Consider the following 52044-nt stretch of genomic DNA (forward strand, 5'->3'; position numbering starts at 1 on the left):
AATTGATATTATCCTTAGTATTTTCTTTATTCTTAAGTCTTCTCCTCTATTTGTCTTGAGCAATATTAGACATTTTTTTTTCTAAATGTTATTATGACAGAACTTGTTGAACTGAAGAATGTAATGGCACAAATATAAGAGCAATTAACGAAATTAATGCTTGTGATGCATTAACTCAATTTACCACCACAAGGAGCAACAAGATTGGCAGAAAGTGAAGATATACAAATGATTGGAGTTGCTTCAATATCTGTACCAAATCATATCCTTTCTCCTATGGTAGAATGCCCTTCTAATGTTAAAGAACCTAGAATTATCCTATCCGAGAAGTTTGATGGCACTAGATCAAAATTTAGAGGATTTATCAATCAAGTAAAACTTATGATTGAACTTCAACCCTAAAGCTATCCAACTCCAAGATCGCAAGTTAGATTTATTGGTATGCTTCTCTCATGTTCAGTATTATCATAGTTTTCATCTTTTTTTGAATGATGAGATCCAATATTGGATAATTTGGAGGATTTTTTGGCAAAGTTTTAATCCATGTATAAAAAACATGATGCAATTTAAGATGCAACCAACAAGATCTGTATTTTGCGACAAAGCAATCGATCAGTAATGTTGTACGCTTCATAATTTTGACAACTTATAATTGATAGCAAGTAGGATGATGCTGCACTTGTTAGCCAATTTTTCTATGGATTACAATATGAGGTAAAAAAATTAATGCTCAACTTACTTAATCCTCAAACATTAAGTCAAACAATTCACTTTGTTGTAAAGTGAGACAATCGTCTTTTTTAATTTTGATCTGAGAATCGTACAAGTGGACCTCAAAGTTACTATAATTCAATGGCAATACCAATATCTCTTCAACACATATATTTGGAAGTAGAGGATATGTAAATTGATGTGATATGTTTCAAACTTCTTACTAAGTAGAAAATGACTCGATGTCGTCAGGAAGGATTGTGCTTATATTGTAGAGAACCTAAGCACACTGCTCAATATTATCCAAAGAAGCAACGCAACCATAAAATGAAGAGTATGGCGATCAAAGAAGATAGCATGTTGAAAAACAAATTTGTCGAGCTACAATAAGGACCGTACAGCTGGAACCTTGTACAACACCTAGTGAAGGGCCTATTCTCTCCTCAGAACCCTCTCCATGTTTTCCGATAAATATTATTCTATGATCTAAACATCAAAAAGCCTCTGCCTTGCTAAATTCAGGAGCCTCAACATTTTTCTTAGATGAAGAATTTACTAAAAGACATAGCATATTTTTAGTGATGAAAACTAAACCTCTTCATGTAGAAGTCATAGATGGTCGTCCATTGTCTTCAGGAGATGTTATTCATGAAATCCTTCCTATAAAAGTAACAACTAATGGGCATAGTAGCTTTGTAATATTTAATATCATTAGATCTCTCTCTAATTCAGTCATTTTAGGTTTATCATGGCTAGAAAAATATAACTCTAAAATAGATTTGACTTCTTATAGTCTTGACTTTTTTGAAATTATAACTAAGAGCATAGTTAATCAAGTAGAAAGTCATAAGTCTAGTACAATTAAACCTGTGTTTATAGGTGCAAGAGCTTTTTTTACATGCTGCAAAAGAAGAATCACCTTATCTCATTTATGCCACATCTGTTTCTACTAGTGGAAAGACTTCAAGTGGCATTCCAAGCCAATATCAAGATTTCTAAGATGTATTTGAGAAGAAAAATGTGGATACTCTTTCAGAACATCATTCCTATAACTGCTCAATTGATCTTCAAGAAGGAAAAAATTGCCATTTGGACCAATCTACAATTTATCACAAAATGAATTGGCTGGACTCAAGGAGTATATTGAAGAGAATCTGGCCAAGGACTTCATACACCATTCCAAATCTCTAGCAGGAGCTCCAATTTTATTTGTGAAGAAAAAAGATGGATCATTGCAGATGTATGTCAATTATCGAGGACTCAACAAAATCACTATCAAGAACAAATACTTGCTACCTTTCATATCTAAACTCCTTGATCAGTTGAATCAAGCTAAAATCTATACAAAAATAGATCTACAAGGAACATATAATCTAGTACACATCAAAGAAGGAAATGAATAGAAGACTCATTTTGAACAAGGTATAGACATTTCGAATACAACGTCATGCCTTTTGGACTTAGAAATATACTAGCAGCATTCTAACATCTAATGAATGATGTCTTTTGGGAGTTTTTAGATAATTTTGTTGTTTGTTATCTAGACGACATCTTAATCTATTCTAAGAACTTAGAAGAACATCAACGTCATGTTTGTTATATGTTACAAAAGCTAAGAGATGTGAGACTCTATGCCAAGATAGAAAAGTGTGTATTTCACACTATTTAAGTTGACTTCTTAAGATACATCATTTCAAATGATAGATTTATGATAGATCTTAAGAAAATTCAAGCTATTATGGATTAGAAGATCCAAAAAATGGTGAAATATGTCTAATATTTTTTGGGATTTGCCAACTACTATTAGATCTTCATCAAAGACTTTTCTCAAGTTGCAACTTCACTTACATGTTTGACTTATAAAGACAAACTTCAATGGAATCAAGAAGTGAAAGTAGCATTTGAAGCTTTGAAGACAACCTTTATTTTTGTACCAATCTTATATTGCATCTAATTTTTTTAAGCTATTGTTTATGGAAATAGACCCATTAGACTTTGCTTTGGGTGTCATATTGTCATAAATGAGAATAAATGATAAAATTCATCTAATAGCTTTTCATTCCAAAAAAAATTTAGCGGCCGAGATCAACTACAAGATCCATGATAAAGAACTTCTTGTAATTATGGATTCGTTTCAAGAATGGTGCCATTATCTAAAAGGTACTTTTAGCCTAGTCATCATATATACGGATTACAAGCACCTTGAATATTTTATGTTAGGACGTATTTTGAATCATCACTAAGCCCATTGGAATATGTCTTTGTCAAGAATTGAATTCAAGATCACTTATCGACCAGGTAAACAACAAGGTTTGTCAATTGCACTCTCTAGATGATCTTACCTTGCATCAAAGGAAGGAGATGCTACTTTCAATCAACAATAGACAATTCTCTTCAAGCCAGAGCATCTTCATCTTCAAGCACTGAATTCAACACTAATTGTTGATTCAACTTTCATTAAGCAAGTTCAATCAAGTATGTCTTTTGATCTTTTTATTCGTGATACTAAGAAAAATCCTTCAAAGTCTCATCATCGACCTTATAGACTTCTTCAACCATTATTCATTCCAGAACAACCATGGTCTTCTATTTCTATGGATTTCATCACAAATTTTTTAATTTCAAGTTGTTATGATTCTATATTCGTGATAATAGATCATTTTACTAAAATGGCATATTTTGTACCATGTACAAAATCCATCATAGGTGAAAAAATAGTTAAGTTCTTTCTTAAGAATATCTATCACTATCATGGATTATCCAAGGATATTATAACAGATAGGAAAACTCAATTTATATTAAGATTTTAGCAGATTTTTTTCAAGATTCTAAAAGTGGATATAAAACTATCTTCGGCATTCCATCCTCAAACTGATAGATAAACAGAGCGTGTTAATCAAGTTTTGGAGCAGTATTTAAGATGTACCATCAACTACCAACAAGATGATTGGACAACTCTTTTGCTATTAGCACAGTTTACTTACAACAACACGGTAAATTCTTCTATAAAACAAACACCTTTCTTTGCCAATTATGGTTATCTTCTATGACTTGATACTTTTGGCTTTTCAAAATTTGATAATCATGTAGCAAAAGATTTGGCAATTCATTTGTCAAAGCTACATATAACGATCAAAGCGTAGTTAAAAGAAGCTCAAGAATAACAAAAGGTTAATGCGGATGTCTATCGAAACGAACAACCACTATTCCACATGGATGACAAAGTATGGTTATTTTGTCACAATATCAAGACCACTCATCCTTGTGACAATTTGGACTATCGAAAGCTTGGACCATTTTATTTTTGCACAAATCAATTTAGCTGCATATCATTTATACCTACCGGAGTCAATAAAAATCCATCCAGTATTCCACATGTCTCTTCTTGAACCATATAAGATAGTGGACATACCAAGAAGAAAATAAGTTCCATCTCATCCTATAGAAGTAGACAATAATGAAGAGTTCAAAGTGAAAGAAGTCTTAGATTCAAGGTGATGTCAAAATAAATTAGTATATCTTGTCCATTGAAGCAGATATGATATTACTGAACGCACATAGGAGCCAATAAAGAAACTTACAAATACAGCAAAGGCGGTGGAGGCTTTTCATCAATGATACCTATCAAAATCAAGATGAAAATCGTCTTTATAAAAGAAACAAGTTCTAGCTAAGATAACATTCTACTTTCAATCCTTGTTTGTAGCTTCTTTGTAGTTGTGATGCTGAGAAGATGGAGAACCAACAACTAGCAGAGTCAACTCAAGAGCCTTCATTTGCTTACCTACCAAATGAGACATTACGATTGTCACAACCTTCAAGATGATATAATTGAGATGAAGATCTTCAAGAATGGCATGTTCTTCCTCAAATAGATGGCGAGATACAACGTGTTTGATATCACGACCTTGGAAGAGACTCCCAATGTTTGGTGATTTTACTAGAAGTAGGAACAATTTTTGACAGTGTTCTGAATGTTTTATTTGAAGGAAGTTATGAAGGCCTCAACAACGATCAGATAACTGGATGGTCTTCCTGCCCTGGTATGGAACACTATTGATAGTTGAGAGATCCTATCAATCATCTTCAAAGAGAACAAAGATCAGAGTATGTGGCGAATACAATTAGTTGCATCATAAATTTCGTCAATATATAATGACCACTCTTTGTAGAACTCATCCCTAAAAAAGAAGATAATATCATGGACATATGCATGTAAGCTAGTAATTACATATATAAATAGATAGAAGTAAGTAAAAATAAATTAATTCTATAATATTTGGTATGGAAGCTTTTTAGAAGCTTCATAGATACTGCTTTGACTTTATAGGTGTCTTTAATTGATTTTTTGGATTAGAAACATCGTCAACAAGTTGGCCATGTACTACAGATGTTGTTAGCTTGAAGACCGAGCTAATTATGTGGCCTACACATAGAAAAATTTATCTTGTAAGTCAAGGCATGTGTCCTACAAAGTCAACACACATTAGAGGTCCTACATAACATCGCCATGTAGCTCCTAATTAGATAGTATATATAGAGAGAAGAGTGAAGCCTTCTTCACTCTTGTCAATTCTTTTCTTGCTTCTAGTCTAGTTTCAAGGGTCTCTAGTTTTCTTATCTTTTGGCAATAATCATTCCAGTTTATTTCTTAATATATATATTGAATTTTTTCTATTTTATCATCTTTCTTTGAGAAAAGTCTCACTTTTTTATTTGTTTTTATCAAGTTCTTGTCCTTCACAATATAACACTTGTTAAAAAATCTCCAAAATACGTGACTTCTCTCTAATCAATTCCAAACTAAACATTGTTGTGTTATAATATGACTATATGGTGAAAGATAATAATGTGGATCTTATTATAGAAGATCCAAGTTAAAAAGATAAAATAAAAAAATATGATTAAAAGATAAGAAGGTAATAAAAATTTTAGAAGTAATGTTGTTTTTTTAGAAAAGTAGCTTTTACTTATTATAGGCCCATAAATAAGACAAATTAAAGTAGATTAGAAAAATAAAAGATGTAGGCATATTTAAGAAGAAGTTAAGGGTTGGTTTTAATAGAATTTATCTCAAAAGGAACAAAAATTGATACCTTGAGAAGATTGGTTACAAACCAAGATTGAAATCAGATCCCAAGGCACAAAACTAAGCCTCAACAACAATTCTGAGGTTTTTTTGTTGATTGGAGAGTGGAATTTGAGAAGAGACTTGATAGGATTTCTATAGGCACTAATTTTGAGGATTTTGGATAAATAATGACTTTGTAAGAGCTTGGCAAAGTTGATGGTGTTTTCAGTTACTTTGATTTTTGAAAAATAAAATAGGATTGACGTTTTGAGCAATTTCAAGAGTTTGGTAATAGATCTATAGATAATATTTTTTAGATTTGTGGATGTAGTTGTGTTTAATGTGTGTTGTGAATTTAAGTTTGATCAAATGGTTAGATTGAAAAGTATAAAGGTTTTTGTAGGTTATGGTCTTGGAATTTAGGGTTTTAAAAAATAGTGAGATTTTCTTAGATATTTGTCAATCCACTAATCAAATTGAGGCAAATGATTTTTACAAAGATAGTCAGCTTGATTTATAACAAGTGTGTAGAATTTGAAAGCAAAGTAACAATTCAATCAGGAATAATTTGCTCTAGGAGATTGGCATCAAGGTTAAAGAAGGAGGCCGGCTAATAACCGAGCACATTTTTGAGGTTATTATCTATTTGATAATTCCAATCCTTTTTTTTAAAAAAAATCACTTGTTTTCAACTTAATTATTAAGAGGTATATAAAATTTGAAATAAAATCGATAGTTCATTCATTAGTTATTTAAGTTTAAATCTACTATAGGAATTACTCGAAATTGATTAGGATTCGATTTAGGGTTTGGTTTAGGATTAAGATTAGGATTTTGGATTGATTTAAGGTTTGATTAGGGTTAGAATTTGTTTAAGGTTTGATTAAAATTTAACTAGAATTTAGTTAGGACTTTTTTAGGATTTGATTAGGATTTGATTAGGTTTTAGATTTTGCTTAGGATTAGAGTTTGATTAGGAATAAGATTTGGTTAGGATTAGGATTTGATTTGGTTAAGAGTTTGATTTAGATTTCTTTAAGTTTCTTTAGGATTTTCTTGTGTTTTTTTTATAATTTATTTTAAAAATAAATAATAATAATAATAATAATAATAATTAGACTTAATTGATGCTTGATTATGATTTTTAAGCTTCTTTAGCAATTTATATACGATTTTACTAGAGTAATTAAGACTTATTGTTGAAAATTCCTTTTACCTTCCACAGCCAAGTGCCCAGCACATTCTCAAGTAAGATTTTACGTAATATGACAACGTTTTAGAAAATATTTTGGAATTGGAAAAGGAAAGGATTTTGAGGCTCTAATGATCCCAAAAATCTATGAAAAGGTCAAGAGATTATTTCTTCTTGCATCTTCATCTTAGATTCTATCTTCTAACTCCTAGCTCCTATTCCTTGCATTCAAGTGGTTTACTAAAACTTCAAAGAAAAAAATAATTAAAAAAAGTTTACGAACATATTTGTTTCAAAACTATTAATGTTCTCTTTCTTTCTTCTTATATTCTTTTTCTTCAAATCACAATCTATGTTAATAAAATAAATTTAAAATTTAATGAATTTTATATAAAAAATACTCACCTTAGATTATAATTTGAACTTATTGGTCTTTCTTTTCTTTTCTTTTCTTTTCTTTTTCTTTCTTTCTTTTTTTTTTTTTTTTTTTTTTTTCCAAATTCCTTCTATCTAGTTTTTTATCTATTTTTTCTTTTTGAATTTCTTCTTCTTCTTTTATTGATGAAGAATTCTCTTGAGATTCTTATTAAGATCTTTTTATACTACTTCCCATGAATAAAAGGGATACAAGGAATAGAAGGAGTGATTAAATCTCTCTACTACTAGTAAAAAACCCTTCAATTGAAAATTCACAACAATGAAAAGAAATGATATGAAAGATAGAAGAAGTGATTAAATCCTCCTATCACTAAAGAAAGGTCTTCAACTAGAAAATTATAAGGAGGGGAGTGATGAAACCTTGAAGATGAGCTCCACTCCTTATGCTTTGGAAGTGACAACTAACCTAAAGAGAACCACCAACTAATGCTAACACTAATATTAAACTATTCAAATATTACTTAAGATTAGAAATAATAATATTTCAAAAAATAATAATAAATAAATAAATAGTATATTAAATTTAATTCAATACATAAAATTTATCATGCATGTAAAATATAAAATAATATTAGTAAATAAAATTAATAATAAAAACTTTAAAAAAATAAAAATAAAAGATAAAATAAAAATAAAAGTAAAAGTAAAAGTAAAAAAATTAAAATTAAATTAAAATTATTGTTTTATTTTCATTTTTATTAACTATTAAAATAATTATTTTAATTTAATAGTATTATTTTATTTCTACTATATTTTTTTAATTTTTTTTATAATTTAATATAGTTAATAAAATAAATATTTAAATACAAAATTTAAAAGTAAAATATAAAATCAAAAATATAAATGATTGAAGAGATAGAAATTAATAATCTCAATTATATTTTGCTTAAGACAGCAACCTCTCTCCACTCAAAAAATTGTCAAAAATTCAATTCAAATTTAATAGTATTAAATTTTATACTACTAAAAACTTAACTTTAAGGTGCTTTTATTCAAAAACTTCTAATATTTAATTATCACCAAGCACTAAGAAATGCCTTTACAAACATAGAGTACATAAAATTACCAAGGCAGTGAACCTCTTTTAAATCTAAAATTCACTGAAAATTCAAATCAACTCTAATTTAAATAATTGATAGCTTTTTTGAAAGCTAAAATCAAGATAAAAAATCTTAAAAAGTCTCAACTTAAAAGATGCAATATAATAAAAACTGATTGATAAAAATCTGAGAGCAAATCAACATCCAACTCAACAATGAAATTTTTGACTATCTTATAAATTGAGAAATAGAAATACTTTGCTTATACCAATAAGGAAGAGATTTAGAAAACTCACCAATGATTGAGAGCTACTTGAATTTTTCACTCAAAAAAACCAAGCAAGATCAATCACAACAAGAAAACTTGACATTTATACACACTATTAGAAGTACTATTTTTTGGCAAATGCACCAAAATGTGAAGGTAAATTTTATCCTTCAACTCAAATTACAAGATGGCCTCAATTAAAAGTTGCTTGTAATTGATGGTGTAAAGTGGAAGTACCAAGAATAAGAAAATAAGAAGCACAACACAAAACAAGTGAAACAACTACAATAAAGCAATTGTATATTATAAAATTAGTTATAATCTATTTACTAGATTTTTATTTAGTAAAAAATAAAAATAAAAAATATTTTTTTAGATAAATAATCTTTTTATATTTTTAATGAAATAAAAAACATATAAATCTAAGTTACTATGAATAAGTTATGATAGATTAAAGATAAAAGATAAATAATAATAAAAAATTAAAAGAATAATTTGTATCTCAAGGATAAATTGCTTAAGAGATCAAGAATTTGAGCCTCACTAAGGCTCATGAGTAGTGTATATGGTCCCTAAGAGAGGCCACAAGGCCTTAGTCTTATCCTCCTAACTACCTTCAAGGTGCTACAATCCATATGGGACTTGTACACCTCCCTTCTTACAAAGACTACACTAGTTGCTAATCCTCCTATTTTCTACTAATAAAACTTATTTTTTATATTTTTTACTTCATTATGGTGTTTAAAAACATCCAATTATCCTTGGAACCTTGTGTGGCCTCCAAATCTTGCTCCATTTTTTCATAATAGCTACCAAGGTGGTAAAACTCATTTTTATCAAAGTCTAAAAAAATTACTCTAAAAATTCCTAAAAAATTCTAAATAAATTTTAAATAAATTCTAAAAAATCTTATGATGTTTTTATAATATTAATATCAATTTGAAGCTCTTTTTTACTTCCTAATTGGTTTTTTATAATAATAAAATTAATTTAAATCAACTATAAAACTTATTTCTTATATAACTAATTAAAAAGACATGGGATTCTTTTTCAAGCTTCTTCTAACTATTAACTAATATTTATAAAAAATTTATAAGTAATACATATAGATATAAGGCCAATTTAAATATTAATCCTAATAAATAATCCTTAATATTTAATAATAAATAAAAATACCAAACTAACTAAGATAATTGCCTCCAAGACTTATTAAGACTCCATTTCTACAACTAATATTTCAATTTTCTATTTGTCTAAAGATTTCTACAATATTCACCATATATTAAGATTTTTAAGAACTCTAAATGCATCTTTTTTTCCTAAAACAACTAGTGAATTAATTTGATGACTCACAAAGTGACTTTAATACAAAACATAAATCTCTTACTTGTATTATTCAATTGAATACACTATAAAGTAATTCTTTACTTTCCAAGTGGGAATCCATTCTACTAGATTAATCTTTTATAGATTGTTTGATATTTAATTAAACATTGTCAACTTACATAATATGCAGTTTTATTTTTATTAATGTTAAGTTTAGTAGCCCTACTAATGATATCTTTATCTTGGTGTAACTTTCATAGAAGATTAAGCATTGTTGCAATATATCTTTAGATAACAACTAAGTAAAAGAATTTTTTCTACTTTATCTTACTTGCTCTTAGACTTGATACAACTTTAATTTTCATTAAAGCTACTACTTCACTTGAATCTAGAGTAAGGTAGATTCACTCTTTATTTGTGGCTTTAAATGCTTATTCTTATTATGATGGATAAACTTAGCTCTAATTGCAAAATTTGGTCATCTCTTATTGTTAGGACATCAATTTTAATAGCATGAGATTGGAAAATGTTTGAGTTGATTCTATACTTGAAGTCGTTTATATAGCATATCAATCTCTACTTTGATTAGCATTCTTTAGTGACATTGATTTTATTTCGTTACTATTTATCTTCTTACAATATTCAATATGTTCAAAATAACCACATATTACTTATTTCTTGTTCCTATTCTATTATATTATAGGTGTTTTTTTGGTACACTTTACTATCTAATATCTGTAAATAAGTAAAATTAATTTTACTAGTGCCACTATCTTTTTAAAATAAAATATACTAATTTTTAAATTTAATTGTTATTACAGATTTACAATATTTTATTTTGTAATGGATATTTGGACAAAACCTATTACATATTGGCAGACTATGATAATCAATAAAAAATTGTTTTTTCTATATTTATTTGGGCACAAGCTTGATTACCAAGGTCTTAAGTTTCTACTTTTATTGAAGTTTAGAACTAAAAATATCTAGATTTAATAAATTAATTTTCTTTTTTCTTTTTTCTTTTTTTTTTGTACAGCTTCCAAAACTTTCATAATGTCAATTGCAACTTATAGAGCAATCTTCAAGTTCTTTTCACATAACTAAGTATGTTTTGAGAAGAAGTTTTGATTGTCATGATATCATCTCTTATGCCAAGATTCTATATTCCTTTTGGATCAAAATTAAGATCTTGTTCTTAAAATGTGAACATCTCTATTGGAATGCAAAATAATTAGTCTACATGTTTATCAATTAATAAGGCAAAAATCATTTAAATTATACATTTGCTAACAAATAGGGCAAAAATTTTGATTACATATTGGATTATGCAATCCATTTTTTCTTTACCTATTTCCTTGTTTACTTCAATTACTTAAAATAAAATAAGTATCAAATATGAAGTATATTTGTATAAATATCTAAAAAGTAGTAACTTACCAAAGTTGATATAATTGCACCAACAAACCAATATTACTACTACACAATCATAATAATTGTTAACAAACATCCTAACATATTTATACCTCAAGTACACATTAACAAATTATTTCATTTGTATTTATGTGGCAATCAGTCTCAAATAAAATATTTTATTACTTTAAACAATCTAATGTTTAAGTTTAATAAAAATAGCCTTTCACCAAATATTGTTCATTGACCATATACCCAATCATGAATATGTTCCATTCAAGCAAAAAGTTTCATACAGAATGTACTACCATAACCTACTTAAATTAAGGGAAATACTGATTTTTCTATTTTCCATGCCGCTACTTGAGATAGTTACTAAAGTTTGATCTAAACAGTTTTCCGAAATAGTAAATAAATTTTCTAATGTATGATTTCCACCAAACCAGTACTTCAATATTAGCTCCTCAGGTAGCATGTTGTAGGAAAGTTGAGGATAGCACGGCTGCACCTTTTCAAGCAAGGTGTACTTTTGAATGTTGAAGAAAGGCCGATAAGTAAAATGAGCCACAAGTGTGTCACGATGACCACAGATCTGGGCACGTGGGGCTTTTATCAGCTCTGAACTAGGCACGATTACTGCCTAGAACTACGGAAATCCTCAACCCATCAAAAAAAAATGAAGCACCAAATCCACATCACACTTAAAGCGATCACAAAAGCTGGATACCATGGTAAGCATAATTTGTCAAGTCAAAAATACTCGACAATAATGCAGCCGATAGCAAGTCCGTGTTGAAAACTGAGGGTCGGAGAAAGATACAAATGCACACTAAGCACAGAACATGTTCACTCTCCAAGCACCCACGTCCAGGGATTACAGACCTAATAACCTTTCTCTTATTCTTAGGCTTGGAAACGCAAAACTTAAGTACTCTTGAAGATCAAGGAGAACCTGGATCTCAGCAGCAGGATGAAGATGACGAAGCAACCCGTTTGCAATGCTTTAGCCACTTCTTTGCAGTGACATCCGTTCATCGTCATTGTGCTCCCTAACATGCTGTGGCGACAATCCAGTATCGAATTTACAGATCTTTCACGGATGTCCTCTCATCTGCCAGGTTGAAAATTTGACTTCGCAGATAAAACATAAAAATCCCATCAGCCCACTCAATCATAGTGCTGACGTGCTGGCCCATTACAGCTGCAGAAGATGGTCCAGAATGCCCAGCGGCATTTAAATTAGCGGAGGTAAGCATGCTTAACAAGATACTGGCCAGCAGACGACCAAATTTATCCTGCACAAGTTCACAAATTCTTGGTTTAATGCTAAGATCGCCTTCACGTCAAGAAATAAGAGGTATTGACCATCTCTTACATATCCGAGATATCAGCATTAAGAGAACATACAAAGTGCAGACTAAAGAACACAAGACCAAGAGCACTGCAACATGAAAATAAACTCCATATAAGTTTCCTGCAAGAGAGCAGCAAAGGAATAGGTTCCAGTGGCCAAATTTTGAATATTAACAGGACAACTACGTAATAAACCTTGTACACACGCTCAGTCAGGGTTGAGGCAAGAGAATAATATTCAATAACGTACCAAGCCAGCTGAGAAAAGGGTTATCCTCGTGGTTTTGACTGATACTGCGAGGCACTGGTTTGCCAATCAAAGTCCTTGTTTTTATCAACATCCTTGCTGCCTGAATGTTAGTCGACCTATTGTTTTCTGTTACTAAAAAGTACTCTCGGCAACCAGCATTGTTTTACATGTACAAACCTGTACACTACCAGCTCAGAGAAGCTAGCGGCCTGCAATGTGCAGACAAAAAATAATCCTAAGAAAAGCACTCCCCTACGCTGTAATTAGCCTCTTGGCTATCTTGTTCCTTTCATTCATAAGATACAGCAGAGAACTTTCAAAAAAAAAAAAAAAAAAAAAAAAGAGAGAGAGAGAGAGAGACGCAAAGAAATTGCACAACACCTCATTTAAGGTGATAAGCAAACAGCCAAATATTCATTCAGCGTATTTGATATGCTTATCAAGTGAAAAGCACACGCTCTACACTTAAGGACCGAAATCCTATTGTGCTTAACACAGCCAGCAGAAAAAAGCTCCATTGGAATCAGATGGCTTCGTGGTTTTCTCCTCCATGAAAGCAAGGCAACTGTGGAAACGTCAATAAAGAAATTGCTCAATGAAGATTAAAACCTCATTCGGCATCAACATTGAACATTGCTTCGGCATGCCGTTGAGCTATGCCTGCACCTCCCATATAGTACTCATCTTCAGATCCCAAGCTTTCTTGCGATTGCAAATGGGAATCACGGTCCCAAGGTGCTTGAGTATTTATTCCCTCCCACCCCATTGGATGACCAGAATCTATACCAGGTAGTAAGGTAATGAACGGCAAATCCCCATCGTCTCTTGAGAGCCCGTTGTTCAACACCCGCGGACTGGTCAATGAACTACTCTTGTTATATACCAGCTCTGTTCGCCCAGCTGAGTAAATTGCAGAATTGTCGATAGACACCCCCAAGCCATCGGGAGAGAGCAAGTCCACCAGCCCAATCCCCGACGGCTCTTCAGCACCACTCGGAGAACCAGTCTCGTAAGCATTTGCACAGTGTTCAGAATTTTCAACATTGTCCTTCTTAGGCTTTTTCCAGCGCTTCGTAGAAGAAGTTCCATCGTCCTCGAAGTCTTCCTCCTCTCGTTCTGTATGAAGATAAACCCACAGCTTACGATCGCCATCAAATCGTACACAAGGGTCACGCTCATAATGCAGCCGGTCAAGTGCCCCACTTACAACCTGATTAACCTGTCAACACAATTCCAAAACGCGCATATTGTAGCACTACGAATAACATGAAGAAAAGTTGAGCTGAAATCCATTAAAATAGAAAATATTGAAAAATCGTACACAATTATAAGCGAAATAAAGTTAAGCGTGCACTTATGCCACTCTGCTATTTTGACCATATGAGTTATAAACAGAGAAACGCACAAACCAACATCAAGCCACAAGATCCAAAAACATAAAGCAACTTGGGCCAACATAGAACTTCATGGAAACACCAGTTAACCATTGTCGCCAAATCAACCTTGGCGGAATCCATATTGGACAAACCTGAGCATCAGACACATCCTCCATGATGAACTGCGAGTCTCGAATTAGAGCACAAACGTCTGCACGAGTGCCAATACTTCCAGGTAAACGAGCAGCCGCATCTCTCACTAAACACAAAATCGTCACGTGGGGAGGTCTGTCCGGCTTCAGCATGAAGTGATCCCTTGCCTTAGAGGTAGGTTTACCACCTCCTCTTCTCAGCGGAGCAACAACGGATTTCCCTCCATCTGCTGTCGTATAAGCAAAAGCTCGATCAGGTAAAGAATAGCGAAGAAGTTCCTGTCGACGAAAATAAGTTCGCATGTCCTCCGAACTAGGCGCAATCGTCATCAGACTCTTCTGGGCTCTTAAGTCTCGAAATCGCTCCTTCTCGTCAACAGGAACAGGCATGAGTGGAGGAGGTGGAAGTGGAAGTTGATCGATCTGCTGTAGTGTTTCCTGGCCGTGCTTTAGCCAACTTGCAAACATGTCCTCCAATTTCAGCAACGATTTCTGTGAAATACCCCACGCTTCTGCAGTTACCTGCACCTCTAACGCATCCTGTTCCATAGTAATAACAAACCGTTTAGAAAGTCTGAACACAGATAGAAAGACACTTCCACATACACCCGACCAGTTTTTGATACTGAGAGCTTAGAAAAGGAATACTCCTCGCAGTTGTAGATTTGGTAATGTAATCATAAAGAAACAGCTTAATCGAACTTGCTCCCTCACAGGACATAATTTCCCACAATCAAACTGACCACCATCTGATGCAAGTGCGTGTAATATCGCAACCATAAACGAATTCGATGAAAGTGGCAAGCAATTGATAATTAAATAAGCCTAGAATTACAAGATGTAGTAATGAACTAAAACTATATGACCGTATAAAACCTACATATATGAAGGAAATCAGAATCTGTTTTCACAGCTGACCTTCATACATGGCCGCGACTACGAAGGTAATGAGAGGAACTACGAACATACCTGAGAAGAAGTTGAAGCTACAGGAACGGGAGGTGGACCAATCCATGACCATGTTCTCATTTCTTTGTTGAAAGAAATCAAAGGCTTCCATCCTTTCGTACCAGCTGGTGCCACTTTGCTTCCCATTATTTTAAGAGCTCCCCGCACAAGATCCTGATGTTCCAATAAAAATGTTACACAAATTTCACGTAAAACAAAGGATATGAAAGCTCCGGAGACTTAATCTTGCACACAGATACATATTTGACGAGCACATGATACAAAGTAGTTATCCGCAGGCAATTAAAAGGCAGGTAAAATATTAGTATGTATGTGCATATTAGCATCATCGCTCTTCCCATGAAACATCAACTAGATAAGCCACTGAAAACAACATTCTCTAATCATAACATGTCACGAGCGTCGTAGCTGTTAACCCACCTGTAAAGGTTCCATTGTCTCCAAAATTCGATGATCGCCAGGGTTCTCACGCACTCTTCTCACGAGCTCGTTAAATGGAACCCCACGAAATAAGTGAAGTGTTAGCTCCCCGTCTCCCTCCTTACTTTCAGCCCTCTCTAAACCTGAAGCTCCGGTTATTTGAACAATATGACCTAAAAGACTTCCCTCAGTAAATGGAAGATCGAAATCTAATCTTTCACGGGCATAGGGTGTCCTCTCAAGTTGGCCGTGATATTCAGGCTCTCCATCTACAGAGTTGGTGATCAACGCCGTTCGTACAGCTGACAAAAGGTGCATAACCGAGAAGGGAAATGTGGAAGCAAGTGTTGGGGGGGCTATTGGTGCGGGTTTCTTTGATGTTTTGGTTGCACTTAAAGGAGTCTTCTCAGGAGGCGAACCTAGAAAACGAGGAAAATAATGTTAGGTGTCATATTCACATCAGCGACTCAGTAAGTTGCACCAGACAAGCGTTTGTACACACATAGATATCAATGCTCGTAACTGAGCCACAAATTAAAGTTTCGGGCTCAGGAGCCATTTAGTAAATCGATCAACATAAAAGCCGGAACATAAGTTTGTATTACTATGTTTCGAGTACTGCGCCACATAGCATATACCTCGCAACCAGGGTCACCTAGGCTCCCATATTGTGATTATGTGTAGCAAGTTACAGAATATAAGTTTAATTTACCAGCATGAGGGGACGACCCCCCAGGTGAAGTCATCAACACCTCCGCCTTAGGCTTCTTCTTGGTTCTCTTTTTCGGCTTTATTCCTACCTCTTCCTTGGACTGATCAACTTGATCTTCATCGACATGGAGATCGAAATGCTTCTCGTCGATTTCATCGCTCGGCCGAAAGTCGTCTTCTACAGCCCGGTTCTCCTCTACAACAATCACTTCTGGCTCTTTCGTAATCTCATCTATCTTCTTCTTCCGATGAACCTTCATCTTTGGTTCTCTCCGTCTCTTTGCTTTCTCTACAAGTAGTTTCGTGTCCTCAAAAGGAGATAGTTCGTCCACATGTGTTTCGGGCATTTCTGAAGGCACATGTTGCTTTTCCACCTCCTGGATCTGGTTTTTCTTCTTTTTCCTCCTCACGACCTTTTCGCCCTCTGTTGTCCCACTTCCAATATCTGCCATTTTGCGTTTCTTTCCACCTGGAATCTTCTGCTTCGTTTTCTTCTCAACAAAAGTTTCATGAAGCGGGATATAGAGTTCCAGAGGAGAGGTAATTACCTCTTGTTCAAAAGGTAAAAAAGGCTCCTCCTCGTACTCATCCTCTACCAATTCATTCACTTCTTCCCTCTTTATCTCTGTAACTGGGGCTTTCCCTTTTACAGCAAGAGAGGCAGTTTTTTTCAATATGCTCCTGCCCTTCGGCATCAGTTTCAACACCCCCTTTGGTCTAGGCTTAGGGATCCGCACAGGTTCCTCCTGCTGCTCCGCTCTTTCTATCTTCTCAATATCCACCACTCTTTTTGAGGGACCCTCTGAACGATCCTTCGTTAATGATTTAATTTTAAGAACTCCCTTTGACCCAGCTGCTGGCTCCACAAAACCCGACCTTTTCTTTGAGGGTGCTAGAGCACCAACCTCACTCCTGCCCTTCATCAGAAATTTCCCTTTTTTGGGTTGCTCAACGGCCTTCATCTTCAGACCCACCTCTGGTATTATTCTCTGAGGACCAGCCTCGATGCTGGCCTTTACCCTTCTAATAGTCCCAGGTTTACGAACCACGCGTTTAGGTTTGGACAAAGGAAGCGGTTGAGTCTGAAACCTGTCCCAAACTCCTAACCTCTCATCAATATCCGCATCAGGACAATTCTCCCATTGCTTTTGCATTTCGACGAAGAGACAGACCATATGATTGTGATAGTGCCGCAACAAATGATAATGCTCCTTCCGTTGCAAGTATTTTAGACCTTCTCGGTATCGTGATACACGCGGATGACATGAGCCTCCTTTTAACCTTTCGAAAAGATCATTCATTGGACTAGTGAAGTGAAAGATCTCTCCTCTCAGCAAGTCTCGAACGGTATCTTTGAAAACCTCTTCATCTTCGATAGGAGGGAGATGCAATGCAAGAGACTCCCTCTCTTCTTCTGCCAAATCAAAGACGATCCTCAACATGTTATGATATGAAAGTTCCGAACCGATCACATTAAATGAGATAATCAGCACATTTTTTTTAAAAAAAACCAAATTTCACGATCAGTTAAGCCTATGATACAAGCAAGTCAATGACCGAAAAGAAAAATCGTAACTGCAACGGCGAAACACTCAACATCGAGTTGCGCGTAACTTCCATTGTAATCAAACTCACACTCTGGTCACAATCAGCCAAACACATCCAGAAATCGATTCTAAAACACTCCTCAATCTTGAAAACCACTCAAAACCGCTCAGAATTCCTTGTAACAATGGCAGTCAGCGATCACATTCGAACTGAACCCAAAAAAAAAAAAAAAAAAAACAATGAGCGCGCTTCAGTTTCCGACCTGTTAAGCAATAATTCCATGTATTCAGCGAAAGAATGCCCTTCAAGCTTGGAAGATCGAATAGCTGTGAAGGCACGGTGCACATATCATCGCCAATTTGGCAAACCTCGCTGCCCCTCTCCGTAACTTCATCTTCCGAACCTTCAGACTCACCACCGCCGCCTCCTCCTCCTCCTCCTCCTCCTCCCCCTCCTCCTCCTCCTCCCCCTCCTCCTCCCCCTCCTCCTCCCCCTCCTCCTCCCCCTCCTCGGGAATGCCTATGGCGTGGCCGCGCAGGCGGATTATCATCGGTGGAGGAACCGGACATGGTGTTGCCACGACTGGGAAGAGATGCGCTCCCGATCATGGCCATCTCTCTATCTATCGCCTCCTCTGCAATCCTTCGCCTCCTCTTCCTCCTCCACCACCACCACCACCCCCGCCGCCACAACGTTCTCGCAATCTCGCAGAGCTTTCTTCTGCAATCCCCTCATGCCCTACACATCCTCCAGGCTCCTCCCCACCATCGCCAACACCTTCACCAACCATGCCAATCACATGGCTCCCCGATCCCAAACTTCCCCTCCCTACGACAACAACACCACCACCACCACCAACACTGAATTGCTCCAACGCACCATTGGCTCCTCCTCCCTTGTCACCCCATCGCACCGAGCCCAGTCACGCGACCACGGCGCTTCGAGGAGCCCGCGCAAGATAGGGTTTGAATCTCCATAGCCATACCCACGGTGATGGCGAGGTTCTCTACCACGGCTAAGGGTGCCCCTTCCTATTCTAACCCTAACAAACACACACAAACAAACAAACAAACAAACCTCCACAAGTGCTTCTTCTTCTTCACTCCATTGCCCTTCTTCACAGCTTGCTCTCACTCTCTCTCTCTTTCTTCACAATAGTTGTTAGTTGTTGTGTTTTTTGGATGGATGCTGTGCCTTCGCATGGGTTTGTTGCTGCTGCTGCTGTTGTTATTGTGGTTGCTGTTGTGGGGCCTATTGATCCATGGAGCTCTTGAAAATCTCCTTGTTGTTTCTATTCTGCAAACCCATGTCCCCAGTCTTGACTGATTCTAAGTTATACCCTTGTGTCCAGTTCCTGCAGTCCCTTAAATCCAGCACCCATCTTTTGTGCCTCATTCTTCCCTGAATGGATTATACTAATTTAGAATTGTATATGAATATGTTTTGTGTTTGTTTGTAAATCAACTACCACTTAATTTGCATTCTGCATCAATTAACTTGTTTCCGTAATGAATAGTTGAGTACCAGTTTACTATATTGTTTAAATGGGTACTTTTTTTTTGTGTTTAATTAATTACTAAAAATATTTGAAGTCAATAATATTTAGTGTTTCTTGTTTACTACTCAGTTCCAATCATTACAAATGATTACAAATATGTGATTAAAAACAATCCAAGTCATCCTCTTCTCCTTTAAAGTGCGTATTATGTCCACCAATTGTTATGAATTACCTACAATTATTCACCCATATCATTTCATGTATAACATGGTCACAAGATTTTATCTGTTTTAAAGTGGTAAACTCGTTTTAAAAATTAACTCGTTTTAAAATTAACGCACTAATTTGAAACTTTTAAAATCATTCATGATTTCCTTACAAATTATGTTTTGTTACGTAGACTTTGGTTGACCATTTGTCAATTTCACATTAATATTTTTGGCACTATTGTATAATGATACTACTATTTTAATACTATTCTTATTTCATTCTTAATTTATTGGTTGATTAAAGCTTGCCATTGATTCCACCAGATAACTTACACACAACTGCATCAAATCGACTTCTTTTCACAATACAATTTTTTCTTTTTGTCCTTTTTTAAGTGATGGAAGAAAACATACTGTATTGGAACGTGCAATTACAAAATAACATTTGATTTCAAGTTCAAATCACAACAAATATGAAAAGGCAATGCAATCGAAAACAGTATGTAGAATTGCATTTGAAAAAATTAGAAAATTTATGTGGCTTCTATCACAAACCTTCTCCCACTTACAAACAAACAAACAAAATCACCAATTGAATTATGGATGGTTTGCAATGCTACAACTTGAAGGTCGTAATTAACATTGAATCAGTTAACATGAATGCAACCAAATAAAACCAAAATTCATATTTTAAGGTAAGATAAAATCTCTAGGATATTGATCTTTCAGTAATCTTTATTGTTTATAGACGAGAAGATATTTATAAGAAGGTATATTAATTTTGATATTCGAATACAATACTTTCCCTTGGTATTTTTTCAGAAATAAAATTTCAAAAACTCAAAAATCAATATGACATTCTCTAAAACAATGAAGTTGCATAATACACGGCAGTCAAGAAATAACCGTGGAATAAAATTGATAGAATCAGTTAAAAATGCAACCACGATAAGGAATACTTTTTAGTTAACAAGTAGCAAAGCTACTAATTCCAAGCACATCAAAAAGAGAAAAAAGGATGTTAATTTAGTCATCTAAAGGTGTGAGCTTTATTAGCCTAAACTATGCACGTGTGCAACAGCTATTATTGCCGCGACAACTCCAATCATTTAAGAATGGTTTGTGCGATTGTGACGCAAAAGACATCCATTTTCATGTTTGATCCATCCATCAATCAATGGGTCAACTGTCTCAATGACAGATTCATGCAGCACGTCTTTGGTTTGTATCGAAACAGAAGAAGAAGTAGACGAAGAAGACGTAGGAGGAGATATAGAAGAAGTTCACTCTTTCATTCACTCAACAGTTACTTGAAAGACCAGTAATATTCAGAATATGCTAATTGTATCCTCTTTTGGAGTTGAAACATATATTTAGACATGAGGTCATTGACCGTACTTTACTAATTGAGGAAATTTGAAGCCGTTGCCATTGCACATTGATTGATGAGTGAGGAATGAAAAGTCGAGCATCATCGTTTTGGCTCCTCTTGAAGTTTCATGAAATAGCAATACCATCAACTTCTGGATCATGTAAAAATTCACCCAATGTGGATGTCACGAAGTCAAATACAATCGTAAGTTACAAAAAGTATGTAAGAATTCATAGTGATTTGTCGCTTGAAGAAAATGTTATCCATCAAAGGCTTCAGTATTGAAACTCAATTTCTTCTACAACCCTTTTCACACACTAAGGGTCAACTTTCATAACAATCATTCATTCACTTACTTACATGGTTGGTTAAGTCGCAGTTTCTCTCTGTGAGACAACGCCTTCTGGTTTAACCATTCTGGCTGACAATCATTCAGGTGTTCTCCCTCTACGGATAGCAGCAAAATGGAGCTTAAGAAAATTCATGATTTTATTTCCCTGATTGCTGTAACCATCTGTTGTAATTTATTGTAATGTCAGGTAAGACGAACCCAGTTTCGTACACGGTAACACAAAAGAGGACCCCCCTTCTGCAGGTATCTGGCAATTTTGGATTCCAAGAAACCACTCTAACAGCCCTTAAGGTATGAAATTCTCAACGCGAATCTCCTAAGGCGGGTACCTGACGAGTTCCCAAGATGTGGATTGGGGTATTGTTTGGGGTATTGGGGATTACCAGCCGTAACAGCACCACATTCAAAGATCATCGCTCCTGCTTACGTGCTCTAACCTCGGGCTCATCATAGCAGAGCTCAAAATACGGAGAACTAAAAACGAATAACAAGGGCAATTCTACACAAACAATTCCACTTCAGGTCTTTAAAAGTCTTTATTTGGAAAAAGTTCAATCCTTATTCATTCTTGTAGCATAGCAAGTATCATATCCATCAGTGACCCTCAATACAACCATCGCCATTTCTAAAAAAAGAGAAGAAACAGTGCCGACGCAGCACAATTCCCAACCCTCGCCTCTGATGCTGCCAAAAAATAATAAAATCAGCTCACATACGCACAAAAAGTATGGACAATGTAATCCAGAGTTCATTTAGAAGGTAATACTCATCATCAATATCGGTTTATTGATGGTGTATCAGATTAGAAGCATCAGAATTCCCCTGGTTTGCAAGTCTTCAACTACCACCACAAATGCCGATGAAGTAGCAGGCTTGTGCTGAGCATTATCTAAAATGTATTCGCTGTTCCATGGATCATACAGACGTATAAATCTTAAAATCCTCTGCACGCAGGAAATGTCAAGATATGTCAAGAATAATTTCTGTGAGCCAACCAGTCACCACAAAAGCCTACAGAAAAATTAGATAAACGTAACAAACGCTGCTAGTGCACCCTCACAGTGGTTCTGGCAGCGTAAAAATAGTTGGGTAAATATGAGATAATATACCTGGACCGCCTGTTAGTAATCCACTTCAGTTTCGATCTGAATTCCTTCTTAGCGATTCGTTTGTCACGCTCTTTCCTTGCTAGCACCTTGAGCTCAGATGGTTTCCTGTAATACTCTCGTTCTCGTAACAATTTGATACCATTATCATCCTTCAGCCTCCTCTTCATTTTCCGAATGGCCCGCTCCAAGTCATCGTTGGTAACCTCTACCATCACAGTCCGCGTTTGTTGTACTCCACAACCCAACATGTTACTACATTGAGGAACTAAGTCAACTTTGTGTCCCCAAAGACTTTGGGGAACACCTAACCTGAGTGTGGAGTTGGAAACCGTTCTTGCTTTTGGCCACAATGTCCCTTTGCATCCATGTCGCTGCGCGCTGTTCACTACGCTGGATGTGTACTGAGTCATGAAGTTTCTGATGACACCGTGGAGATGTGAGCTCTTTTGACCTGCGATAATAAAGAGTTGAGAAATAAGGCATAGATGAAAGACGAACAGCAAAGGTGGTGCATTCTTCGAGAGAATACATGGACATTCGACATGATCACTCACGAGCAAAAAGAACCTACCCTCAAAATCTTGCGCACTCATGAGCGTGGGCCTCGTGTTAAGCCAGGAGGCAGCTTTGCTTGCCAACCTGCATCTTTGCGGAAGGTTCCGCTGCATCAACCATTTCAATCACCAATCAGTACGAGCTGGGGCATGACAATTTGAATGATGTCGCTACTTTCAAAGACGCTCTAAGCTACGTGTAATGATCGAACACATTTTACTCTAACCAACGCCTCAAATGCTTCCAAAATCCCCAAGTCCTAGAAAGAAACATAATTCTTCGCTCGCGCACAACTCAGATCCATGCAGAAATTCTCAATAAATTAACACGAAAAAAAAAAAAAAAAAAAAAAAAAAAAAAAAAAAAAAAACTAGTTGTAAACCCTCAAATTCTCCAGGTTTTCCAAACGAAATAATATGACTCCAATTTGTTTCGAACAAATAAACGCTCGTCTTTGTATGATTTGCACGCTCATTATGTGACTAACAGAACCTGTCAGCCCATAGTCCAGAAGACCTAACCTAGAAATAAACCAGCGCACGCCGAAACGCACAGGGACACAGAATGAAACACATGTACACACAATCCACAAAAACTTGAAACACAAGCTCGTCTTACAAGAACAACCGCCATTGAGCACCCGATGCGTCGACGAGCAAGTTCAAATTCTCCCAGAAGGACTACTGCAGCAGATGCTCCACGTCGCTAACACATTACGCTACAACCCACAAAATCGTTTCGGGTTTTCGATCGGTGTGCTGCATTCCGAGAAATCGACCCCGCGATGAGAAGTTTAGGGTTTCTCAAAACCCCCAATGGCTGAACAAGGCACTCTGAGTAGCACTGTTTGGGGTCCCAATACCGCGGTACTTGTGACCGTGATCGACCTATAACCGCCATTCAGGAATACATTGAATTCATCGAGGTCACAACTATTGCTTTGCATGAAAATGTACCCCCTTTAATGCATTACTTGCTACAAAAACCTTTTGGGAGTTAAATGTGATAGTTTAATTTTCAAAGTTTATAGTTTAATTATATCCTTCATTCGTTTTTGTTAAATATCTTCAGTTTTAATATGTTTTTATATACATGATTTTGTGATTTTCAACTGCCATTTCATTTGGATGGCCAGTACATCTTATACACTAAAACAAAACAAAACAAAACAAAAAAACGTAAGAAAAATAAATCCTGTTTAATTTATCAAAATATTATGTGTATTGTGTTGCTTGTAGGATGTATATAAGGGTATATTTATTTATTTAATTATTGGCAATTTTAAAACCATCCTCAGTAATGGCAACACTTTAACTGTGAAGTTATATTATATGTAAGTAAATTTTCAAGGAATGTATTCAGTTATTTATTTGAATTCTGATTCTTTTAATATTCTTAAGATGGATATGAGGTAATTTTAGGCTTGACAAAAATACTGGTCATTACATAAGAGATTGAATAAAAATAATAGTTTGGAATACAATGTCAAATGATTGATAGCAATACACAAATTGTATAAATAAATACATGTGTATATACACATACAAACCACATTTTCTATTTTGTGTACATTATTATGACGTGATAGTCATTGATTTAAAAACCACTATAAAGTCATAAATCTAAAAACTTTATCATAGATTTCTTCAACTAATAGTGCTTTAAAAAAAATTAATATATTAATTATAATTTTTTTTCTAATATTCAAATATTAACATAAAATAAACATTTTACATGGCATATAGATGTAACAAGGGTGTATGCATACATATACATACAACAAGAAGTTTATGAAAAATAAAATCAAATAAATTGGACCACAAATTTATATATTTAGAAAGTCTTTGATATATAATTTATTATATATTTGTTAACCTCAATTTTTAATATATATATATATATATATATATATATATATATATATATATGTATGTATTTATGAATTTATATTTTTAAACTTAAGCATTGAAAATAATATTATTAAGATGTTATGTATGTATATATATATATATGAAAGTGGAAACTCATGTTGATGGGCACAAGTTAATAATTTTTTTTGATTTCAACCAATGAAAAGTTTTTTTTTGCTCTTAGTCTTATATCAAAGTTTCATTATTATATAAATAACTCAAAATATATATATATATATGTATAATTATCAAGGAGATGCATGCTAATAATTTAAAAGCAATGACAATTGTTACTATATTTTCTTATTCATTACTTGTAAGAATATGGTAGTATTTCAATTGCATCGACCACACTGTAGTTGTTGTTGTGATTTTGTGACATTTTCAAAAACAATTTTGTTTTGATCAATGCTTTAGTGGACAAACCCCTTATCTTTATTGCTTGCAATTGAAGGCATTCATTTGCATTAGCAGCTTAAGGAATTGATGGAGTCTTTTATGGATGCTACTTATTGCATTTTAGCAACAATTTTACTTGTACATTTTAAAGAAAAAATGGGTATCTAGTCTTTAGATCCCTACCTAGTAAGTTGTAGTGAGGGCACAAGTATCAAACCTTATTACGAAAAAAACATCCTTCCCATGCTAGATTAATTGTAAGTAGCATAGACAAAGACCAAGTTGTTGGGGTAGTGATTAAAATACAATTGCCTTTGACCACATGACAAAAATACAATAACAACATTAAAAATAGTATTAAGGTAGATGCAATACAATGCTTGGTGGATATAATAATAATTTAAGTGTAAATATCAATTTTTTATTTCTATGTAAAGATTTAAAGAATAAACTACCAAATATACAATATCAACTTGTTACCATATTGTAAAACAATATATTTATTTATTTATTATTCATAAAATTTTAACTTCAATTATATATTTATATAAAAGCTAAATGCATTAAAAAATATATATTAATTTAAATTACTATTTAGATCATACTCAAAGGCATATTTAATAATGTTTTAATAATAATTGCAAGTGGCAATTGACATTTGAGAACTTTTGGAAGTGAAAATTGATAATAATATTTATAATATTTTTAAATATTTTTTTAGTTTATATTTGAAGAAATAAAATAAATATATAATTTTTATTTATTAAATTAGTTATTTTGTAAATAATAGTTAAATTTTGATTGTAGTAGTCTAACAATTTGATAAAGATTTCAATTTGATAACAACTTAAAAATCAAATTGCAAATTTTACAATTACAAACTTAAGAAATATAAGCAAAAGAGATGTCGGAAAAAACTTAAGTCCAATACTTGGCTGATCCACAAGATTGTAGAGCTCAATGAATTTGAAAACCATCTCAAATAAGATTTAATTAGATTGAAGATTGGCAACACAAAGGCTATAAAGTAATAGAATGAATATAATAGAAGGTTAATATAGACAATCATTTTAATATGCTATTCAAACCAGTTTAAATAACATGTTACATCTTTAAAAAAAATGATCAATTATTTTTATAATACACTTAACTTAATTGAATAAATTATTGATTAATCTTATTCTAGTTTATAAAAATAAATAAATAAATAATCATGATTATTTAAACCAATAAATTTTATGTTAAGATGCATATTGAACAAAGTTACGATTAATATAAATACATTACTATATTTTGTTGAACCTTATAATTGTACAATGCCATTAAGGAAATAGGAACCAAGAAAGTTCTTGAATTTAATAAGATTGGTGTGGAGTTTTTAAAACTTTCTTATATATCATAAAGGAATTTTTTACAAAATTAATCAGTCATTCAATCATAATTAAGGTTTTTCCTTAAAAAAAACGTAATAGAAACATTATTCTAGTTTAAAATAACAAATTTATAGTTCTTTTTGGAAACTTGAGTTCTTTAACTTTAATAAACATATTGTAAAAATATTTGCAAAAAACTTATATCCTAAGCTTTGATTCCTTGTCGTGGAAGTTATTAATCCTTACTAATGTGTATTTTTACCACATAATTTTTTTTAGTGATATTTTAGTGACACTAGAAACTATAAGCTAAAATATATATATATATATATATATATATATATAATCTTTATTGGTATAAAATTTAGACTTTTCTAAGACTTGTAATAAATTCTTACATATCTTATTTTTATTGTAAGTAAATTATAATTTTAGACAAGATTTATTCATTTATTTGAAATCTCTTTTTGTAAAAATTAAATCAAATTTTTGTATGGATGATAATGTAATCAATTCATATTTCTTTTATCATATCAAAATTTTATCAAATTCAACTTAACGATCTCTAAAAATACCTTAATTTAAGCCTTAAAAAAACTTTCAAAATACAAAGAATACATTTTTATAGCAAGATCTTTAATTCACTTTGCTTGAGTTTCACATAACTTCTCAATGCAGTACAAATCTATACAAAAATGACACACCATGTATTAAAGGGATTAACAATGTGAATACTTCAAAGTTTTTAAATAAAACGCCAGCAAAATTAAACAAAAAATCATTATTTGTTACAAATTTAAAAGTTTAGAATTACTTGGTTCTTTTCAGGAACATTTACTTTTTAAACACTATGGATTTGGAAACTGTCCTTACTTTCTGCAAGAAATGAAACATGAAAAGACAAGACATTTCATTTGGACAAGCCAACAGAAATATGATAACACAAAAGAAAATTACATGCATAATTACGAAGTACATAGATAGAAGTCATGACCTTCTTGAATAATGGAACAAATCTTCAATTACAATCAAATCTAATAGAAACCGAAGAAAGAGTGAAAATTGGGAGATCCCTCACAGCAGTCCGATTGCACATACAACATATTACCTTCTTTAATTGTGATTGCACACACCTTTTCGACCTTGAATCGATGATGGGTAGGTTCACATGCTTTGAGACTCGCAGTTCGTCTAATGGGGTGATGATCAAGTAATGTGTTCCCCGAAGCTGCCATGCATAATCCCAATTGACGAGCTGCAGTGATAAGGTGCGAAGTCAAAGCAGTGGTCATGCAATTTGATATTGATATGAGTGGGAATCAACATTACCGACGAGGTGTTATAGACCCGTCTGCGATGCAAAAGATACCAATTTCTTACCTTAACGTCACAGCAATGCATTGCATTGCTTTCACGCTTGCTCGCGCAGAACAACTAATTTCTACAAGACTGTAGTGAGGCTTTGCACGACAATTGCACTGGAGATTGTACATTCCGTGAGGTAAACTGAGATTATCAAGCATGATAAAAAAAATTCTGCACATGAAACCAACTCGTCACCACAGAAAAAATCGCGTGTCTCCAATCAAAGAGATAACATTTATTTGATGAGTTCAACTTGAACAGATGGTGGTCCTGTCAGCAGACCGCTCAAACCTGTTCTTCACAATAGAATAATATCCTCGACTGTATATTACATTTCACTGGGCCGAAGAAAAACTTGCGGCATCGCGTCTGAGATGATTCTAGCTACTGTTCTGAATAAGAATGATCAGATAATTTCAATTTCGATTCGAACCTTCGGGTATAGAGTCCACCGTGAATTTGGCGGAGATTTAATGTACACAAGGTCATGAAGCTCTGCTTCAGAGTTGCAGAACCTCCAGAGATCTTCAGCGGCTTAGAGAGAATCCACAAAATCATGCTCCGTGGTCATGTGTCGTGGACGAAGAGGAACTTTAGGGTTGAGCTTCGGGAGAACGCCAAAAAACCTGGCTTTCAATGCCATGACTGTAGTATCAACAATCTTAGCGTCGTCCGCAAGAAAGTCACGGTAGATGTAGAGACAGTGCTCCCGTCTAAATTCAATCTCTCCCTTGCTGAGACTTCGGAGCGTCCTCACAATTCTCTGCATCTGAGAGGAGGGGAATACCAACAAACACCTCCTCCAATCAAGGAGAGATTCAAAAGGAAGTACGAAGTTATCAGAAATAACAACTGGGATTGAACCGGCAGACAAAACTTCCAGCAGCCGAGACGAGCTCGATCCTCTACCAGCTTGAACAAGACCGAATGTGGAATCCATCAGCTCTCTAGTGGTGTACTGTTCGTACACGGACTGGTCCTGTACACACTCGGCTCGAAGTTCAGGGCGGCTCAGCAAAGCTTCAGAATTCGGGTCCTGCAATTGAACCAGAGCATGCGGATAGTAAGCACAAACTCATAAACTGGAACGGAAGACTTACAGAAGAAATAAAATTTTGGAGAAACTTGAGGCAGAAGAGTGCAAGTACCTGCTTGCAAGTTATGGCGATAATAACGTCCTCTCCATTGTGCATCGACCTCAAAACCGGGTTGATACGAGATCCTGAACTTCCCAGAAACTGCATCCCCGTGAATGTCAAGAAATACTTCCTTTCAAATGCCTTGAGTCCTTGCACATCTGAGTAAGACCTCTTCTGGGGAAGGGCAACGCTAATGTCGAAACCTGCACGGTAGGACGCGTGATGCGCTATGGATGTCATTGTAGACGCCATTTCAATCGTTTCGACGGGAGTTGCTTTTCTCTGAACCCAGAAATCTGAGATGGATACAATAACATGGTTAAGGCCGTGGTTCCAGTACGGCAGAGTAGGCAAGGAGGGAATTTTTTCGGCTCTCCTGTCAACGGTGACGAAATACAAGCAAGCTTTTTCTGGATCTGCGGTGTAGTAAGGACTTCTTTCCAACGCATCCTTGAAGTACCACGTCTGAGAATCCAGTGTATCATATAGGTAGATTAGGAGCTCCTCCGCGTTGTCGCAACGTGAGTAGTCGAAACACGAATCCATTGAGCAGCTGGAAAATTTATTCGAGATTCTATCCCCAACAGAAGAATAAACAGGATCCAGAGAATCCACATCCCGCGTAATTGTCTTTAGGGGTTTTGGGTGAAGAAACACTGGGGATTTGGTGGCGTTAGTGGCTTGAACTTCAGACGACTTCGCATAATTTCCCACGCTCACGAAGCTGACTATCATTAGTCCGAGAATAATGAAGTTGAAGAGCCCATACAAGAATTGTAAATAGGGAGAGATCTTTGGTGTTGGAGCCTCCTTAAGCGTCGACATCCTTCACCAGCTAAGATAGCTTGTCAGCAGAGAAAATGATCGATCCTAGAAAGGTTTCGCGCAACTATCTTAATCACTCTTTCAGAGACTGTGAAATTACTCTTAAAAGGAGAAGTGGGCACTAAATGCTCGCACCACTACAACTCGATGTCCAATTTCAATGGAGGAAAACCTGAAGTCCACGCCAGACCTTCTGTGACAAAAATCACAAGGACTACTCGGAAGCAAAACTTGAACTGTTGTGATCGCGAAAGAAATCACTATGTTACAATTTTCTAAGTGCAGCGTTGGGCAAGTAAGACCAAAATTGCCTAGCAATCACCAACAAATCGGAGATGGCAAAGTAGGACTTCCACTCTTGAGTCTACAACTCACGAAAACACCACCCCCAGCTCGGCCGGATCAGAGGCTCAGCAAAGTATCCTTCCCTATCGCCCAACGGGTAGAGAGAGAGACACAACACATAAACTATCACAGCTCAGAATCCTAAAATTCTAGTGGGCAACTGAGCCCATGAGTCGAAGTCTCCGCGTGAAAAGAAACGCAAAGCTCACTTGGGAGGTGCATTCGGGCACAAACTGACATAAGAAGTGAAGTGCGGAGGGGGGGGGGGGGAGAGGGGACGAGGAAATTAGCAGGGTAGGCGAAGAAAGCGGATATATCTGAATTAAAAAGGCAGGGTAGAGGGGGAGGCAAGACTGGCGCGCACGGAGGTTGAAGGGATAAGCTCAAATATACCCCCACGAACGAGTTGCCGGGATCGACAAAGCGCAGAGCAAGGGGCGGAGGGCGCCAAGTCCCCCGAGCAAGCGAGGAAGCCCACCTCCGTCGACGACCACGACGACGCTTTGCTCACGATTCCTCCCTCTCGTCGTCGTCCCCATCACCCCCATACTGCCATTTCCCAGCAGCGCTACCCTTCCCGACGTCCCGGTACACACACATATGTCTCTCGGACGCACAAAGCCCACGATTCCAGTTTGAATTCCACCGGATTAGAAGAAGAAGAAGAAGAAGAAGAAGGAAAAAAATAGAAAACAATAGAAAATAAAATGGTGCCTCGGGAGTCACGCCAGTGGGTAAGCCTCGTCGCCACTGTGACCAGAAACAGTGCTTCTACTTCCTTTGAATATAAGCGCGTCAAAATTATGTGTATATATAGATTTTATAGGGCATTTTAAATTTGGAAACACAAACAAATGCTTGAGCCTGACGTGACGCGCGTAACCAGCAACAGCAGCAGCACCCTCTTCTTTTTTCTAGAATAGGTAATAATCTGAGCCCGAGACCGGTTTTTCGCCCAAGTCCACCTGGCGCAGATGGGATACTATTCTGACATTTTTGAATGTGGCCCTGCATCGTCGGACGTGGCTTCCAAGGAGTGTAACGAGACCCTTCATTTATCTCAGGTAGAAGGTTTAGGGTTTAGGGTGTTGATGGCGCACATTCATTACTCTACCCACATTTTTATTTATGGAGCAGATATAAAACGACTGGTGGATGTTTAAAAGAAGGTACTGGAAGCCCCGCTTGGGTATAAAATAGATAAAAAAGGAAGAAAGATAAAAGAGTGAGTTAATGCAGTATATTTAGTGACCTGTGGAAATGTCAAGAAAATACATATGCTGCGTTTGGTGTGGGATATGAAGTTTGTCGGATATCGAGCAAATACCTGCACTATCCTGTTGGACAATGACTCAAGCTAGGCAGTCCTATTCACATTCAACAGTAGAGTGATTTCATGTTCATGAGTGGATTCGCCCAACAGCGGAAAAATATTCATGTATATATATATATATATATGTGTGTCATTTCGGCAGCAGGCTTTGAAGGATCTGGAGCTATGATGAACGAGAATATCACCAAAGAAGAATGAAATCCATTCCTTCCACCCGAATTGTAGCTCTATCCTGTTCTAAACCCCTGTTACTCGTCAATAACTACAATATATAACTTCGTATGTGTGGGTGTGAATTCGTGATTGTAATGGCATAGCAACAACGCCAAAGGGAGAGAAAAAGCAAAGCTGAGCCTTGGTCCCGCTTGGCATGGAGATGAAAAGGAGATCCAGGCAAGGGAGGGCAATGAGGAAGAGATGATGACAGGGATCCCTTGACAGGAACCATCATGCAAACCTTGAAGGAAGGAAGGGAAGGAAGAGATATAAAAGCATGACTTCAAAGGGAAGGACTGAAGGAAGGAAGAGGATAAAGCAGAAGAGAAGCAGGTGACGAGGACACACACAGCACCGTTGGGTGGTGGCGGGAATGAGGCTGTGCGGAGCATCTTCCCCCCCCATATCCAAATCCACGTCACCATGCTACCAGTCACCACACCAGCAAGCCTCACCCCCGCCACGTGGAATCTCGGAAGGTCGACATGACCCGCCACATGGACCAAAGAGAATGGTCAGACTCCATTTTCGCGCCACCGCAGCAGCTTGTCTGTGGGGCAGGAGGGGGGATCTTCGTTGTGGAGGTTTTTGGTGCCTGATGTTGTGAATTGCTGCTGCTGCACTGGAACACATTTCGGCACGTGCAGTGATCGCGGGGCCACCATCGCCGGCGCCACACTTCATCCGGATCAAACGGGCGCAAGTCAGGTGATCCGAGTTGGTGCCCCGTCATGGAATTTCAGTGCCATGATCCGAAGCCAGTGTGACGATGCCGCCATGTGTTCCGATGCGGTCGCCGTTTGTGTGCGTTGTACTGTTTCGTCGTTCCATCTCTGGATGCAATATCCCAACAACTGTCTTGAGGATCAACCCAAAGGGTCGCTCCTGGAACTCTCCGGCGGGTAAAGTGAAAGCCGAGGGTCAAAAGAAGAGAAAGATGCTGGGCCATTTGCATGCCCTTCTCTACCGCGATGCTTTCAAAAGCCTGATATCAGTTGCAAGTCGCCTTCTGGAGCTCCATAGAAACATCACCTTTAGATGCTTCTGCTGCTGCTGCTGCTGCTCATGTATCGGTGTACCGTGACTTGCAGCACAAATTTAAAAAGAACGACTCCTATATTTTACAATTATTTTACTTTTTTTTCTTTTTTTTCTTTTTTTTGGGTTTTAGTTGCGTAGCCAAACTGTATGTAGTGTGTTTTGCACATTGTATTCTTTGACCCAGTTGGTGTGGTTAGCATTCAAGCACTTTGAACTTGGACCTCACGGATTTGTGGTGAATTTAGATGCTTCAACGACCAGAGCAGTACACTGCGTCGTCTTCTTGTGATGCGTAACTTGTTTTAGGGCTTTTGTGTTTATCTCTGACTCTGATCCTGGATGTGGACGTCACTGGATAACTTGGTTCAAATCTTTGCAACATCGTGAATAGTGTTGTGCTTTCAAAGCTTGTTGGCCAACTCTGCAGTGCCTCACTGGGACACCTCTCCATGCATACATCACACAATCTATAATCTGTGTGTGAAAACTACATTAGGGTTTCATGCAGCCAGAAATCGGCTTTATATGGTGCATCCCATGTGTGACGCTTCCTTGAGGGTTCTCTTTCCAGACAATATTAGGGTTTCTCTCTCATCAACTTTATATAGCTTTTTGTGTTTGGTTCTCCTTGCGAGCCTGGACATTGGGTTTATGTAATGCCTTTTTATGCAAATTTCTTTACTGGCCTTGTAACTCAGGCATTCTATCATAAACAGAAACCACATAAATTAGCAGTGACCCTTGGTGGCTTAGTGTCAAATACAGGACTGCGTTGTTGCACATCCTACAAAACTGGATGTTTATTATGAGACCTTATTTGCTCTTTCTCTTTTAATTAGTAAGGACAAACCCATCGTAAAAAGTTTTTGTAATCAATTTTGAGATCCATTGCACGCAAATTCACATGATGTGACGATTGGTAAATTTGAACGCACAAGACTTGTTTGATACCTTCTACTGTGTAGCTTTCATCAACAAGCATTTGCAATATGAAGGAGAAGAGTGATTATGTACAATAGTCTTTGATTCCTCAAAAATCATAAAAATGCCTGCTTGAGCATAACTCCTTTTTAGCTGTTATAAATCATAAAATAGTATGGAAAAATAGTTTATGGATGCACATGCATTTCATTGAGAGATGTATAATGTTCCTTTTTATTCTTTACTTTTCTAGAATATAAGACAATATGATAAATCCATGGCTTCAAGAAGGTTCAAGAAGAAATTATAATGTTTAACAGATGGGTTTTGAATTTTTGTAACTTGGTGGCATCATCTAATTATTAGTTTTGGTTGGGTTTTAATTTGGATTTTAAGAATCCAATGGAATGATCAAATAAAACTGATGTTTGATGTAAATTAACAAGTTACATGAAGGGTATAAGAAGTTTTCCAAATCCAACATTGTTTTGACTATAAGCATTGTTAGATCTCGCCTACAAATATGATTTTATGTTTCTACTTGTCAAAATTTTATTCTTATATGTAAATACTACAAATCCCCTATTTGAATTACACTAATGAGTTTGAAGAGAGTAATGGAGTGGATTGGAAACTTGTGATTCATGGTTCTGACACTCCTTTAAAACGATTTAAATTGAAATATTGGTGACATTGGATTTTAGACAGATACAAGAATATACAAACATACAGACAGACAGACAGAATATTGAAAGTAAATGAAATTGAATTTGAAGAGCCAAAACTTTATTAAAAGGCTATAAGAAGTCAAGTAAAATCAAAATTTCTCTAAATAATAAAAGAAAGAAAAAATGTATTTAGAATAGTGTACTATTAAGATGCATATCTTAAGTAAACACAGTCAATAGAAAAATGAACGCATATCTACAATTCAAGTAAATAAAAAGTTGTTCATAATTGATTACAGGAATACTAAAAAATGATAAATAAAACATCATACATATTAATATGTTTCTAAGCATATTATGTGTTTTAAATTTTAACAATAGCCATTTCAATTTCTTCATAAAAATACATACATACATACATACATGTATTTTTCATCACTATTTAATATATGTCTCACTTGTTTATTTACAATCTTCAAGTTCTCAACCTTGTCAGTGGCATAAGAAGTGTCCACACAATAGAAAAGGGATATCTTCCTAATAGTACTTTAACAAAAAAATATATGCATATATATATATATATATATGCGCTACAAGAATTATGAAGAGATAATCATTCAAAAATAATTGTAATAATAGATTTTTTTAGTGTTTATAATCTGTGAAGATGAAATAATAATTAGATTTTTATCATATAGAATTAATAAAATTTGAAAATTGATTCTGCTGCTAAGGATTATATCTAATTTTGTATACATTCCAAAATGATTCTCAAAGGTAAATTTGTCCTTTAATTTTTAAATGTAATATAGGTAATTGACTTTGAATTTTATCTTTATTTGTTTAAAAATGTGTTTTTATATATTACCGTTAAATTTCAATCTTATAAAATAATATATATTTTTTATTTAATAAATTTCTTTTGAAATAATAATTTATTTCATTTATATACATAATTTAATTTTAAGATATGTTTTATGTATTCTAAAAATTTGGTTGGTATTTTAGTATATTGATAATCATTCATAAGGTTATCAAAAATAAAAACAGACCATGTCAATACCAATTTGAAATAAAAATTGATATTTAATTATTATAATTAACCTTTAATTAATTTTCAAAAGTCTTTTCTATGTATTTTTAAACATTATAAAAGATGTCAAAGTTGTTAAGTTTTTTTAATAATACAAACCTGTCTTATTTGATTAAATTTAGATATTCTTAAAGATGATACTTACTACCAAAAGAACAATAATAAATTTAAATTTTTACCAAGCTTGGTCTAATTTCATTATTTATAGAAAATTTAAGATAATTTTTTCATTTGTCAAAATATATTTAATAAAATCACTCATAAAAGAACTATTAAATTGCAACAAATATAGTCCTATTATCACAATAAGACTTGCAAAAACAAATTAAAGAATAATTTTTTTATAACTTATACATGCTAAAAATATAAAAATTGTTAAATATGATTTTTAGTAAGTGAATTAATATATTCTTTAAAAATATAAACGAAAAATATCTTAAAAAAGTTATTGCAAACTTATCAACACATAAAATAATTAATATTAATAGAGATTTATTCAAATCTTACATTTTTTTAGTCTATGTCTAATATAATTTTTTTAAGATGCAAATTTTAGTACAAAAATACCAAGTTAAACCCTGGATATAATAAATATAAAATGTGTAATTAGCTGAATGTTTTAAATAGTTGAGACAAAAGTTGTAGAAAATTTTATTTATAACATAAATAAATAAATAAATAAAATTTTAAAAAATAAAAATCAATGTTTTACATATTTTATAAATATATTATAGTGTTCTTCTTTGTTTTACTTTTTTTTTTCTTTTTGAAATCAAAGATTTTAAGTTCAACTTAAAGTCTAGACATTATCCTGTTGTTCAAGGTTTTTTTTGTCGTTTTTTTTTTTAAAAAAATGATTAAAACAAGATAATTTAGTCATCTATGAACATTTATGTTTGTGGCTATGAAAGTAAAATAATTCACTCATCTAATTGAACATATGATTTAAGATGTTTAAGATTGTTTTAGATTGTTTAAGTTTTTGAATTGAACATAAAATTATGTATATATAAATAAATAAATATATATATATATATATATATATATAATAATCCTTCTTCGGTTGAATGTAATAATGTAGAGTTTTTAATTTTATAAGATATTGCAAAACGATAAATGTTCTTTGCTAAAAATAAATATTTGATTTTGTGCAAGAGTTTTTGATTTCGGAATTATTGTTACATTACAATAAAAATTTAATAATAATTTTAGTTGGACTGTGTTATCTAAAATAAATAAATAAAAGTTTAAAATAATTTCATTCTCATGTCATTGTGCACTTCAGTTTCACTTTCGCAACCGATGAAGGTCATAATATAAGAATGAGCGAAACTGGGTGACAAGCATCGGGTGCAGAAGTTGCTTTTGTTTTTTTTTTCTAACACTGCAGCCATGGTGTGATCCAGGATTTGGGGGTTCACTAGCATGGAGCATCACACACCACGAAGTGGATTGTCGGGCACAAAGCCGAAAATTTAATGAATGAGTGAAAGTCTTATCCTCTGACAAACTAATAAATTCCTTGCAAGTCCGCCACTTTGGTTGCCAATTGAGAAGAGTTGCTCGTAAACTTTATTGTGGAGCTGCGGTTTTGCAGGAATGAACCTGAAGGTTTTGACTTACAGTTTGCTGACCCTCTGCAGTCTGCAAACGCAAGCGGGCCGAAGTGCCAGAGCGTTGCAGACGGCACTTCACGGAGGGTTTGACGAGCTTGTCTGCGGTGAGAATCTGAGTGTGTAAGCGAAGATCGACAAAAAATAATAGGAATATCACAGAGATTGCAGTTCAATCAGAGTCATGGAATTTCTTCAACAAGCAGCGATAGTCATGGTGGGCTGTACGATTGCCATTTAAAGAGAGCCATTCACCCCTTGCGGCAAAATGGGGTCAAAGAACACGGAATCATCCACTGTTTGCTGCAGTGAACACTTGTCACCGACTGGTTTAGCAGATAAGACACCCGGAAGGTCATGCCTCTGGCAAGGTGACCAAAGCTGATGTGTGCACACACAAATCAATCGAAATGAGTTCTTGTGTGTTTTAGATAAATGCAGCCGAATTGACAGGCTTGTGGAGGGTGATCTATGAAGCCTCTCATGTGCATTGACATTGTATCTCTCAGCTTCCCTTTCAACTGCAACAGTAGCAGTAGTTATTGTGTCCTGAGGGTTACCTGCACACGATCTCCACCATCAACCATTTGAGAAAGAAACCAGAGGATGATTCTCTTATTAACGTCGGTTCCGATCAAAACTCAGTGATGCAGGCTCACACCAAATTACTTTTACTAAACCTCCTCAGTGGAGCGGTTCCTGCTGAGAGATCACAATTGGGTATTTTACCTGGGCAAGCCAAGCTGTTTCTGATCTAATGAGGGGATAATCCGAGACTCCAACAAAAAGGCATTTCACGAAGCTCTAGAAGTGTGTCGATGTAGAGTTGGTGACAATTCTAACAGCCATTGCCCTCAGGGAATCTGACCAGCGGATCCACTTGTTCAGGGCAACAGGAGAAACACAAGAACTCATACGGAATTCAAAGAGAGGATGTCCACAAGGCCTTTGATTATCAGTTCAAAAATTGCAGGAACTGATGAATGTTGACTCTTATCTCGGTGTAGGTTGTCAGACAAGATATCAGTTGTACTGACTCTCTTAATTAAAGTGAGGTTTAATCCAGATCTTAGTATCCATGCAATGTACCTGGAAGAACATATAATCTTCGATGGAGCCGGACCGAAGTAGGCATTTAATGTTTGGAGGTTTAAAAACAAAGATGTCTGCAATGTAACCCCTTATCCTTTTTACAAACAGCGCACACTCCCGTTGCAAATACTCATGTGTGAAAAATCCTGGGCAATGTCTGCGTTATGTGTGGATTCAAGATTTGTGATCTACAACCTGCCTTGGCCCACAAATTTAATGGGATAATATGACAACCAGTTAAGCCCTAAACTCCATGAGATTCTGCAAGATAACGTTCCAAATTATCACCATGATCCTGATACAGAGCCAAACGTCTCTTTCACTTGAAACCCTGAATCGAAAAAGAGCAAGAAAAAAAAGACATGTACGTAACTCTTTTGTGAACAATCAGACTGTTTCAATGGAGAAATAAAGATGTCACCTCAATAAATCTTTCGGAATGACAAGCAGAGCCAGCATCTGAACATCAGTGAAGGATTTATCAGATTTAACACTGGAATTTTGAAAATCCAGATTATCATCTTCGATGATACTACACGTGCTGGGAGAACACAATTGCTCGTTGCAATTTTGGCCTGCTGTAAAAATTGATCAAGATGTCGATCCAGAGTGAAACTTTCTAAGTTGTCCGCACAATAGTTGTGGGCCATTTCGAAATTGAGCCGCCATCATATGTGGAACGAGGCACTGACCCGATTCAAGCTAGTAAATTGTCTGCAGCTTGCGCATGACGAACACTCGAGGCGCACGAGACCAACCATCGTCTCCATTCACCAACACTAACCCAAGTTCACAGAGCAGCTTCACTGCAAAGTTGGCCTCATGACCAGTTCCGTTCTCAATTCTCGTTGCACTTATCACTTCGTGAATTATTGCATGCTGTTGGGAACTTAACGACTCGTATCAACAAAGGTGCTGCTCTGTCGAAGTGGAGCAAGTGAACCAATTACTCTTCACTGTGCAAGTTGGTGTATTCCTCGTATAGATGCTCAACAGCTGTGACGATCGCGTGCATGATGTTTGTCGAAGTTCTCATACGATGAGACACAACCCTCTTCAAGGAAGACAATAGCAAGCAATTTCTCGACTGGCTGTGCGCACTGTATTGAGTGCATGAAGCTAGAACAGAACTCAGAAAGTTTATAATTCGTTTGGGTTGTCCATTCAGGCGAATATGTTAAGCAATACAGAAGGCCCATTGAAGCGCATTGTCAGTAACATCAATCACTACAACACCCGATGCTAAATTTGGTAGAGAAGTATGAGAAATTCACGTCTTCCTTATGAATGCCTGAACATGTTGACCCTTATCGTAATGTTCTGATACCTGGTGGCCTTGCTTATCGTTTCTGCTGGTTAATAATACAATTTTCTCATTTGACTTTCTGACATGTGACGGCGAATAGCTAATCCACCATTGTACAGGTGAGATTAATGCCCATGTTCTTGCTTTGATTACCGTTTCTAGTTTAGCGGGTGGTGACTTAATTTCATTTCAAAACTCATGCTGCATTACTGAAACGAAATCTGACCAACTTGTGCAGTAACTGGAACTTAATCCGGTCACTCGTGTTGCGAGAGATACAGCGTGAGAGAGAGCGTGAGAGAGAGAGAGGGGCTCCCATTTTCCACGTATTTGGCAACTCTTGGTGTCCACAGAAAAGGAGAAGCAGTTGGACCGGCTTATAAATCACGAAAAGAGTAACATTAAGACAAAAGTCAGTTCGATGATGGAAAAGGTGAACTGTCATCTTCATCAAACCTTGAACTACAAAAACGCAGACGCTTCGGCTGTAACGATTTGAATGTACTCTTCCGAAAAATAAACTCTGTATACTAAATAAACTCCAGGGAAAATTTTGAAACTATCGCTGATCGATCTCCACCTGGCCGAACTACAGCATTTTGGCTGCTGGAATAGACGAAAAGGCAGAGATCCAAGCCGACTAGCACACTGCTACTTGTAAAAAAGTAGCAGCACCCAACGTAGAGTCTCATTACGTGCAGATTCCGGAGACCGCAAACCTTTGCGACAAAGTTAGGTCCAAATGACCACAAAGATATCCGCAATAAGTACGTCCTTGATTTTCATTGAATGCGAAACACACCCCCCTACACACACACACACACACAATCTGTTTTGTTCGTGGACACAAAGACGAGGTATACCCAATCCATTGATAGAACAAAAACAAAGTATAAGAGTGATATTTTAACTTGTAATATCTAAGAAGGCAAGGGTATTCAATGGAGTAATTGCTAATACTTTAATTGTTAACATTTTATGTACTACTTGGCAGCAACATCATGGTACTCTAAAGTTCTGTTTAAATACCTTATGTATTTTAGCATCAATTAGTTGTTTTGTCATCTAAGATTTGTTTCATCTTTTGAATAGAGCAGTTTTGTGTTTGTGATGTTTTTATTATAAAAAAAACCCTTATGGTTTTTAAACTTATTTGATTAATCTCCTTCAAATCATATTGTAATATAGAGATCACTTTATATCTCCTTTTTGAAGACATGTTAGTTTTTTTTTTGTTTTGTTTTTTTTTTTAAATTCAAATAGTCTATAAACAATATCCTCTTACTAATGAAGAGATCTTCCAAAGACACTTATATTGGAATCTAAGTAGAACTTAAACAAAAGAATCAAATTTAGTTTTATATTGTGATCTTCTTGATCTTTTTTTAGCCTTTTTTTATATCTAACAAATATAAAAACTTTTGAATCAACATCATGAACACAATGTATATTTTGAGATGGAATTTTAGACGTATCTTAAAAGTTTTGTAAAGAATCTAATGAAAAAATTAGACTATCATATTTTGACTAAATTCTTGATTTATTTAAAGCTTAAATAGATCTTCATTCAATCTTTGCATTAATAAGAGCAAAAAAATCTTTGATACAATAATTTGCATCTAAATAAAATCAAGATTTTTAAAATAAATTCAAATAATTTATAAACATAGATTGTATTCTTATTAGTCAATGTATTCTTTATCTTGAATATAGCATTGAGTATCAAAACCCATGATTTGATATTCTTATCAAGTCAAGTTTTATAAGTGGTTTTGAGAGTCAGAGTACTTGTTGCAAGGATTTACTTGGCTATGGTGTTTTAGCCATTTTAATAAAGTTTTAGGATTCATCTTATTTTTATACTTGCACTCTTAAATTCCTCTTTTGTGGTAAGAAAGATAACTTAACTTAATTTGGTGTAGATTTCTAATCTTTCTTTGAAAGTGTGTTGGATGTGTATTTGTATTTGGTTTAAATTACATACTTTATGATTAATTTGTAGCACTCAATGTGTTGTGAGTAATGATCTTTATTTACACAACAACAATTTGAGTTGGAATCTAAATTAAATCCTAATGAATACTTTCATTTAAATTTCAAATAGCAAGTAGATCAAAATGTAGGTTCCAAGATAGAAACTTGCTAAAATCAATATTAAATCTGAATATAAATTGAATTACTATGTCACAAGTTACCTCTATTGAGAAATTTTAAAAAACAAAAATAGCTTTATTGAAATTTTTTGCCAAAAAATATTGTTCGTCTTGTTATTGGTTTAAGGTCTTCTTTCCAAGTTTTGAATCCATCATTTGATTTGCCTCCAAAATATATGTAATTATAGTATCACAATATAACTTGTCCAATATTTTTTTTATAAGCTCCTAATTCAAAAAAAAATTATATGGTTTTGTGCACAAGAACAAACCAGCAAAACTTTTGTAAAATTCCAAAGATTGAGACTCACTTAGAGAATGCTTAATTAGATATAGAAGATTCTTTTAACAATATAGATTATTCAATGCAATCACCTATTGTCCCTTCTTTGAATCTACAAACACATTCAAGGTGGTGGCTAATGTGGCAATAACTTCTCTTATATGACTACTTCTTTAATTGTTAATAATATCTTTGATATACTTAATATAGGTTGTCATTACAGACAAGAACTTCAAAATCTTCAATAAAAAATTAAATAAAAAACCAAGTTGCTTTTTAATTCTAGTAAGAGGTTTTTATTTCCTATGCGTGCTTTTAAAACAAAATTTTGTTGTGTAGTGCATCTATAATTGCACTTGCAATGGATTACAAACTTAGAAACCAAAATTTTAGATATAATGTTTTGTTGGATAATCTTCAATCTGATGGCATTGCCAATTACTATTTCTACTTTTTGTAAAATATTTTTTTAGAAATATTATTGATTTTTTTTATTTAAGTATTTATTTTTTTCATTATTTTTATTTATTTGATTTCATCTATTGTATAAAAATATTAACATATCTAATACTTTTTATTATAGTCATAATCATGAAGTCTAATTTAATAAAAACAAGTATGTCGTATATAGTGACTTAAAGTGATCATATAGATTTGATGTTTTTTTTATATTAATATTAAAATAAAATAAAACTTCTTGTTTATGTAGTATTAAATTTAAAGATTTAGTTCGAATTTCTATGTTTTTTTTTTAGTGAAGTATTGAGTTGTTTACAAAGTCCTTAAATTATAAATTTTATAATATAATCTATGGATTTTATAACAAGGAAAGTAGTAAGGATCATCAAGCTTTGAAAGACATAAAATTATTTTATTACTTGTATTTAAGTTGTAATAAAATTTTTAATAATAGATAAAATTATAGAAATTTATCTAGAATTAAAGAAAAAAAAATTTTGAGTTGATAAAAAAGTAATTGATATAGCAACCAACCATATAAATGAGACAATACTAGAAGATAAAAAAGACTCTAAGTACATCTAAAATCTTTGCCAATATATATATATATATATATATATATAATTGTTAAAGCCACACCTTTCTTTACTATCTCATGGTTACTTCTATCCATCTTTCATCTCAATACCTTATTCCCAATCTCATGTCTTTCATTTCCATCCTTGTTCCTTGTTCCATGTCTTCCTATTCCTCTTTCCTAGCCCCTTCATGCTTTGTTTGTTTTCTTTGCATAAATATAAATATGTTTGCAGATTTGACACATCATTCCTTGTTCCCTCTCCCTATATTAATATAAATATGTTTATATCTTTGAAACATCATCCCTTGTTTCATATCCCTACGTTTATATAAATATGTATGCAATTTTGAGGCATTGTCTTTTATTTTGTCTAAAGTGATCTAGAAAGCAGATATGATTTAGTAAAATTCACATCTTCAACAATGTATTTCTAACAATGTCGATTGTTAGATTCATGTAAAACCCAATCAAATGAAACTTCATGAATTTTTATTGTTAGGTATTTTTTTTGCCAAATACAGAGAAACAAAACAGACAAAAAGATACTAGAGTATTCTAATCAAGTAGTAATAATTGGTATGTGACTTGCTCTAAGCTGAACCGCATCAACATGCATCTACAATTGAATACAAATTTGTATCATTGTTGTATATAAACTCAAGTGATAGCATTAGATGAGCCAAAAGACATAGAAAAAAATATCAAAACAAGATGCTTTAAGTTGCCAAATCAAGATGATGCACTATGTAAACGTCATGGAGCTCTTACATTCTAGTGAGTAAGAGGTAGCAATCTGTAAGTGCAAGACACCAAGATGGAGGTCAAATGTTTTGCCACTAGAGCTAGCATTGTCATATAGAATTTATATTGCATCACATTGTAGCTATTTAGCCATAATAGATTGAAGTTCAAACAACAATCACTTCTTATTTCGATTGATTTTGCATCTTCGTTGATTCTACATCTTGGTTTCTAAATCTCAATTATGTAGACTAAATAAATAGTACTATCCAATTGAATAGTCTATTGTACAAACCTATTTGTTAATTAGATTAATTTATTGTATTTTATTTTATTTTATTAATTATATTTATTTTTCAATCTTATGAAACTAGATATGTAGAGCATGAATTTGTGACGATATTTTTAATAGCATGATTGTTAGAAAAACCTAAAAATTTGATATACCTCAAATAACTCATAATCAACTTTGACTCAAGTTAATAATTGTAAAATATAAATCATTAGAAGAAGATTGAATCGACTTCTCACCCATGGTACAAGTATCAACTATGTTTGAATGAGCTTGTAGATGATAATCAAGAAATATTAATCACATGGAAATTTTTTGAAACATGAGAAAGGACAAATGGATATGTTAATAAGAAGATATTCATATTGAAAATGTATAAACTATCAATGATGTTTGATAAAGTTGTTTAATGAAGTAAAAGTCTAATATGACAATAAAAAATGCAAAACCTATGGTGCAAAAGCTATGTTACATCAACATTAGTGTCCTTTAAATGAAGAATATGAGGTGTGCCTATCCTCTCAAAAATAATAAATGTGCACATATGTGTATATCTCTTATTTCGACAATGAGCTATTCTACATTTCGACATGAGGTGTGCCTATAGACATCTTATTTAGACAATGTTTTTTGGATCATTCTAGAGGAAATGAGGGACAATGCCTCAAAGCTGCAAACATATTCACATTAATGCATGGATAGGAAATGAGGAAAGAGAGGACATGGGATATGGAACAGGAATAGAAATGGAGAATTGGGAACATGGGACAGAGATGGAAGTAATCATGAGATGGCAAGGGGGATCCGATTTTAACAGAATTGGGATGTGGCTTTAACAACTCCCTACATATTGTTTGCTTTTTTAATGTGTTGAAAGGCAAAGACAATAGGAGACCCACAACGGGCAGAATTGAGAACATCTTGTGACTCTCAGGCAAGCTCAGAAAGGGCAGCAGGTGGGAAAGAGGGAATCCGATCTGGCGTCACGCTCACGGTGATAGGAACCGAAGAGACGGGGCACCAGCTCCACGGGTGTAGGACAAGAGCGTCCCAAGACCGTCCCCGACAGATGAAGGGCAATTAGACTGGCTGACTGACGGACTGGTCCCAAACCCTACAATCCTTCCATTCGACTCCAACTCCCGAGGTTGCCGTTGTTCCCCTTTCCCGTCCCGGATGCCCCACATGTGCCACAATATTCTCCAGAATCATGCCATCATGGGGGGCCAGATTTCCCACAATCAGCAGTAAGTATCCATCCCCGACTTTTCTTTAATCACGCCCCCGCTGCATCTCCCTCCTCCTCCTCTGCCTGCAATTCCCCCCCACTGGTGGAGCAACCCAATTTCTCCCCAAGTCGAAGTAGCAATTCCCCCCCTTCCTGCGCTGTTGCCGTTGCGTGCTCTAGATTGCCTGCTGCTGGGAGTTGTTTGCTGATTCCGATTCCTGGATACCATGACCATGAACGTCGACGAGGAGATTGGTCGCCTCAAGACCGAGATCGTTCGACTCGGCACGAAGAATGCCGACGGATCCATCACGGTGAGCACCCATTTCGTAATCTGGCGATCGTGGGCTGGTCGGTAGGCGCTCTCGTTGCCTTGTTCTGCGGGGATGAGAGTTTGGTGGGTGTCTTTGAGAATGTGGGTTGTTCTTAATTCTGTTACTTTCGTGCATCATTTGTTGTATCCACCTGGTGCTTGCTGCTCCCCGTGGCAAAATGGTCTTGATGGTGGTGTGTTTGAAAATAGGTTTCGGACGTTTTTCTGATTTGCCTTGAATTTCAAATTTCGTGACACATTTTTCCCTTGGTAATGTCAAATGTCTGCGGTGAATAACGGGGAGATTTTTCCGAAGGGTGTTACATCTCTACGGCTAGCGTTCAATGCTCCACATTAAGTTCCATGTCTTTGTGTTGGATGAGGGTTAAGCATCATATGAGATGTATAGCATTTTTGAAATAGAATTGGCCAAATGCAACCATGTTATTGAATTGTACTTCGTAGTCTCTTGCCTATGTGGTGACACAGATCTTGATGTGAATGTTGTGAATGTGGATATCGAAAACTGATATGCTTTGTAATGACTGTCTAATTATTTCCACCTAACCCTATCTGCCTGTGAACCTGCAGGTCAAGTTCGGCACATTATTCAACGATGAGAGATGTGCAAACATCTTCGAGGCTCTCGTTGGCACGTTGCGGGCTGCCAAGAAGAGGAAGATCGTGACCTTCAACTCCGAGATGCTTTTCCAAGGAGTACACAACAATGTGGACATTGTCCTTGTCAAGCTCGAGGAGGAAACCTCTGTGGCACCCAAACTCGACGATGCTGTGATCCCGAAAAATGAGACCAGTTCAGCACCGAAAGATGATAATGTGGTGGTCAAAGCTGACGATGTGATTCCGAAGGACGACGCTACTACATTGTAGTGTGTTGAACTCTTACCCTCGTCCAACACTTGCAACAATGTTGATTCGAAGTTCTTTGACCCCCTCAAATCATTTCTCCTGATTGCGCCTCACCTTCATTGTTGTGCTTCTACTAGTCACACACTTAGACTCCTTTGTGGTCAATAATTGCCCACATAGGTCTCCGTCGCGTACCCTTTCAAGTGGAAAGAGGATGTGCTTGCCACTTACGGCTACCAACAATGAGGAAAGAGATTTTGAGGGGTCCCTGCCTAGTGACTAGGTCTACGCCCTCTTTCGCTTGTGCCATGTTGCATTGCTCAATCTTGAAATTCTCAAATTTTCCAACTTCGCAACGGTCGTGAATGATGAGTATGATAAGTTGGCATTATGCAGATATTGTTATGTACTGGTTGTCAGAAGTGTTTTTCCGCGGCGTGCTTATGCTCTGTCTGACCCACATCCCAAACTTTGTTTTGCTGTCATACAAATTTATTTATTTATTTATTTATTGTTGAATTCGACTGTTCTATGTATCTGACGAAGTTCTGAAGAGTGTCTACTGTCTTGTCGATGGCATTTACTATTCTTCCCTAACCACTGACCTCGTGTTGTATCCATGTATGAGCCTGATGGGGCAGTGTAGGAGTCTTCCTGCTTGTAAACGTAAACAAGTCAGGCCCAATGCCAGGACTTAAGTCCGAATCGTTTTACAAGCGTGTGATTTAATTATAGATTTAATTATACCGTGTGAGGTTCGAACAATCCAAGTGCCATGATGACACAATCTGAGTTCCATCTACGTCGAAGCAGGATGAAATGAGAATCATCCTGAAAGCGCACATGGTCCTGACGAGAGATTCGACACGTTTGAGGCCCCCCCACCTGCTCTTGCTGGCTGTCTTCGTCTCAGCCCTTCCTATGACGAGGTGGGCCACTGTGAATTTCACCTTCCGAAAGCAATATTACGATTTTTGTAGTTACACCACAGCTCTCGAGTACCATAGAAATAAAGGTCAAGCACAGAATCTCCATTTGCCCAGAAGACCACCAGTCACACCTTACAGACGTGATCAAATGGAGACCTTCGAACCACCAATGCAGTTATTTCTGAAGCTCTGAAGTATTCAAAGCTTTCAAGGCACTTACATTACCCTTTTTACATTTTTCTGTGTGTATGGCTCTCACGCTCCTCCAAAGTCGTTATCTGCCAGTAATCATCCTCTGCACAACGCGGGGCCCATTGCGGCAGTTGCGAAAGCTGTGGCCAAGAAAACTGAACCTATTTCACGCAGCATCTGAGGGAATGAAAAGGATGGATGAATTATGGTATTGGATGAACAATGAATTATGGATGAATGCTGAGGAAGTCTTCCACAACAAAAAGCCAGCATTCCTCCACGTGGCGTGATCGCAGTGCTCCACCAGTTTCGAATCGAAAGTGACGTGGATTTCCATCAGCACTAAAGTGAAAAGGGAGCTGGTTCGAAACGAATGACCTGTTCAACCTGACGTGGCAATGACATGTGCCGTAAGCTGACGTGGTGGGGTCTTGCCCTTGCGGTCGATTTGCCTCTTGCCATGTGGATATGTTCATGTGAGTAAAGGCCTTTCAATTCCCTTTCCTCTAGGGAATTCCTTCATTGTGATACCCCTATAAAGCCACCCCTTCATTATTGAAAATAGTATGGAGTGGTGTGTGGGCCAATTCATGTGTTTCCATTCACCCGTTTTTACAAACAAAACATGCATTTCAATTCTAGGGATTTTTATTTTTATATTGGACGTGAGGTAGGAAACCACACATGGTAGTTGAATCCAATCATGAATTCAACATGAATAATATTTCACCAACATGTGTAAGTTCCATAACTGAATATATGTAAATAAAGAATTGGTATCTTTAATTGCATTCAAATGTGTAGAATAATTAGAAATTTGTATTTTTCAATATGTTTAGAGGTGAACAATTTGTGCAAACTAAAAAATGATAGTTTGAATAGTTTACTTGCTTACAAATAAAAAATAAGACAAGCATGTGTCACATTAAAAAAAATATATAGATATATTTAAAATGACAAGAATATAAATATTGTTTTGAAAGTAAATATGTAATTCTAAAAATAAATCACAAATGATTTTACAATAACTAAATTTTTGATAAAATAGAAATTAAAACCAAATATATCGAAATTTTACTTTATAAGTCTATCAAAATAAAAAAATTAAAATAAAAGTAAATAAAGTAAAATTTATTGCCGTTAAACTACTTTATATTATTTGGAGCTAATTGGTGAAGTGATTAATTTGCTACTCTATGGTCCTTAAACTACCTTACAAACATTTTAAAATACCAAATTAGAAATAAATCGCTATTTATTCAAATATTATATATATATATATATATATATATATATGATAATATTAGTAAGCATGTTATTAAAGATCATTTTATTAAACTAAGTATATATATATATATATATATATATTTATATATATACACCATGTTGGTATTCATTGAGTGTATAGTATATATTTTAATTTTGTGACATAAGAAAATTATTAATTTATTCAATTTTAAATAAATATGTAAATAAAATTTACATATGCTATTAATTTAACAGTTATGAATACTGTTAAAAAGAAAATTTTCAAATCAATTTCAACCTTCCTCATGTGATTATTATTAGTTCTTTGAGCCTTTATTTAATATTTGAATTTTTTTTACCTTTTCAATTTTAAAAAACTACCTTTTAGAGTTTACAACATGCTCAATTATGAATTCTATTTGAAATATAGAAATTGAGAGAAGGATACAAACTTAAACATAAACTCAATTTTTTTATTAAATTAATATTTTAAAAATTTAATATAAAAAATAATAAGTTTTACGAATTAAATATTGAATACATAATAACCTTTCAATCTAATTTTTTCAAAGAGTTTTAAAAACTTGGTTCATAAAAACCATCTTTTCAAAACTCCAAAATCTAAAATCACTAGAAACTAAAATATTTAGTATCTAGCATTAAGAATCATACATATAGAGGTCTAAAATTTGTCTTATATATCTTGTAATTCACAAAGATTTTATATCTAGATACAATTAGTTAAATGTGTTGTAATTTTTATCAAAATTTTATTCTTTATTAATTTATTAAATTATCTAATTAAAATTTTAATATAAAAATTATAACATCAATTATATTATAATAATAATTTTTAAATAATAGAATGATCAAATTTAAAATTTAATTACAATCTTGAGCTAAGTATTTTGTTATTATAAAGTTGGATTTAAATATATTTATTCAAAAAAGTAAAATTTTATCTTGAATTTTACATTAATACATACATATATATATATATATATATATATATATATATTTATCAATTAATTGAATTTTTTTTATTTTTTTAAGTTTATATATCTAAAGAAAAAATATTTAAATATTTATTCTATTTAAATACTAAGTATTAAATTATATTAGTAAAAAAAATACAATTGACTAATTTTATAATATCAAAATTTAAATTAATTTTTGAAATTTTTTTAGATGAATTTATTATTTTTAGCAATATTAAAATTTTTAACTGAAATTTTGTGGTTGCATATTTATTTATAAATCATTTGAATATTTATGATCAATAAATTTAAAGTAATATGAATTACAAAGAATTTTTTAATTATATGACATTTTTTGTATGTAATTTGATGAAAAAACTTTCACCAAATTAAAAGAAGTAAACAAATAAATATTATTTAAATTATTGTTTTATGGATGATCTTAGTTCATCCATTATAATTGTTCATTCAAATGATAAATAAATAGAATCCTATTATGGACATACATATTTATTTTAATATTTACCTATATGATTAAATAGAAGTAGATAAAAATAAATTTATTTCATGATAATTTCTAGAAAAGCTTCATAGATGCTGTTTTGTCTTTATATGTGTTTGTAGTTGATTGGTAGGTTAGAAATTATGTTAATAAGTTAACCATGTCTTGATAGCTTGCAAAACAAGCTAACTATGTGGCGCACATTTAGAAAACTTACCTTATAAGTTAAGATACATGTCTGGCAAAGTCAACACATTTTGGAGGTGCTATAAGATATTGCCACGTAGCTTCTAGTTAAGAGTATATATGGAGGCAAGAATAAAGCCTTCTTTGCTCTTGTCAACGCCTTTCTAGTTCTTAGTCTTGTTTCAAGACTTTCTAGTCTTTTTGTCTTTAGCAATAGCCATTCTACTGTAATACTATATCAACTTTGAATGACTTTCTAGTCTTTTCAAGTAACACAAGAGTGTATTGATATTTTATTTCTTTGAGGTTCATGTCCTTGACAATTTGACAAGAGTGCTAATTTATTTTTCTTATCTTATTTTAGAAGTGAATGAATTACTCTACTTCTATTATTATATTTTGAAGGTTGGAGATTATCTACCTTTAAATAAACTATTTAATTTTCTAACACTAATTTTTCTCTTTAAAGACAACAAATTATCATTCTTTGTAGAAATTTTCATTCAATATTAGAGATTGTAAATAACCTTCTTTTAATTTGATTAGTTGATTTGTTAAGTTGTTTAAAATGGAAGAAAAAATCATGGATGCTATACTTGGTGGAAGTGAGAATAGATTTGCAACCATTGCAGATCTTCACAAACTTGTTAATATTCTTAGAATCGAATTTATATGTTTTACTAGTGCCAACCATGGAAACACTAATCCTACGCCTATAGAAGAAGTTCGAAATCTACATTCAAAAGTTATACAATTAAAAGAAGCAAGTAAATCAATCTTACAACAAAATTCAAGAAAATTTGCTTTTATAAGTATGGTGGAGACACGGATTAGTATGCTCAATAATTTTGATGGAACAAGATCAAAATTTTGAGGATTTTTGCAACAAGTCAAGCTCTGTTTAAGGTTGCATCTTTACCAATTTTATAATGTATTACTCAAGTTCAATTCATAGGAGCATTTCTATCTTGAAGTGCTCTCTCTTGGTTTGTTTTATAATGAAAAAGGATTTACAACTCTTTTATGATTTGAATTAATTCCTAGAAGTTCTTATGGCTATATTTAAAAAAAGTGATTGAAAAAAATTGGAGAGACCAAGTTCTTATCTTTAAGATGTCG

At 34.4% G+C, this 52044-nt stretch overlaps 4 protein-coding genes and 2 long non-coding RNA genes across 6 annotated transcripts; 2 read left to right on the forward strand and 4 right to left on the reverse strand.

Annotated features, from left to right (window-relative positions):
* Positions 1–11711: 11711 nt before the first annotated feature.
* LOC112294302 (uncharacterized) lies at positions 11712–18852 on the reverse strand. Its single transcript, XM_024544591.3, has 7 exons — positions 18501–18852; positions 16692–18104; positions 15980–16398; positions 15560–15712; positions 14591–15130; positions 13063–14281; positions 11712–12754 (listed from the first exon to the last, which is right to left on the reverse strand). Exons 1-6 carry the CDS (start codon positions 18850–18852, stop codon positions 13673–13675), a joined length of 3486 nt encoding a protein of 1161 aa, XP_024400359.1. The 3' UTR covers positions 11712–12754; positions 13063–13672.
* Positions 18853–20122: 1270 nt separating this feature from the next.
* Positions 20123–21385, forward strand: LOC149987579 (uncharacterized). The gene is made up of 2 exons (XR_016498045.1): positions 20123–20640; positions 21027–21385. It is a non-coding gene; the product is annotated as an uncharacterized LOC149987579 (long non-coding RNA).
* Positions 21386–22186: 801 nt separating this feature from the next.
* On the reverse strand, positions 22187–24116 carry LOC112294132 (uncharacterized). Its single transcript, XM_024544324.3, has 4 exons — positions 23952–24116; positions 23350–23440; positions 22779–23229; positions 22187–22613 (listed from the first exon to the last, which is right to left on the reverse strand). Exons 1-4 carry the CDS (start codon positions 23964–23966, stop codon positions 22604–22606), a joined length of 567 nt encoding a protein of 188 aa, XP_024400092.1. The 5' UTR covers positions 23967–24116; the 3' UTR covers positions 22187–22603.
* A 3876-nt stretch (positions 24117–27992) lies between these two features.
* Positions 27993–28561, reverse strand: LOC149987580 (uncharacterized). The gene is made up of 2 exons (XR_016498046.1): positions 28396–28561; positions 27993–28270 (listed from the first exon to the last, which is right to left on the reverse strand). It is a non-coding gene; the product is annotated as an uncharacterized LOC149987580 (long non-coding RNA).
* A 34-nt stretch (positions 28562–28595) lies between these two features.
* LOC112294684 (uncharacterized) lies at positions 28596–30793 on the reverse strand. Its single transcript, XM_024545422.3, has 2 exons — positions 29529–30793; positions 28596–29416 (listed from the first exon to the last, which is right to left on the reverse strand). The coding sequence occupies exons 1-2, from the start codon at positions 30342–30344 to the stop codon at positions 28916–28918; spliced, it is 1317 nt and encodes a 438-aa protein (XP_024401190.1). The 5' UTR covers positions 30345–30793; the 3' UTR covers positions 28596–28915.
* Positions 30794–45802: 15009 nt separating this feature from the next.
* On the forward strand, positions 45803–47242 carry LOC112294179 (uncharacterized). The gene is made up of 2 exons (XM_024544401.3): positions 45803–46022; positions 46613–47242. The coding sequence occupies exons 1-2, from the start codon at positions 45936–45938 to the stop codon at positions 46910–46912; spliced, it is 387 nt and encodes a 128-aa protein (XP_024400169.1). The 5' UTR covers positions 45803–45935; the 3' UTR covers positions 46913–47242.
* Positions 47243–52044: the final 4802 nt, after the last annotated feature.

The sequence above is a fragment of the Physcomitrium patens genome, chromosome 17, assembly GCF_059467195.1.
Source record: "Physcomitrium patens ecotype Gransden chromosome 17, ASM5946719v1, whole genome shotgun sequence".
Lineage (NCBI taxonomy): Eukaryota > Viridiplantae > Streptophyta > Bryopsida > Funariales > Funariaceae > Physcomitrium > Physcomitrium patens.

Bases quoted from the DNA above. Each gene is read 5' to 3' on its own strand.
- LOC112294302 (XM_024544591.3), bottom strand. From the start codon at position 18,852: ATGGCCATGATCGGGAGCGCATCTCTTCCCAGTCGTGGCAACACCATG. The intron at 15,131-15,559 runs GTATGTTCGTAG...ACTATGGAACAG, and splicing joins TAGCTTCAACTTCTTCTCAG to GATGCGTTAGAGGTGCAGGT. The intron at 14,282-14,590 runs GTTTGTCCAATA...TTGTGTTGACAG, and splicing joins AGGATGTGTCTGATGCTCAG to GTTAATCAGGTTGTAAGTGG.
- LOC112294132 (XM_024544324.3), bottom strand. The intron at 23,230-23,349 runs GTAGGTTCTTTT...TTATTATCGCAG, and splicing joins GAGTGCGCAAGATTTTGAGG to GTCAAAAGAGCTCACATCTC.
- LOC112294684 (XM_024545422.3), bottom strand. From the start codon at position 30,344: ATGTCGACGCTTAAGGAGGCTCCAACACCAAAGATCTCTCCCTATTTA. The intron at 29,417-29,528 runs GTACTTGCACTC...GTTCAATTGCAG, and splicing joins TCGCCATAACTTGCAAGCAG to GACCCGAATTCTGAAGCTTT.
- LOC112294179 (XM_024544401.3), top strand. From the start codon at position 45,936: ATGACCATGAACGTCGACGAGGAGATTGGTCGCCTCAAGACCGAGATC. The intron at 46,023-46,612 runs GTGAGCACCCAT...GTGAACCTGCAG, and splicing joins ATGCCGACGGATCCATCACG to GTCAAGTTCGGCACATTATT.